At 39.4% G+C, this 72,089-nt stretch overlaps 4 protein-coding genes and 1 pseudogene across 4 annotated transcripts; 4 read left to right on the top strand and 1 right to left on the bottom strand.

The window, feature by feature from the left end:
- Window positions 1-27,874: 27,874 nt before the first annotated feature.
- On the top strand, window positions 27,875-28,867 carry LOC101670934 (olfactory receptor 51M1). The gene has a single exon (XM_013049239.2). The coding sequence runs from the start codon at window positions 27,875-27,877 to the stop codon at window positions 28,865-28,867; it is 993 nt and encodes a 330-aa protein (XP_012904693.1).
- An 8,245-nt stretch (window positions 28,868-37,112) lies between these two features.
- LOC106003275 (olfactory receptor 51L1-like) lies at window positions 37,113-38,051 on the top strand. Its single transcript, XM_004779018.2, has one exon. The coding sequence runs from the start codon at window positions 37,113-37,115 to the stop codon at window positions 38,049-38,051; it is 939 nt and encodes a 312-aa protein (XP_004779075.2).
- Window positions 38,052-49,291: 11,240 nt separating this feature from the next.
- LOC101671557 (olfactory receptor 51I1-like) lies at window positions 49,292-50,230 on the top strand. The gene has a single exon (XM_004782550.2). It carries the CDS (start codon window positions 49,292-49,294, stop codon window positions 50,228-50,230), a length of 939 nt encoding a protein of 312 aa, XP_004782607.2.
- Window positions 50,231-56,356: 6,126 nt separating this feature from the next.
- LOC101670631 lies at window positions 56,357-57,310 on the top strand (annotated as a pseudogene).
- Window positions 57,311-67,343: 10,033 nt separating this feature from the next.
- LOC101670347 (olfactory receptor 51Q1-like) lies at window positions 67,344-68,299 on the bottom strand. The gene is given in 2 exon segments (XM_004779060.3): window positions 67,344-67,673; window positions 67,676-68,299. Coding segments are annotated over 2 exon segments (954 nt in total).
- Between the last annotated feature and the right edge of the window lie 3,790 nt (window positions 68,300-72,089).

Genomic DNA, 72,089 nt, shown 5'->3' with positions numbered 1-72,089 from the left:
TTTGGGGACCCTCATGTTTGTTCTCAGAAATTTCAGCAAACCTATATTACTTAACCCTTTAATGCCAGAAACAGTGTTATATCTTGGTAATGCATAAACAAAAATGATACATCTTTGCTTAGAAAGAGCAGGCAAATAACTAAGACTTAAGGAGGAACCCAAAGGAAATATTTTCAGTTACATTTAGGTAGAGGGAACAGGGGAGGAGGAGATCTAATAATATTTCAAATCCATAGTATTATTTCAAAGTATATACTATCCCAGCAACTAATATTAAAGACTGAAAAATACAGACTTTTATTAGTATGCCATTGACTTGCATTTTGGTAAAGCATTGAGCTCTGACTCTAGACCTCTTAATTCAAATTATGACTGTGTCCTCTGAAGCTGATAGAGACACTGGGGCTCCAGCCCCTTCCTGTCCCCTGCTCCCCATTGCTCCTGCTGGGGCAGAAGATAAGACCAAATGCCCGTCCTGTTTGATTAAGAAAAGAAGAAGAAACAAGTGTCCCCCCCCACCCCACGTGATTTAGCACTCTCCTAAGACACCTCCACATAGATTATACTTCCACATGAAAGGGCCATTTGGCCTTGAGAGACTGCGAAAATGTCCTGTTACCATCCCCCATCACCCGTAACCATAAAAACTCACTCCTAGGGACACCCCATGGCTCAGTGGGTTAAGTCTCTGCCTTCAGCTCAGGTCATGATCTCAGGGTCCTGGGATTGAGCCCCACATCTGGCTTTCTGCTCAGCAGGGAGTCTGCTTCCCCCTCTCTGCCTGTCTCTCTGCCTACTTGTGATCTCTCTCACTCTCTCTGTCAAATAAATAAGCAAAATCTTTAAAAAACAACAACAACAACAAAAAACCACCTCACTCCTACCCTGTTGGGTGCTCAGACTTTGGGAGTAATCCCGCTGGGTCCGCCTGCAATAATAAAGCTAAGTTTTCCCTGATTTCCCATGTGCTGCTTGAGTTTCCTCGGTCACTTCAGATTTTCCACAACATCTCTACCAGCTATGCAACCTTGAGCTATTTAGTGAAACACACTGTGCTTCAATATTGCAACTCTCAAGTATTTCCCACAACTGTTGGATAATTTTACTCTTCCACAAGCCACATAGGGGCATTCCAAGCACTTTACAACCATAACAACACATGGTACTGTCTGTGGTTTTAACTGTAGTTATTCTGGTGTCTCTAAGTCATTTCATGGTTATTTAAATTTGCATTTCCTTTTTATTTTATTTTTTACTTTTTTTACCCTCCTCCTGAATTTGCATTTCCTTCATAACTAATTATTTGATCAACTTTTCATATGCTACTTAGTCATTAATATATCTTCTGTGAAAATATTTAGATTAAGTTTGCCTGCTTTTATTAGATTGCCTTCTGATTATTGAGTTGTAAGAGTTCTTTTTCTGCATACAAGTGGTTTTTCAAATGTACATATTATAAATATATATATTTTTTCAATCTCTGGATTGGCTTTCTTTCCTTAACAGAGTCTTTTGAAGAACAGACTTTGTTACTTTTTTTAAAATTTATTATTTTTATTATCATATAATGTATTATTTGCTCCAGGGGTACAGGTCTGTGAATCGTCAGGCTTACACACTTCACACCACTCACCTTATCACATACCCTCCCCAATATCCATAACCCAACCACCTTCTCCATATTCCCCTCCTTCCAGTAACCTTCAGTTTGTTTTGTGAGATTAAGAGTCTCTTATGGTTTGTCTCCCTCCCAATCCCATCTTCTTTCATTTTTGCCTTTCATACCAAGTCCCCCATGTTGCCTCTCAAATTCCTCAAATCAGGGAAATCATATGATAATTGTCTTTCTCTGATTGACTTTTTTCAATTAACATAATACCCTCTAGTTCCATCCACATTGTTGCAAATGGCAAGATTTCATTTCTTTTGATGGCTGCATAGTATTCCAATATATATATAGATATATATATAGATATAGATAGATAGATAGATAGATATCATATATATTTATATATACACACACATCACATCTTTATCCATTCATGTTGATAAGACATCTAGGCTCTTTCCATAGTTTGGCTATTGTGGACATTGCTTAAAACCATTTTTTTTTTAATTTTTTTTATACACATGTAATGTATTTTTATCCCCAGTGGTACAGGTCTGTGAAATGCCAGGTTTACACACTTCAAAGCACTCACCATAACACATACCTTCCCCAATGTCCATAACCCCACCCCCCTCTCCCAACACCCCTCCCCCCAACAAACTTCAGTTTGTTTTGTGAGATTAAGAGTCACTTATGGTTTGTCTCCCTCCTGATCCCATCTTATTCTTTCCCTACTCCCCAAACCACCACATTGCATCTCTACTTCCTCATATCAGGGCGATCATATGATAGTTGTCTTTCTCTGATTGACTAATTTTGCTAAGCATAATACCATCTAGTTCCATCCACATTGTCACAAATGAAAAGATTTCATTTCTTTTGATGGCTGCCTAGTATTCCATAGTATAGATATACCACTTCTTCTTTATCCATTCATCTCTTGATAGACATCTAGGTTCTTTCCATAGTTTGGCTATCATGGACATTGCTGCTATAAACATTTGGGTGCATGTGCCCCTTCGGATCACTACGTTTGTAACTTTAGGGTAAATACCCGGTAGTGTAATTGCTGGGTCATAGGGTAGCTCTATTGTCAACTTTATGAGGAACCTCCCTGCTGTTTTTCCAGCGTGGTTGCACCAGCATGCATTCCCACCAACAGTGTAGGAGGGTTCCCCTTTCTCCGCATCCTCACCAGCATCTGTCATTTCCTGACTTGTTAATTTGAGCCATTCTGACTGGTGTGAGGTGATACCTCTTTTTTTTGTTTTGATTTTTAATTTTTAATTTTTTATAAACATATAATATATTTTTATCCCCAGGGGTACAGGTCTGTGAATCGCCAGGTTTACACACTTCACAGCACTCACCAAAGCACATACCTTCCCCAATGTCCATAACCCCACCCCCCTTCTCCCAACACCCCTCCTCCCAGCAACCCTCAGTTTGTTTTGTGAGATTAAGAGTCACTTATGGTTTGTCTCCCTCCCAATCCCATCTTATTTCATTGATTCTTCTTCTACCCACTTAAGCCCCAATGTTGCATCACCACTTCCTCATATCAGGAGATCATATGATAGTTGTCTTTCTCTGCTTGACTTATTTCACTAAGCATGATACGCTCTAGTTCCATCCATGTTGTCGCAAATGGCAAGATTTCATTTCTTTTGATGGCTGCATAGTATTCCATTGTGTATATATACCACTTCTTCTTTTTCCATTCATCTGTTGATGGACGTCTAGGTTCTTTCCATAGTTTGGCTATTGTGGACATTGCTGCTATAAACACTCGGGTGCACGTGCCCCTTCGAATCACTACGTTTGTATCTTTAGGGTAAATACCCAGTAGTACAATTGCTGGGTCATAGGGTAATTCTGTTTTCAACATTTTGAGGAACCTCCATGCTGTTTTCCAGAGTGGTTGCACCAGCTTACATTCCCACCAACAGTGTAGGAAGGTTCCCCTTTTTCCGCATCCTCTCCAGCATCTGTCATTTCCTGACTTGTTGATTTTAGCCATTCTGACTGGTGTGAGGTCATATCTCATTGTGCTCTTGATTTGTATTTCCCTGATGCTGAGTGATATGGAGCACTTTTTCATGTGTCTGTTGGCCATCTGGATGTCTTCTTTGCAGAAATGTCTGTTCATGTCCTCTGCCCATTTCTTGATTGGATTATTTGTTCTTTGGGTGTTGAGTTTGCTAAGTTCTTTATAGATTTTGGACACTAGCCTTTTATCTGATATGTTGTTTGCAAATATCTTCTCCCATTCTGTCGGTTGTCTTTTGGTTTTGTTAACTGTTTCCTTTGCTGTTCAAAGCTTTTGATCTTGATAAAATCCCAATAGTTCATTTTTTCCCTTGCTTTCCTTGCCTTTGGCGATGTTCCTAGGAAGATGTTGCTGCAGCTGAGGTCGAAGAGGTTGCTGCCTGTGTTCTCCTCAAGGATTTTGATAGATTCCTTTCTCACATTGAGGTTCTTCATCCATTTTGAGTCTATTTTCATGTGTGGTATAAGGAAATGGTCCAATTTTATTTTTCTGCATGTGGCTGTTGAATTTTCCCAACACCATTTATTGAAGAGGCTGTCTTTTTTCCATTGGGCATTCTTTCCTGCTTTCTCAGGAAAGAGCCCATTTTCTGGGCTCTCTATTCTGTTCCATTGATCTATGTGTCTGTTCTTGCAACAGTAACATACTGTCTCAATGATGACAGCTTTGTAATAGAGCTTGAAGTCCGGAATTGTGATGCCACCAATTTTGGCTTTCTTTTTCAATATTCCTCTTGCTATTGGAGGTCTTTTCTGGTTCCATATAAATTTTAGGATTATTTGTTCCATTTCTTTGAAAAAAATGGGTGGGATTTTGATAGGGATTGCATTAAATGTGTAGATTGCTTTAGGTAGCAGAGACATGTTCACAATATTTGTGCTTCCAATCCAGGAGCATGAAACATTTTTCCATTTCTTTGTGTCTTCCTCAATTTCTTTCATGAGTATTTTACAGTTTTCTGAGTATAGATTCTTTTTTTTTTTAAGATTTTATTTATTTATTTGACAGAGAGAAATCACAAGTAGTCGGAGAGGCAGGCAGAGAGAGAGAGAGAGGGAAGCAGGCTCCCCACCGAGCAGAGAGCCCAATGCGGGACTCGTTCCCAGGACCCCGAGATCATGACCTGAGCCGAAGGCAGCGGCCTAACCCACTGAGCCATTCAGGCGCCCCCTGAGTATAGATTCTTTGCCTCTTTGGTTAGGTTTATTCCTAGGTATCTTATGGTTTTGGGTGCAATTGTAAATGGGATTGACTCCTTAATTTCTCTTTCTTCTGTCTTGTTGGTGTAGAGAAATGCAACTGATTGTTGTGCATTGATTTTATATCCTGACACTTTACTGATTTCTTGTACAAGTACTAGCAGTTTTGGAGTGGAACCTTTTGGGTTTTCCACATATAGCATCATATCATCTACTAAGAGTGATAGTTTGACTTCTTCTTTGCCGATTTGGATGCCATTAATTTCTTTTTGCTGTCTGATTGTGGAGGCTAGGACTTCTAGTACTATGTTGAATAGCAGTGGCCATCCCTGCCATGCTCCTGATCTTAGTGGAAAAGCTTTCAGTTTTTCTCCATTGAGAATGATATCTGTGGTGGGTTTTTCATAGATAGCTTTGATAATACTGAGGTATGTGCCCTCCATCCCTACACTTTGAAGAGTTTTGATCAGGAAGGGATGTGATACTTTGTCAAGTGCTTTTTCAGAATCAATTGAGAGTATCATATTGTTCTTGTTCTTTCTTTTATTAATGTATTGAATCACATAGATTGATTTGCCCATGTTGAATCAACCTTGCAGCCCTGGAATAAATCCCACTTGGTCGTGGTGAATAATCCTTTTAATGTACTGTTGGATACTGCTGGCTAGTATTTTGGTGAGAATTTTCGCATCTGTGTTCATCAAGGATACTGGCCTGTAATTCTCTTTTTTGATGGGATCCTTGTCTGGTTTTGGGATCTAGGTGATGCTGGCTTCATAAAATGAGTTTGGAAGTTTTCCTTCCATTTCTAGTTTTTGGAACAGTTTCAGGAGAATAGGAATTAATTCTTCTTTAAATGATTGGTAGAATTCCTCCGGGAAGCCGTCTGGCCCTGGACTTTTGCGTGTTTGGAGATTTTTGATGACTGTACCAATCTCCTTACTGGTTATGGGTCCGTTCAAGTTTTCTATTCCTTCCTGGTTCAGTTGTGATAGTTTATATGTTTCTAGGAATGCATCCATTTCTTCCAGATTGTCAAAATTGTTGGTGTAGAGTTGCTCATAGTATGTTCATATAATTGTTTGTATTTCTTTGGTGTTGGTCGTGATCTCTCCTCTTTCATTCATGATTTAATTTATTTGGGTCCTCTCTCTTTTCTTTTTGATAAGTCTGGATAGGGGTTTATCAATCTTATTAAATCTTTTATTTATTTATTTATTTTTTAAAGATTTTATTTATTTATTTGACACAGAGAGAGAGAGAGAGAGAGAGAGAGAGAGAGAAAGAGATCACAAACAGGCAGAGAGACAGGCAGAGAGTGGGGTGGAAACAGGCTCCCCACTGAGCTGAGAGCCTGATGTGGGGCTTGATCCAAGGACCGTGAGACCATGACCTGAGCTGAAGGCAAAGGCTTAACCCACTGAACCACCCAGGTGCCCCAATCTTATTAATTCTTTCAAACAACCAGCTCCTAGTTTCATTGATTTGTTCTATTGTTTTTTTGATTTCTATTTCATTGATTTCTGCTCTGATCTTTATGATTTCTCTTCTCCTGCTGGGTTTAGGCTTTCTTTCTTGTTCTTTCTCCAGCTCCTTTAGGTGTAGGGTTAGGTTGTATAGCTGAGACCTTTCTTGTTTCTTGAAAAAGGATTGTACTGCTATATATTTTCTTCTCAGGACTGCCTTTGCTGTGTCCCACAGATTTTGAACCATTGTATTTTCATTATCATTTGTTTCCATGATTTTTTTCAATTCTTCTTTAATTTCCTGGTTGACCCATTCATTCTTTAGAAGGATGCTGTTTAGTCTCCATATATTTGGGTTCTTTCCAAATTTCCTCTTCTGATTGAGTTCTAGCTTCAGAGCATTGTGGTCTGAAAATATGCAAGGAATGATCCCAATCTTTAGATAATGGTTGAGACCTGATTTATGACCCAGGATGTGATCTATTCTGGAGAATGTTCCATGTGCACTAGAGAAGAATGTGTATTCTGTTCCTTTGGGATGAAATGTTCTGAATATATCTGTGATATCCATCTGGTCCATTGTTTCATTTAAGGCCTTTATTTCCTTGTTGAACTTTTGCTTGGATGATCTGTCCATTTCAGTGAGGGGAGTGCTAAAGTCCCCTACTATTATTGTATTATTATTGATGTGTTTCTTTGATTTTGTTATTAATTGGTTTATATAGTTGGTTGCTCCCACATTAGAAGCATAGATATTTAAAATTGTTAGATCTTCTTTTTTGACAGTGCCTTTGAGTATGATATAGTGTCTTTCCTCATTTCTTATTGTAGTCTTTGGCTTAAAATCTAGTTGATCTGATACAAGGATTGCCATCTCAGCTTTCTTCTGATGTCCATTAACATGGCAAATTGTTTTCCACCCCTCATGTTAAATCTGGAGGTGTCTTTGGGTCTAAAATGAGTTTCCTGTAGGCAGCATATTGATGGGTTTTGTTTTTTTATCCATTCTGTTATCCTGTGTCTTTTGATTGGGACATCTAGCCCATTAACATTCAGGGTAACTATTGAGAGATATGAATTTAGTGCCATTGTATTGCCTGTAACGTGACTGTTACTGTATATTATCTCTGTTCTTTTCTGATCTACTACTTTTCAGGTCTCTCTTTGCTTAGAGGACCCCTTTCAATATTTCCTGTAGAGCTGGTTTGGTGTTTGCAAATTCTTTCAGTTTTTGTTTGTCCTGGAAGCTTTTTATCTTTCCTTCTATTTTCAATGATAGCCTAGCTCGATATAGTGTTCTTGGCTGCATGTTTTTCTATTTAGTGCTCTGAATATATCATGCCAGTTCTTTCTGGCCTGCCAGGTTTCTGTGGATAAGTCCATTGCAATCTAATATTTTTACCACTGTTTGTTACAGACTTCTTGTCCCGGGCTGCTTTCAGATTTTACTCTTTGTTGCTAAGACTTGTAAATTTCATTATTAGGTGACGGGGTGGGCCTATTCTTATTGATTTTGAGGGGAGTTCTCTGCACCTCCTGGATTTTGATGCCTGTTCCCTTTTTCATATTAGGGAAATTCTCTCCAATAATTCTCTCCAGTATACCTTCTGCTCCCCTCTCTCTTTCTTCTTCTTCTGGAGTTTCAATTATTCTAATGCTGTTTCATCTTATGGTGTCACTTATCTCTCAAATTCTCCCCTCGTGGTCCACTAGCTGTTTGTCTCTCTTTTACTCAACTTCTTTATTATTTGTCATTTGGTCTTCTATATCACTAATTCTTTCTTCTGCCTCATTTATCCTAGCAGTAAGAGCCTCCATTTTTTATTGCACCTCATTAATAGCCTTTTTTTTATTTCAACTTGGTTAGATTTTAGTTCTTTTGTTTCTCCAGAAAGGGCTTTTATATCTCCAGAGAGGGTTTCTCTAATATCGTCCATGCCTTTTTCGAGTCAGACTAGAACCTTGAGAATCATCATTCTGAAATCTAGATCTGATATATTACCAACGTTCATATTGATTAGGTCCCTAGCCTTTGGTACTGCCTCTTGTGTGTTTTTTTGTTTTGTTTTGTTTTGTTTTGTGGTGAGTTTTTCCACCTTGTAATTCTGTCCAGATAAGAATATATGAAGGAGCAAATAAAATACTAAAAGGGTAGCAAAGACCCCAGGAAAATGTGCTTTAACCAAATTAGAAGAGACCCCAAATCATGCTGGGGAGAGAGGGGATAAAAAGAAGTTCAGAAAAAAAAATTTTAAAAAGAAAAAATATAAAAAGAAAAAAATATATATATATATATATATTAGACTGGTGACTAGAACAGGGCCACGCACTTAATTTTGGGAGTATTTTGGTCTCTTAGAAGAAACTACCTCCCCAAATTTTTAAGAATGAAAAACATATATAAGGGTAAACATCATGAAGGGATGGAATATGTGTATAAAGATGAAAATTTTTTTTTTAAATTTCTAAAAAATGAGTTGATACAGTAAGTCGGTTGGGAGAATAAAGTAAAAGAAAGTGGAGAGAATTTGCTTGGGCTGGAGACTAGAAAAATCCCAGAGCTAGATTTAGGGTATATTTTGATCTATTAGAAGAAGTTGTACCCCAAATTTTTTAGAAGAAAAAACCCTATGTGTATACAAAAAATAAAGTTAGATACAATGAAGGATAAAATATGACTATAATAATGAAGGTTCAAAGAAGTTTATTATTATTATTTTTTTAATGAAAGGTATTTTAAGGTGAACTAGTTAAAAAACGTTAAAAACAGAACGGGTAAAAGTTTTTAAAAAAATTCAGCAGAAGAAAAAAAATAAAATTAAAAAAAAAAGTTAAATTAACTGCAAGAGTAAAGAATCATGGGGAGAAATCCATGAGTTCCATGCTTTGCTTTTGTCTCTGGAATTCTGCTGTTCTCCTTATTAAGTAGACTTGGTCTTGGCTGGATTTCTTGTTGATCTTCTGGTGGAGGGTCCTGTTGTAGTGATTCTCAAGTGTCTTTGCCCAAGGCGGAATTGCACCACCCTGACCAGGGGCCAGGCTAAGTAATCCACTCGGGTTCACTTTCAGGAGCTTTTGTTCCCTGAATGCTTTCTTTAGAGTTCCAGAGGATGGAAATGAAAATGGTTGCCAATCTCCAGCCAGAGGAGCTAAGAGTTCAGAGCCTCACTTCTCAGTACGCCCTCAGAGAAAAGTGCTCAATCACTCCTGTCTTCCTGTCCTCCAGCTGCACTCCAAGCTCACCCAGGCTGTAACTGGTTCAAGGTAACCTGGAGCTGAAAGCTCACTCCTTGGTTCTGTCTCTATAGCTGGCTTCCCCACTCTAATACCTGTGAGCTCTGCGACACTCAGACACCCCAGATCCTTCTATGACCCTGCGGGACCTGGGGCCACGCTGGCCCCACATGGGCTTCACCCCAGTTTAGCCTCTGGAGTGATGTTCCTCAGTGGAGCAGACTTTTAAAAGTCCTTATTTAGTGCTTTGTTGTTCTGCTGCTTGCTGGAAGCCAGCCCCTCCCCCTGCAGTCTATCTTCCTGTCACTTTGGATTCACTTCTCCGATGGTCCTACCTTTCACAAAGTGTTCGATTTTCTGTTTCTAGAATTGCTGCTCTTCTTCTCTTCAATCTCCTTTAGATTTGTAGGTGTTTGCACTGGTTTGATAAGCTATCTAACTGATTTCCTGCTACCTGATGTAGTCTCTGCCTGCTACTTCTCCACCATCTTGACTCAAAACCCGACTTTGTTACTTTTAATGAAGTAGAATTTATCAATTAACTTTTCTTTCTTAAAAAAGATCACAAAGGTTTTTTCATGTTTTCTTCTAGATGCTTTACAGTTTTGGTATATTTTTATTATGTATATATAGGTCTTTGCTGTGCTTAATTTGTGTTTAATTGTGCTTAAATTAACTTTAAACCCTAAAGATGGGATCAAAGTAAATTTTATATATAGATAGATAGATAGATGTAGTTTTATACACACACACACACACACACACACACACACACACACAGTTGTACCAGCACCATTTACTGAAAAGATATTCTTTCTTACAAAAATAGTTGGTGACTTTTTTTGATGTCAATAATTTATCTATGTGAAAATCTCTTCCTGGACTCTCTTTTCTCTTTAGTTGGATTAGTTTGTCTTTCATTATGGTTATTTAACACTATCTTTTTACTGAAGATTTATAGTAAGTTTTGAAATTAAATAGTATATGAGCTCTAAAAGACTGTTTTTTATTTTCAAGGTGGTTAGTTACATTAGTTCTTTTGCATTTCTGTAAAAAAAAAAAGTAATATAACCTATGAAATTCTATCAAAAAATGCTAAGATTTTGTTATTGTTTTCCCCAAACCTCCAAATGAATGGTGCTGAGGTCTTATTCTTTTTTTATTGTTACTGGATTAATTTACCATTATTTCCTAAAATAATTTTTATTTTAGGAAAAATATTTATTTTTAACAAACAAAAATGTGTTCATGGATGGACACTATAGGGCAGTAATTCTGTTTACTCAGAAATGTCAATCTGACTTGGAATCAGAAATGTCTTGACCCAGTGTGTTGGTATGTTTCCTTTTTGTCTACCATACTTTCCTTTCACTTATAACCCAACCTATTCTTTGTAATGGAATTCAGATATATTTTACTTCTGCTTATATAATAATTCTAAAATATTTTATAATTATTTTCACTTTAATATTCAATTGTTTTAATGAATTTAATAGAAAAACAGAAATAAAAGTCTTAATCTCAACTTTTTTTTATTATGTTATGTTAGTCACCATACAATACATCATTAGTTTTTGATGTAGTGTTCCATGAATCGTTGCTTGCATATTAACACTCAGTGTTCCAAGCAATATGTGCCCTCTTTAATACCCATCACTGGGCTAACCCATCCCCCACCCCCGCCCCTCTAAAACCCTCAGTTTGCTTCTTGGAGTCCATAGTCTCTCATGGTTCTCTTCCCCCTCCAATTTAGTCCCCTTCATTTTTCCCTTCCTTCTCCTAATGTTCTCCGAGCTATTCTTTACATTCCATAAATAGGTGAAACCATATGATAATTGACTTTCTCTGCTTTACTTATTTCACTCAGCCTAATCTCCTCCAGTCCCATCCAAGCAGATGCAAAAGTTGGGTATTCACCATTTGTAATGACTGAGTAATATTCCATTATATGTATGGACCAAATCTTCTTTATTCCCTCATCTGTTGAAGGGCATCTCAGCTCTTTCCACAGTTTGGTTATTGTGGACATTGCTGTTATGAACATTGGGGTGCATGTGGCCCCTCTTTTCAGTACATCTGTATCTTTGACTAAATACCCAGTAGTGCAATTACTGGGTCATAAGGTAGCTCCATTTTTAATTTTTTGGGGAATCTCCACACTGCTTTCCAAAGTGGCTATACCAATTTGCATTCCCACCAACAGTGTAAGAGTGTTCCCCTTTCTGAAAAATGTTTATTTTACATTAGTTTTTGTATATTGATGGGTTTTACTTCTACCATGTGACAAATGAAGTTCCATGCTTTCCCCCCCCCCCTTTGGCATCCATTGTTTCTAAATAAAAGTCAGACAAAATTCTTGTCCTTGTTTCCTTGTATGTAATATTTTATATTCATTGCTTTTTTCTATATTTTTTCTATATTCTATATAACTTTTTTGTATTTCTACATTCTATATTCATTTAGTTTTTCTATATTCATTGAGTTGCATGTTTTCTCTGACTGACCTTGCTCAACATTTGCTGAGCATCTGAAATCATGGGTATCTTTTATGTTCTAATTTTTTAAAATATTTTATTTATTTATTTGAAGAAAGAGAGAGATCATAAGTAGGCAGAGAGACAGGCAGAGAGAGAGGGGGAAGCAGGAACCTGCTTCCCCTGCTGAGCAGAGAGTCTGATGTGGGGCTTGATCCAGGACCCTGAGACCATGACCTGAATCGAAAGCAGAGGCTTAACCCACTGAGCCACCCAGGTGTCCCTTATGTTCTAATTCTGAGAAATTTCAGCCAATAGTTCCTCAAAACTTTTTGATTCTTTTTTCTTTCTTCTTTACTTTTAAAACTAATTGCACATGTGAAACTCTGGGAGTCTGTTATTTTTATTAAAAAAAAAAACTTTGTGCTTCATTCAATGCTTCTGTTTGGATGATTATGTTGATGCATCTTTAAGTTCAGTTACTCTTACTTCTATGTTCTCCAATCTATCCTGGATCCCATCTAGATTTTTTTTAATTTATTTTTCTCTATTTGGATTCTCATTTTATTTTTTTTACTTTCTAAATATTTCCTGAAATTCCTAATCTCATGCATATCTAAATTCCTCATCTCTTCATATCCAAAGTAGAGATATATTGGGAAAAAGACAATGTTAGCTTAGTGGAAGATGAATGGCAAATTTCAGATGAATTTTTTAGAAGAACACTTCTAAGCTAGAAGAGAACTGAGGAATATTTTTCAGATATCACTAAAAATAAATCCCTTCTGGTTTGAAGCTAGAGTGGAACTGGATAGAGCTCATCAAAACTGAAAACAACAAATGGTCACCATTCCAAGACTCTATTGGAGGTTAGCTTGTGTCATCTCTTTTTCTGCTATCTTTTGGTATCCACAGAATAAATAGGTTATGAACGGTCTTCTGACTCCTGCTTGTAGTCTGATTTTTGGACGAGAGGATATTCTTTATGTGCTGGAATTACAGACAGACAGATGTGAACGAAACAGAAAACAGAGGAGGCTGGGTCTGACCAGCTAATGCTAGGAAGCTCACATAAGAGCTATTGATCTGCTGAGTGGGTTTAAGAAGGCCACTCTCCTGTTTCCACTTTTGCTTTGTATTCAATGTATCTATACAGGGTTGATGTAACAAAAATGCCTTAGGAGACTGAGGCTCCTGAGGGTAGATACCTTAGCATTTCTCCACTGCTCTATCCTCCAGCTTCATATGGTGCCTGGAGTATAGTAGGTCCCTATTAAATATTTGTTGGATAAATGGATATTTGTGGGACTCTCTGAATGTCTCTATGTAAGCCTGCATGTTTCTGGGTACGAGGGTGTGATCTGTTGAACTTCCTTAGTTTAGCTAAAAAGAGGCTTTCATTCTCTAGCTTTAAAAAATAGTATTGTTCTTGAAACACATCAGAATATTCCCTAAAGTGAATACCTAGGGCCACAAGTCAGTGGCAATAGTTGTTACCAAGTGGTGAGTGAAGTTCCTTGGGATCAGAGTCAAAGTGCCCCTGCTGGCAGAGGCCTGCTGAGGAAACTGGAGCAGCAGACATCCTGGAAAAAGGCAGGGCCCCAGTAAGCAGTATATTGTTACTTTGAAGTCAGCCAATAAGCGGAGCTTCAAAACTAGGAGGAAGAGTAGTGCACAGTCTATTGGACAATACTGTGATGACGTGTGCTTACAAAGAAGGAAAGCAATAGCCCGGTCCATTGTCACCAGAAGAGAGTCCAACTCCTTCCTCATTTGCCTATTGGAAAGGCAAAGGCTCCAGGTCTAAACCATCTGACTGACTACTTAGCATAAACCCTGCAGGACACAGATAAGGAAAATTACCCCTTAGGCTTCCACAGTACTATAAAGGAGGCAGCACAGAAAGAGTTAGACTCTTTCTCAGGCTCCGTAAGAAAGTATATGTAGAGCAATTTGTGTTACTTCAGGAAACAAATAACCACTATTTTTTTTTTTCAGAAATTATCACTTTCTTGTTACATTTTATTATTTAAATAGCTGTCTGAATGTTACATATTTTACTTGCTAAAAACCAAAATTCAACTAAGTGAATTTGAAGATCTAATTGGCTTTATTAAATAATTCACAAATCAGGCAGCATCCCCTCTAGCAAGTAGAGGGGGAGCTCCTAGGAGGTGGTGTACAAAAGGGAGGGTTTTTATAGGGAGGAGGGTGGGGCAAGAAAGCTGTAAGGAAAAGAAAAGAAAGAATCATTCCAAGAGGTCATTTTCCCTTAGGGGGAACAACAGGGGATCTTGTCATGCAGCTGACCTTATCTTCCTTTGGGGAATGGAGAGGGCCAAGTGATAGACTTGTTGGTGCCCATCAGACAGTTACTGACTAACAAGTTAAGACTGCAATTCTGGGGAAGGATGAAACTGAAATTAGATTAGGTATTAAAAACCAGTTTACTGACTTAGGGCCTTAACCTCAGTGATGCCAATTTGGCCTCTGGTTTTCTTTTTAACATGCTGGGGAGAGTGAAGCTGAAAGAGGTTAAATCACTTGCTTTTTGTCACATGGGTAGGATTCACTTAAGTAATCTGACTAAATTTCAAAGTCCTATGAGCATCCATTTCTTCATGCCATCTTCCAAAAGGATGAGTTCATCATCATTGGAAAAGAGTCCAGTGGCTAGCTGTGTGCTTAGAAAACCATACCCCATCCCCCTCTTCTTTCCCTGGTGAATGTGCTATTTCATCATATATTGATTTATCCCGTTATTCCTTTAGGAAGTCTCTTGTAAGCCCTCAAGTCTGATTTAATATCTTATTTCTATGTGTCCATTTACACCATTCTGTTGCAATTGACTACTGATGTATCTGTCCCTTCCAGGAGCATGTGGCTCCCTAAGACCACTTCTTAATTATTGTATATCCTCAGTGCCTAAATATAACAGGCACTCAACAGGGCAAACATGGGGCAAATTTAGGGGGGCACCCACTCTCAGGTCCTGTAATTGCCAACCTTGCCTTTGTACAACGGGAATGGGCATCTCCTTAAATTTTGCTCTTTAGTTATCTATCTTGCTTATCTTTGGCCTAGCCCTGATGCTCAATATTTGTTTGCAGGGAAAGGAGAGGACCTGCCTCTTACCAAGGTTTTATAAGAAATTCTATTCTTTAAAAAAAAGAAAAGAAAAATAAAATAAAGAAATTCTTTTCTTTTTGGGATATTTCATACGGGAGAGCTCAGTCAGTTAAGCAGCTGCCTTTGTCTTAGGTCATGATCTCAGGGTCCTGGGATTAAGCCCCACATTAGGCTCCCTTTTCAGCTGAGAGTCTGCTTCTCTCTTTTCCCCCTGCTTCTGCCCCCAACTTATGCATACTCTCTTTCTCTATTTCTTTCTCAATTAAATAAATAAAACATCTTTTAAAAAAAAGATAAAAAATTCACACAAATTCTGAGATCCTGTTAAACTGATGTTACCTCCTTGACCATGGCTCAGCTGATAATATGCTATTAATAAGGAGGAAAAAGAGAAATGCGGTGAGAAGCCTGATGAGGAAAACTAAATTAGAAAAATATCTCAGAATGGAATAGTTCTACATGGGCTCAAAATATAGATTATTGTACAGGGACTGGGAAGTTTCAAGAGTTAGGCAAAATACCTGACAAGATCTCAGATACAAAATAATTTTAAGAGGTATCCATTGGTCTCGGGAAAATAGTTCCAGATTGCTATGTTAGGGAAAATAGGTTTCAATGTGTTGATGTGTCAGAATTAACTCATACCTTGATAGTCTTCAGGTTACCTAGTTGCATACTCTTAACATGTGTCTCATTGGTCTCCTCTCTGCTTATATCCCAAGACTTTGCTTATCTCCCACTGGAATTTTTATAGGAGTTTCCCAGATATTTTCCATTCCTCTAATATTTTAACATGAATGTGTGTTTTTATTATTCTCCTTAAAGTATTTTAAAGGTTTTCAGGGGAACCCGAGTGGCTCGGTCAGTTAAATGTCCCACTTGATTTTGAAATGCCAATTGAATATTACCCCCACCTTAAAAGACCACCTCCTTCTACCTCCGCTTCCTTCCGTTTTTCATGGAGGGGAGGGTGACATTAGGGCTTGAGGAACTGAGTTCTGTGTCCCTGGAAATTGGGCTATTGATAAGGTAACTTCTTTGTTTGTAAATCTCAAGGACATTTGCAAACCAAGGGAGACTCCTACCTTGCAGGACTGTGATCTCTGCAAGTTAACTATTTATCGTTTTATGGCAGTCAGGGGTGCCTGAGGAATGCGACACATATGGAGGGGAGCGGGTGAAGGGGGGGGTGCAAGGCGCCAGCTTTTGCTTTGTCCTCAGCCAGCCTCCTGCTCCTTCAATTTCAGCTCAGGTCATGATCTCAAGGTCATGAGATGGAATCCAGTGTAGGGCTCTGTGCTCAGAGGGGAGTTTACTTTTTAAATTTTTCTGTGGGGATGAAAATTGTTTCCTCTTTAGAATGACGGGGGAGAGGCAGGATATAAGGAAAGAAGAGCTTGGTAAAAGGTTTGCCATGGGAAGATGTGGAATCTTTCTCTATGGAAACATTCCAGACTTTCTATGCTTACATGGACTCAGGCATCCAGAAAGGAGGGGAGTAGACAAAATATATTCCAACATGAAACTTTCTCAATGGCTCAGACCAAGCTAGAGGATCCCTTTGATAATCCCAACACATGTAGGTCTTTCCAGCCTGAAAGATCCCTATTGATCACATACCATAAAATGGAATTCATCTAGGAAGGCCTGGGCTCACCAGGATCAGTAGAAACTTGGATCAGAAAAAAGTGTGCTGAGCTTTCTGGGGTGGGTGGGGAGTGGTTTCTTTCTACCCTTAAAGTTCAAGACCAGGACCAACCCCCTTCTCCCATAGTAAAAGGCAGATTAATCTGAGAAAAACAAGTATAATAAAACATGTACACTGCCTGTATATATGGCAGGTTTCAGGAAAACTGAGTAACTCTCCAAACTGGCACCAGACACCACTTTAAATCCCAGATCCAGCTAAAGACATCAAGGGTAAGTTTATAATATAGGTTTAGGTCTTTTCCTTCTCCATTGATGAGTTTCTAGAGATTTAGCTATTCTCCACTTCCTGGTATACACAAGGAGACATCCTTACAAATGGAGATTTTTTCCTTTCAAATGTAAATGTCTCTTACAAAAAGACAACCTCTACTTGGTTGGTTTTCAGAGCTCCTCCTGAGTCTCCCTATTTCTTAAAAATAATTAGCCTTAAAATCATCCTTATGCCAAAGAGGCATATTTTGGAGCTGCAAATTCTGCTCAAAGCTACAGCCATTTTCTGCAACACAGACAACACTCCCCCACCTCTCTCACTGGCCAAATTGAGTCTGAGTCTAGAGAAACTGAAAATGCTGAGGAAGAATTTCTTTTAGCTTTGTGTCTGGTCTGACTGGGAATTAAACCTTGGTCTATATGACTAGGACTAAAGCACAAAGAAACATCTGAAACTTATGAGGTTATCTTTACTATATGAGAAAGTGGAGAAAAATCATGTCTCCATCAGTTTCAGGATTTTATGTGGGTTACAGAGTGTGGATATGTCTGCTGTCTGTATGCATGAAACAGAGAGGATCATCTTCAGAGGAGGAATGCACAAGTTGGCATCTTTCAGAGCTATGTGGGAGATAGAGGATGTGGGAAGATGAAGCTGGAAGATCTACTTCCTTAACCTGCTAGAAATAGAAGAGGGTTTGAATTTAAACCCATTTTCAAGTTGAAGGCTCCCCCTTGTGATTATATTGAAAAACCACAATACTCATATTGACCTGACTGTTCTACAGTAATCTCTTACCCTAGTAAGCCTGACTGTTGGTTATATAAGGATACTGGGTTGAAGCTCCCTTGAATATAACTTATATGGGGACCTTGAAAAGCGTTCTAGGATCAATATATCCCTGTCTTCCCCACAGGTTTTCTCAATCTCTGATACAGAGTAGGCTCAGTTGTACTTATGTATAAGGCATGAGCTAAGACAGTCATATTCTCACACACACACATCACCAGAGACAAAATATATTTGTCTCTCTATGTCTTTCTCACATATGTACACACATACACACACAGGTACCTGTGAAAACAATTTTCACAGGTACATGTGAAAATAATGCACTAAATGCCATAATTAGCACATACATAAATAGGCACGCTCTTACACTAATATTTTTAGTAATGCATTTAGATACTTTAGTAATGGATTCTAATACATTCAAGGTTAGGGCATGAATGATTCACACCAACGTTTGGATACACCACCTCCCCAAACAACACCTATCTACATTCACTTCACTTTATAGTCACAAGATTTCATTGTTGGGGAGGTGAAAAATTTTATTCTACCCTTTAAGATTATTCAGGCTAGTCTAATAACTAAATTGACAAGAAACAGATTAATCATTAATTAATCATGAGACAGTAGAAAATCAAATTTAATTACATAGAAATGGGGGTTCCATAAGCATAAGAGGTCTACAGACAGCTAAGGAGAACTAAGGAGAAGTGGGTAGGGATCTGGGACTTTAAAGGAGAGAAATATAATTTAGCAAGAAGACAGAAAAGAGTAAATATTTGGTCAACAAATGTTTGTGAGGCCTTAAGAAAACAATGGAACACAGAGAGGAATTTTAACAAACAGTCCTTGCTAGTTTCCTCCTTGTCTATAACACTGAGTTCATGTTACATTGTAGTTATCTACTGTTAATAGCTCTCTTCCTAGAATAGGTGCTCTATCTAAATTATTTTAGGCAGGCAAAAAGAAAAACTTACTGAGTCTTCTGTTTCTTAAAAATAATCAGCCTAAATAATTCATATCCCAAAGACACATTTTGGGGTGGCAAATTTTGCCCCCTACACCATCATTACCCAAGGGGACAGAGATGCCTGAGGAGTATTCCTTTGTTGTTATCTGCCACAACTTTCAGAAAAATTCAGCCTTCCAAACTTAGGCTAGTCTTACCATTTGGTAAACTCTGTTTAACAGTCTGTTTTCAAATATGTGCTGCATAAAGGCAACACTATGTCATATCTTTTTGTGCATCTGCAAGACCTTGCTCAGGGTTTTTTTAGAGTAGGCACTTAATAGATGCATAGCAAATGAAAATGAATGAGAATGTTTAATGTAATTTCAATCTTCATTCAAATAGATTACTTTAGGGGTGTCCAGCTGGCTCAGTCCACAGAGTTTGTAACCCTTGATCTCAGGGTCATGAGTTCAAGCCCCACGTTGATTGCAGAGCTTACTTAAAAAAATTAAAAAAAAAAAAAAAAGGGTGCCTGGGTGGCTCAGTCATTAAGCATCTGCCTTCAGCTCAGGTCATGATCCCAGGGTCCTGGGATCGAGTCTCACATCAGGCTCCCTGCTCTGCGGGAAGCCCACTTCTCCCTCTCCAACTCCCTCTGCTGTGCTCCCTCTCTCGCTGTGTGTCTCTCTCTGTCAAATAAATAAATAAAATTTTTTATAAAATTTAAAAAGGATGATTTTGTGATGTAATAAAATAAATTTAAAGATCATTGAGGGAAATAAGAAAGAAAAAAGATCTAAGAACATTTTGTATTTTTTAAAATGGCAATTTCTTGGGCTGTAGTCCTTAAATTATTGTAAAATTCAGAGAAATAGATACTAGTAAAAAATATAAGGCAAAAATTTGTCTTGCAAATATCTCCAGACAAATGGCAGGTTATCTGAAACATAGTATTATTTAGTCATATGAAAAGCTCTGAGTTAAATAATCTCACCTACCTTCATACACGAAACAATGTCTGTTTCCAGTACAGATTTTAAGTATTTTCTATATTTTGCTAATAGTATATTTTATTAAAAATATAATAAGGTCATTCCTAGTCCTCTCAAACTCAATCATCAATATGTATAGTCTTTCAGAGTCTTATCTCTACCTACATCTACTCTCTCATTCCATAGTATGATCTCTCTCAAATTTTATATTTGCGTATTGGAGAATTTCATAGTTCTCAGAAAAATATCTTCACCTCTGTGCCCTACCTTATACTACTTCTTCTTAGAAATCCCTTTCTATAAAGCCCTATCTCATGATTAATTCTTAACTTCTTCTTCCTAGATCAATTTGAGGGCTTCCCTGGGTCTCCCAGGTGGGCTAGTTCCTACCCACCCAAACCCACATAATTATTAAGTTCATCTCTTTAATTACCCATATGACAATTGCTATATCATCTCATTTGTGATAGATGCCCCCAAACAATAGCAATAGTTGTGGATAGTAGGAACAGCAGCATTGTTCCCTAACCAGACTCCCTCTAGGACACAGCCAAAATTATGTTCTCAATAAAGACAGAATATTCTCAAATTTTTCCAATAAGGATTTCCTCTCCTACAAACCTAAGTGAGGATTTTCAACTCTTTCCTTCTGTTGCCTGAGCCTGAACTCTTTTTCAACTTTCAACAACTCTTTCAACTACATTTTGAAAGATGACCTGTTCTTTGCATCCTGTCTTGTCACCCAAACTCTGCCTGCCTACAGTCTGTCCATAACCATTGGTTATTTACCTGATCTAAGCTAAACAGATCTTCTATCTAGGTGTGTTCTGATCACACTGGCATATCATAAACTCCATGGGCCTCTGTCCTCACTTTGGATCTGTTTGTCCCATTTCAGGGGTTCTGCTTCACACAATTCTGATCAACCATCCCTGGCTTATGATTATATTATTATAATATCTTGTTCATGTCAATCTCTAAGTCCGTGTATGTGTGTGTGTGTTCAGAGGAAAGAGAAGTGTGCATATGACCTGATCACATCAATCAATTTAGATTTTGTAACATAGACTGAGGAAGAAATACACACTGATTTTTCTGAAAGATGATGGTGTTCTCTACCAGGAGGGGGAGTAAGGCAAGAAGAGAGGAAATGTTGGGGAAGGGCTCCTTATTTTAGGGCTGGTTGAAGTGGCATCCCACACATCCAGGGTTGAGTGGAGAGCCTTGGAAAAGCCTGAGAAACTGGCTAGAACATGTATTTGGGACAGGTGTATATATGGAAGGTTTTCACTGGGCTGATCTCTAGGCTCAAACGTGTAGTGACTGGCAGAGACAAAGAGTGAATGAATGATCTTTTACAAGGAAACAGATATGTAAGCCTGAAAATTAGTGCAAGAGTGGAAGGATGTTGGGGCAGTGATGGCTCTGGGGCTTCTAGGAAGATGAGCGGTGTAAACTAATCTGGGAGTTATGTGCATAATCTTCATATACCACATCCAGCCTCTCTGGCAAATTGTGGGTCCATCCTAATGAACAAAGGAAGGGAGAGAATAAGGTAGAAGGAAAACAGGATGAAGCCAAACTACTTTTCTTTTCCTGCAGTAGAGATCTGTCAGAAGCTGAAGCCTGGATTAAATCCTATAAAAAATCCTATAAAATCCTATAAAATCTTCAGCCTGAGGTAAAGGAGAGAGGGCTGCAGAGGGAAGGGGAGTAATGACAACTCCTGCCTACAGGGTTCTAAGCCCTGGGGACTCCTTGTTTGTCCTCAGCTTCTCCCAGCTGCTGCCATGGTGCTTCGCATGCACAGAAGAAAAAGGAGAATAAATCCTTCCCTGGTAGCACAGCCTGACATCTCTCACTGACCCTGGTGCCATCCTGCCTACCTGTTTCCTTTTCCAGTACAGATCATCTGAGCTTCACTCTTTTTAAAATTAGCAGCTGCTGGTAAGTCTCTATTTCTGTCTTGTGTCAGGGTTTCAGGGGTGAGGATTAGGAGGTCATATGGGAAGAGAGAAAGAATGCAGGGAGAAAGGGGTGCACAACTCTCCAGGAAAGCAGTAGCCCTGGTAGAAGCTGGTCTAAGGTCTAATTCCAGCTCCTGCACTAAATCCTTGAATGACCTAAGCCAAGTATATTCCCTACACTGGGCCTTACTTAGTGTTTTTCACTGCAAAATGAAATCTTGGACTTCATAGTCCCATAGAAGCTTTTTCACTTCTGACACTCTTAAAGTCTTTGCAAAGAACCAGAGCCAGGAAAAGGAACAAGGACTACTCTCCCTGAAGGAGAAGAGAGACCATCTGTAATATTCAGCTGCCTGGCTCCTTGGACCAGGGCTGACATGCCCAGGTCAGGCTCTTCTTGGATTATGTCTGGAAGTCATGGATACCATAAACTCTCTGGTCTCCATAGACTCCTCCCTGCCAGGCTATCTGATATACCCAGCCTTCCCTCATCTTCTTATCAACCAAGCACCATTCATTGCTTCAACCCAGATATTAAGTGTATTTTGTGTGCCAGACCAGTGAACATGGCAGGGAAGATCCTGCCCCCAGTCTCTTCTATTAATATAGACATCCCTGTGGCTTCCTCAGTATCTAGGATATGCCACCCCCCTTCCAAAGTCCTCTTCTCCCCTGGTCACAAGAGACATGTTTACACAGGAGTTTGACCATTGTGGAAGTGCTCTTTGGTTCAAAAATGAGCTTATCTTCAAAACTAAAGTCTAAGTCCTTCTGTATATTTTCCTACTCATAAGAAACAGTAACTCTACCACTAATTCATTTTTTAATAGCAGATATTAAATTGAAACAAAAATATTTAGGACACAAGGGTGAGGTAAAGAGATCAACTTGCTCATTGTATAGTGAAGAATCTCTCTTCCTCTTCAGGGTTCTGCTGTATCTCTGCCATGAATACTGTAGTTATATTTTCATTAGCCATGACTGTGTACTGACAAATGGACTTCCTGGTTTGTTTGTTTGTTTCCATCTGGAGTTTTAAAAACTTTAGTCACTTCAAAACCTTTATCAGAGACATGATTCTGCTTTGGGTTGGAGGTGGCTCTGATGTTATCCCTTCCACATAAGACAAAGCAGATCTCCTCCTCCCCAGCAAAGGGATGCAGGCTGGAAGCCAAGGCCAGACGGGGGTGGAGACCTTGGGCCTCTGAGTGATCACCCCAGATGGAAAGATTTGGCCCACTGCAAAGGTGGGGGTCCAGTTTCTCCTTACCCTGGAAGAGGGCAGGGCTTGGTCTCAGGGGAAACAAGTGGCTGCCTCTCCATCTGGCTGCATGGAGCTGGGACAGAAACCAAGAGGGGCTTATCTGTTTCCTTTTTCTGTTCTGCCAGTTCTTTTGAGTAGGCTGGGCTAGGGGTTGGAGGTATGGTAAGTTGTCTGACCTGGGTCTTTTCAGGTTAAGATGGGAATGGGGACCACTTTAGGGAGGTGGGAATTTGGAGTGGTTTTGTTGTTTTGTTTTGTTTTGTTTTTTAAGGAGAAACACCTGTTGTTCCCCAACACTAACAATTTTCTCTCATTTCCGCAGAAACTACCTAGGACTTCCTTTCAGGAAAAATAATCACAGCTCTGCATGGTCTCTCTATAGACCTCTCTTCTCCCAGATCACTCTTCCTGTCCTTCTCAGTCTGAAGTCAGTGAACACAGGACTCAATGCTAAACTCCAGGCACAACTAATTCATAAGAGGTGAGCACTTGATTCATTTACTTATTCAGTTTTTCATGCAAAAGCATATGGTGGTGCCTACCAATATTAGACACTGTTCTGGGCTCCAGGCGTATTTCTCAGAGAGTCCCACTCTACCTGTACAAGAAAGTGAGTCAAAACTATAAGTTATAAATACACACACACGAACAATATACGTATACATATATAAGGTACAAATAATATATACATATATAATGTATATGAGAAATATATGTATCAGTATATAACTATGTGTAAGTATGTTTCTATATAAAGAATAGATATATGTGAAGAATACATATTATATTATATAAAATATATATAAAGGTAAATATACTTCTGTTTGTTATTTATATTACACATATTTGTTATTGTATATACTTATATATAACATATAAATAGATTCTATGTGTTCATATAAATAAGGATACATATATATATGTATAATGTAAAGGATGTATTTGTGATTTACACTTTAACAGTGCTGCAACAAAGGTATTATATGAACACTGAGAAAGATACACCTAACTCTACACAAGAAAGTCAGGAGAGATTTGTCAGAGAAAATGATATTTGTGTTGTCTTAAAGGATCAGCCAAAGTTCACTGGTCAGGAAAACAAGATTTTTTTTTTCAGGAAAGCAAGATAGGAAGTGATAAAAATAATAGAAAAAAGAAAAGTACATATAGGGAACTGTAGAAAGAGTTGTAAGGATTTGTTGACTGCAGGAAAAAAAAGATAAGTTGAGAAAGAACAAAAGCCTTGCTACAGACAGAGTATTTGGGAATATTCAGAACACGAACTTGGAATTAGGCAGACATGGGCTCAGATCCCATCTCCGACATTATTAGCTCTCTGGGAAGCTTGACGAAAGTTATTTACCTTTTCTGTGGCTTCCCTCTCTGTGGAGTGGGGATGGAATACTTCATGGTTATGAGAAATATTCTTGATGTTAAGTTTCCCCAGTGTCTAAATCATTCATAGGCTCAATAAATTGGAGCTCTCACCATAGCTCTTCACAAATCTGAACTGCATTCTGGTGAAAAGGGGTAGTGAGGGACTGTGGACAGCCCAGTGACTCAGGGAGTTAGCATTCTCTGGACAACCCCAAGGGCTGCAGCAGGGAATAGATCAAGGCAGGGAGAGGGGGGTTGGGCAGGTAAGTTAAGCGACAGAAAGGTCAGTTAAGCAGGTGTGGAAAAACTAAGAATTACGACAGTGAGCACAAGGGTGGAGACAAAACAATAGATGGTAGGGATTTTTTTTTTTTTTAAGATTTTATTTATTTATTTATTTGACAAGCAGAGATCACATGAAAGCAGAGAGGTAGGCAGAGAGAGAGAGGGAAGGAGGCTCTCTGCTGAGCAGAGAACCTGTTGCGGGACTCAATCCCAGGACCCCAAGATCATGACCTGAGCCGAAGGCAGCGGCTTAACCCACTGAGCCACCTAGGCACCCGATGGTAGGGATATTTCGGAGGTAAAAAATACTTTACTCAGTTACAAAATAGGTCTGGGAAGAAGGAAAGGGTCAAGTAAAGTGTACATTCCAATATGTTGTCTTGGATGACTAGAAAGTGGTTGGTAAATGATATATAAATGATACTGTCAAAAATGTATAAATAGGAGGGAAATCAGATATGTAGAGGGTCGGTGATGGGCTCAGAATTAGATGTGTTAGGTTTAATTGGCATCCATTTGAAGAGACTAACAGGAAGGTGGAAGAGTAGGCCTGATGCATAGCAGAGTTGTCTGGGCTAGAGGTAAATATGTAGGGGATGTCAGTATACAAGTAAAATAATAGATCATGTTATGAATAAGAAAGTGTTCAACATCAGAAGACTGGGTAACATGAGCACATGAATATTTGAGCAACGGATAGAAGCACTGAATAAGAGCTGTCATAAAAATTAGAAGAGAATCAGCCGATAGTTGCATTAAGAATTTCAAGAGAGAACTTTAAAAGGAAGGCATTGTTATGGAGATCGGATGTTGACTTAACATTCTCCATTGAATTCCAAGCCTAGAGATCACTAATGACCTCTAGGTCATTGCTGGGGCACCAGGGTGGTGTAGCTGCTTCTGACTCTTGGTTTTGGATCAGGCCATGATCTCAGGGTCATGAGATTGAGCCCTGCATTGGGTTCAGCAAGGAGTCTGCTAAAATTTCTCCCTCCCTCTCCTTCTGCCCCTCCCCACCTCACCCTTTCTCTCAAATAAATAAATGTAAGTCTTAAAAAAAAAAATAATAGAGGGGCGCCTGGGTGGCTCAGTGGTTAAGCCTCTGCGTTCAGCTCATGTCATGATCTCACAGTCCTGGGATCGAGCCCCACATCGGGCTCTCTGCTCCGTGGAAAGCCTGCTTCCCCCTCTCTCTGCCTGCCTCTCTGCCTACTTGTGATCTCTGTCTGTCAAATAAATAAATAAATCTTTTTAAAAAAAGAGAGAGAGAGCATTGCTTTAGCTAAATTAAAAAAAAAAGTCACTGGGTGGTTGGTTGAGTACTGAACTTATGGGTGAAGAAATAGAGTACAAGGGGATAGTTCTTTCACTGTCTTGTAAAAATGATGAAGGGCTGGCACTGGTCTTCCTGAACCTCCTTCCTTTTCACCACCTCCTGCCTCATTCTTTCCAGTGCATGGCCACATGCATTATCACTGCTGCCACCCCCTCCTTGTTGCCTCTCTGCCACCTTTCCAGTCAGATTTTATTCACTGAAGATTTTAGCATTGACTCCCTTTGCTCTTTCCACTACTGATCCAGACAAAATTTTTATGGTTCCCATATTCCCTCCTTTGATCCAATCAGTGGCTGCACTCTCAGCCCCTTGACCTCCTCTCGATAGAGATTGTGTCCTTTACCATAAATTGGCAACTTGAGCCCATCCCATACTCTAGAACCCTGGTTCCTTTTACCCGTCTCTTACTCCTTCATGCTTTTGCTTTTCTTTTTACTCAGTGGAGTTTCCATAGTACATCATCATAATTACCCCTCCACATACGCCCTTAACTTTAGTCCTGCTAGCCTACCCCAACTTCAGTTGGGGTAAATGCCACTTTCCACATACTTCTCTTCTGCCCTTGAGCAAATAAGTGTAGTGATTAAAAACACACAAGAGTGCTGATTGGATCCACTCTGAAGTTATGAATATCCAATGGGCCTCATAACTGCTTGGAATCCTACATCTGAACACAGTAGAATCAGATTTTATTCCCAACCACTCCATTGAACTACTATCTCACCATCAGCTAGGACTTCCTCATTGCTAAATCTTCTGGTCACTTCTCAGTCCTTTAGTACCTTGACTCCTTAGGAGCATTATATATAATTGGTTTATCCCTTATGAAACTGACACACAAAACCATACTTTCCTGTTTTGTTTTGTTTTGTTTCTCTATTCAACTGGGAGTTTTTCCCCCTCAAGCTATTTTAGTGGAAACTTTCTTCTTGACCTCTAAATTTCAGATTTTCCCAGGACTTAATACTAGAAACTTCCCTCTACCCTCATATTTTAGATTTTGTCCAGGCTATTTACTAATATCTCTCAAACACATATCTTTTCCTCAACTTATTTTGAAGTTGATACTTTTCCTATACTGAGTTAATGAGAACAAGATAAATGAAAACCTTATTGGGGGAAGTGATTCTAAACTGAATTTTCGACATGCTTTTGAAACAACTAGATACAGATGCTCAGGATACTGCTAGATAGATGAGCCTATAATTAAAAAAATATATATGGGGTTATATATTTGATATTTTCAATGTATAGATGGTAAATAAACTCATGAGAACAATGATATTGCCAAGATAAATAATAAAGTATTCTGGCCAAAAAATTGCCCAGAATGGGAATGGCTTAACAATTGTTTAAGGATAAACAATTAGAGAAGCCAGCAATAGAGATTGGGAAGGAACAGAAATTACAAAAATACAGGAAAAAAACTGATAGCTGCAGAAAGGGAGGTGGGCAGGGGGATGGGGTAACCAGGTGATGGGCATCAAGGAGGGCACATGAGGAGATGAGCCCCCACATCAATGATGTGATGAATCATTGAACATTATATCAAAAATGAATGATGTACTATATTTTTGCTACTTGAATTTAAATAAAAAATGCTTCTATCTTCAAGAAAAAAAGGGGAAATACTGGAGAAAATCTGGTGAATGTGGTGCTATAATACAGTTTAGGATAACTAGCAGGGTGGTAGAATTGATAATACTAAATTACATGATACCAAAGATAATGATAATCATGATTCTGCTTATGATGGTGTGACTATTAAGAAGACTGAAAAATTAATAACTAGAAATATCCATTTATTTTCAGCTCCATCTCTGAGGAATGCCAGCCCAATATCCTCTTAGACCTCAATTCATGATTTTGTCCAATATTACTCAGGTTAGCCCCATGTTCTACCTCACTGGTTTTCCAGGATTGGAAGCCATCGAACACTGGATTTTCATCCCCTTTTTCCTTATGTACCTTGTGGCCATCTCAGGCAATTGTTTCATTTTGATAATTATTAAGACCAACCCTCGTCTGCACACACCCATGTACTATCTACTCTCTTTTTTGGCCCTCACTGACCTGGGACTCTCAGTGTCGACCTTGCCCACTACTGTGGGAATTTTTTGGTTCAAATCTCATGGTATCTACCTTGCAGCTTGCCAAATTCAGATGTTCTGTATCCACTCATTTTCCTTCATGGAGTCCTCAGTGCTCCTCATCATGTCCTTTGACCGCTGTTTGGCCATCTGTCACCCCCTTAGGTACTCAGTCATTATCACTAGCCAGCGAGTGATTAGGACAGGTCTGGCTGTCATATTCCGGGGACCTGTGGCCCTAATTCCTCTTGTCGTCCTCCTGAAGACTTTTCCCTACTGTGGGCCTCGAGTCCTCTCCCATTCTTTCTGCCTACATCAAGAAGTGATACACTTGGCCTGCACAGATACCACCTTCAACAACCTGTATGGACTGACGGTAGTGGCATTCACTATGATGCTGGACCTGGTGCTCATTGCCCTGTCCTATGGAGTCATCCTGCACACTGTGGCAAAATTGGCCTCCCATGAGGAGCAGTTCCGAGCTTTCCAAACATGTACCTCACACCTCTGTGCTGTGCTGATATTCTTTGTGCCCATGGTAGGGCTGTCTTTGGTGCACCGCTTTGGGAAGCATGCCCCTCTTGCTGTCCACCTTCTTATGGCCAATGTCTATCTCTTTGTGCCTCCCATGCTAAATCCAATCATATATAGTATTAAGACCAAGGAGATCCGCCATGTTATCAGCAAGCTCCTGGGTCTTAAGAAGGTCAGTGCTGGATCCAGGGGTTAAAAATACCCCTGGTACCCAAGAGAAGGTCCCTAATCAAGCCAAAGATCACTAACATTAAGAAACTACTATGAAGGGGCGTCTGGGTGGCTTAGAGGGTTAAGCCTCTGCCTTCGGCTCAGGTCATGATCTCAGGGTCCTGGGATCGAGTCCCACATCGGGCTCTCTGCTCAGCGGGGAGCCTGCTTCCTCTTCTCTCTCTCTCTCTGCCTGCCTGCCTCTCTACCTGCTTGTGATCTCTGTCTGTCAAATAAATAAATAAAATCTTTAAAAAAAAAAAAAAAAGAAACTACTATGAATCCCATGTGTTTCCCCAAGATTCTTTTCCATTTCCCTAAATAAAATATGTATGAGTTTCTTTTCCTGAGTTATGAGTTAAGAATACTGATATGCCCTTGCTTAAATTTTAATGCCTCCTCCTATGTAGGAGATCTAACTCTTTTCTTTTTTATTGTTTTATTTTTAAATATTTTATTTATTTATTTGACAGAGAAAAATCACAAGTAGGCAGAGAGGCAGAGAGAGGAGGAAGCAGGCTCCCTGCCGAGCAGAGAGCCCAATGCGGGACTCGATCCCAGGACCCTGAGATCATGACCTGAGCCGAAGGCAGCGGCTCAACCACTGAGCCACCCAGGCGCCCGAGACCTAACTCTTTTCATAGCACCAAAAACTGCCCCGATGAATACTCTGTTGAGGGTCATCATCAATGTACAAATATTAAAACTAAAACTAAATGGAACAGGGCGCCTGGGTGGCTCAGTGGGTTAAGCCGCTGCCTTCGGCTCAGGTCATGATCTCAGGGTCCTGGGATCGAGTCCCGCATCAGGCTCTCTGCTCAGCAGGGAGCCTGCTTCCTCCTCTCTCTCTCTGCCTGCCTCTCTGCCTACTTGTGATCTCTCTCTGTCAAATAAATAAATAAAATCTTAAAAAAAAAAATAAAAAATAAAATAAAAAATAAAACTAAATGGAACAAAAATGAAAACAGAACAGTAAATTTAAATAAACAAATAAATAAATAAATAAATAAACCGGGCAGAGAAGAAACAAATTCACTTCAAGAAATGTACCTTCTCCCATGGCTCCTTGGGACTGCTTCTCTCTTCTCTACACAGCCAAAACCTCTTCAGTTTCTATCCTGGCTATCCTTTGCACTCTTCAGTCACACTGGAAGAAGAACTTGTTACTCTTCCCTAATAGCTGATTTAGTTAGAACACCTCCATGTGTTCTATGGATGTGCCCCTTCTGGTCCTTCTACCACTTTATTTCATTAGTGGAAGCCCTTGACCTCAAACTTGACTCATCTCATCTCTGATTTTACCTTTCCTATGGACTTTCGGACAGTAAGCAGAAGTCAGAGTTTTCCCCCAGGCACCTCAGTGGGGAGATCTTGCATAATAACATGAAACATGGCCAAGTTGCAATGAAGGAAAATATCACAAATATTTATAAGTTATAATCCATTGCTCCGGAGGTTGTGGACCTAAAGCTGGCAGAGAAGATTCCCCATACCGTTGAATAAATGAGTCTCAGCATTGGGATCACTTCCTCACAGACATTTCCCTGAGAGATTTCTCTCCAATATTGGAGCAGATGCTCCCTCCCTCTGCTCCCTCAGAACCCTGCATTTCCCAGTGTAACATCTGAACATCTGTCACATAGTAATGTACTGCTTCATGTCTCAGTTTTCCTTCCTTCCTTTCCCTCCCTTCTTCCTTCCTTTCTTTTTCTTTCCTCCTTTCCTTTTCCTTTTTTTTTCTTTTCTCTTCTTTTTTCTTCCAGAATGGATTACTAAATTAAGCCCCTTGAAGGAGTTATGCCTTGTTATGTCTTGCCAGTACATCTCCATAAATACAATGACTGGCAGAGAATAGATGCTCAATGAATACATACTATTAATTTCTGGATACATGAAAGCATAAATTGAAATTCAAAGCTAAGAAAGAGGACTTCTATTCTAGGGGAGTTTTTTCTCCTTACACTCAGGAAGCTCAAGAAGACCCCCTTGTGATAGCAACCCTCAAAGAGTGTTCTTCACCATTACCCTAGTTCTGCATCATTCAGTCCTCTGGGCCCCACAGCCCCCTCTGCCACAGATTATTATGACCCAGAAGCGCTTCCTGAGAGTTACTCTTCACGGGTCTGGGGCATGGGAAACCTTGTATATAGTCCAGCAACCCTCCTCTCTGATCCAGGCTGAATAGAAACCTTGCTGGGTCTCTTTGATAAACTCAATTGTCACTTTCTTTTCCATGGGTTTAGGAGTTGAGCAGTTTCTCGGGCCAGAATAACCATATCCTTGCCTCCACACAAGTCAGCTTCTCCTGGCTTTATATTCTAGCATCCCCCATCTCTTCATTTGTTTTAGTTTATATGAAGTCTGAGAGAATTCCTTTGGATGGGAAACAGATGGTTGATACCTGCTAAACTGGTTTCTTATTTATATTTATTTTCTGTTTGCCTGGTCAAAATAGAAAGAGAAATGGTGGTGGCAGCAGACCAGACAAAGATCCTCAGATATAATTGTTCTTGTGAAAGATATTATTAAAAACAGCTAGGAAAGACTGAATTACTCAAAACACAGTGCTAGCCAAATTTCTTATCCATTGTGGAAGATAAAATTTGATCCTTAACCTATAGTATACATAAAAATGTATTAAAGATACAAATGTTAAGAGGAAAACTTGAAAAAAATTTTTTTAATCTCCCCAATTTATTTATTTATTTAATTTATTTATTTTCAGCATAACATTCATTGTTTTTGCACCACACCCAGTGCTCCATGCAATCCGTGCCCTCTCTAATACCCACCACCTGGTTCCCCCAAACTCCCACCCCCTGCCCCTTCAAAACCCTCAGATTGTTTTTCAGAGTCCATAGTCTCTCATGGTTCACCTCCCCTTCCAATTTCCCCCAACTCCCCTCTCCTCTCTAACTCCCCATGTCTTCCATGTGATTTGTTATGCTCCACAAATAAGTGAAACCATATGATAATTTACTCTCTCTGCTTGACTTATTTCACTCAGCATAGTCTCTTCCAGTCCACTCCATGTTGCTACAAAAGTTAGGTATTCATCCTTTCTGATGGAGGCATAATACTCCATAGTGTATATGAACCACATCTTCCTTATCCATTCGTCCGTTGAAGGGCATCTTGGTTCTTTCCATAGTTTGGCGACTGTGGCCATTGCTGCTATAAACATTGGGGTACAGATGGCCCTTCTTTTCACTACATCTGCATCTTTGGGGTAAATACGCAGTAGTGCAATTGCAGGGTCATAGGGAAGCTCTAGTTTTAATTTCTTGAGGAATCTCCACACTGTTTTCCAAAGTGGCTGCACCAACTTGCATTCCCACCAACAGTGTAAGAGAGTTCCCCTTTCTCCACATCCTCTCCAACGCATGTTGTTTCCTGTCTTGCTAATTTTGGCCATTCTAACTGGTGTAAGGTGATATCTCAGTGTGGTTTCAATTTGAATCTCCCTGATGGCTAGTGATGATGAAAATTTTTTAAAAAATAAGAGAGAATGGAAATACAGTACTGAAATACAGTAAAACAGAATACACCAAAAACAAAGAGACAACACAAATCAGACTCAGAGGTGAAATCTGCAATATGTATCTATATGAACAACTGATGTTTAATGTTCAGAATATGTGAAGAACCTCTTTAAGTTAGTAAAAAATGTAAAAGACAGAAAATCCAATAAGAAATTAAGCAAAGATAGGAATAGGCAATGCACCTACACAAAAAACAAATATGCCAATAAATATCTGAAAACACGTTCATCTTGACAAGAAATTTGGAAAAGAAATAACAAAGAGATGCCATGTATTTCACCAATAAATTTAGGAATACTGGAAAAAATACATATCATAAATATAAATATACACACATATATACACCCACATTCACACATATTTTCAAACATATATGCAGGAAAAATTAAAAACTATGTGGAGATTGGTAAACTCTGAAAAAAGCTCTAGGGAAAGAAAGAAATAAATCAAGTGAGCCATGTTACATGGAAGGTTTTAATTCTATCAAAAAAATAGAGGCAAAATCTGAAGCAAATAAGCAAAATGTTAAGATTTGTTAAAACTGGGTAAGCCTAGAGATGTACACTTACTCAGGTGGATATTATATCATTCTCTATATTTTACAATTAAAATAATCTCCTATTTAAATACAAACAAAAGTACAAAGTGAAATTTTAAAAGGAACCAAATTCTAAAACTGGATATAAATGTTCTTGTGTTTGTGTGGTATCCTGTGTGCGTGCTTGTGTGTGCACGTGCGTGCATTTGGAAGGCCTTTGGAATCCCAGCTGTTTAGGCTTAGGAGGCCCTAAGGAGCACTAGAGTCTTTCCAGTCCTAAAGTCAGGCACCCCTTTTACATGGGTTCCATTCTGAGCTTTAACGGAAGTCCAATAGCAGGCTACACCACAAAATAGCAGCTGTGAGTCTCAAAATGGTTTTCCCATACTGAATGGAAGGCATACTGAAGAAGAATGTAGAATGTGGATTTAGATTACAGTTTAAGTCCCATTTTTACCACTTATCAACAAATAGGTCACTACCACCTAAATTTCTTTTCAAAATGAGAAAATACAAACAGATAATGATATTTTTAAAACTCCTACCTTTCTGGAATTTAAAATACAAATTAAAAATTTTAATCTTGTTAATAAACAAATATTAAAAGTTCATAATCAGGCATGAAGTGAAAAAGGGATTTCCATATACTTGTGTGAGAGCATAATTCGATTTGTCTTTTATAGAAAGCAAGATGCATTGAAAGACTTAAATGTATTCAGATCCTGTGTCTCAGAAGCACGACTTCTAGAAATCTATCCTACTGAAATAACTGTAAAGGAAAAATAAAGTTTTTAGAATGTACACTCCCTGAGGATGAGGATTTATCTTTTTTCTGTTTGGTCACAGAGTTACCTCAGCACCTGTGCTCGTGCTGGACCTCCTCTCTATTCAAGACAAGGGCCTGCATTGCTGAAAGAAGTTCAAGTAAAAACAAACAAACAAAGAAACAAATGAAAAAACTACACAATCACACAGCTTCTCTTTAACTTCTTTGGTACAGAAGTGAACTCCTTTAGTTTTAAGGTCATAGAACTACTTTACTCATGCAGTGTCTATGTTTTCAACCCTTTAAGCCCCCTCTTCAGTAAAACAAAACAAAACAAAACAAAACTAACAAATCTACAAAACAAAACTCACCAAAGCTAGATTTGTTCACACATATGACAATATTTGGTGTAAACTGTGTGGCCCATTCACCAGCACTGATTCTATGCTCCCACATGCAAAGCTCTTTACAAAACTGTCATGTTTTTTAATATCCTTATGCCTCCCTAAGACTTCAAAGCTAGCATTGTGTTTGTAAAATACATATTTTTATGTAATTAAAATATGTTTTTCAGGTACTTGAAATTCACGTGATTTTATAATGTCTTGCTTTGTGTCAACTCTGAGACTTCGTTGTTTCCCTCACTATCTGGAATGTTGGATCCAGTGTGAGAGTCATTAGTAAAGAATACCTGTTAACATCTTTATAGTTCCTGTAAATCTTTTTGGTTTTTTACTCTGTCAGGAAAAGTTAGTCATTTTTCAAATTTGTCTCCTGCAAAAGACAAATGACTTTCTCAAAAGCAGAGATCGTGTTTTTGTTGTTGTTTTTGTTTTGTTTTGTTTTGTTTATCTTTGCACTTAAGTATATGTCCCCAAATTTGTAGATATTTGCTGAATGAATGAGCATGAGTAACTACCTGGTGGGGAAGAGAGTCTCAAAGGGAGGCTAGATGGAGGAAAAGAGGATCACAGAGAAGAAAACTAAGGGTCAACCAGTAAATTTTCTTACAACAATAACAGCTAGTGGGAGAAGAGAATGAAGACTCATCTGATTGACAAAGTACTTATTGGTGGTACTGAAGGGTCACTAAGTTTCCATCAAAGATAAATGGAGTGCCCAATGACCAAGTTCTGGGAAGACACTGATCCCTCTTTGGTGTTTACAGATCTACATCCATCTAAGGAGTTTCCTCTGAGGGCTAAGACCCAAGGGAAGAGGACAGAGAGCCATATAACTGCCATTGCAGCAGATGCAGATGGGCATCCTGATTGAGTCAGAAGAGGCTGGGGCAGGAAGTGAGAAGTGCTGCAGGACTGGGGGAAGAAGCCACAGAAAACAAGGACCAGTAAGTTGTTGCAGATGGGCAGAGGCAGCCAATGCAGTGACCTCTCTGGTACCTCTTATCTAAAAAGTCTATAAGTAGGGTGATGGGATAGGGCAACTTCCAGCATTATGGCCATCTGCAGTATGTTATCTCCCTGTGACCTTTTGGATTAGAAACAGACCAGAATTTGTTCCTGGGTGTTTATTTGCAAACATGGCAGCTTCCTGGTTAGGATATGAAACTGGCCCTGGTACATGACAGGCAGGGAGAGACTGAAGAAAGAGGCAGTTCACTCCATGTCTTGGACACCACAAGAAAAGTAACTCTCTGCATCCACCACCAGAATCTTAACTTGGTTCAGCCACATATACCATCCAGATGGGCTCAACTTCTTTATTTTACTGATGAGGATACAGAAGCAAGATTATATCAGACACCAAGATCTAGAATAGAAGGGCTTCTCTTATGAGCGTCTCGCCAGGTACCCCGGTTTTTAATTTTTAATAAACTAGTTTGAACAAGGAACAAGCTTTGTCATTACTCCTTCTGTTTCAAGGTACACTATTGATCTGCTTTTTTTGCAACACCTATTTCAGAAATACTACTCTAATAAGTTGCCCTGATTCATTAAATCTGTATCAGTTCTCCAGCTTGATTTTGGAGGAGAGATAACCTTTAAAAACAGGGAGATGAAGGAAGGAGGAAAAAAGGAAAAGGAAAGGAAGAAAGAGAAAGAGAGAAAAGGAAAGAAGGAGGGAAGGAAGGAAAAAGGGAGGGGGAGGGAGAGAGAAAGAATGAACGAGAGAAAGAGGAAGGAAGGAAGGGAAGGAGGGAAAAAAAGAAAGAAAGAAAGAGGGGAGGAAAGGGAGGAAGAAAGTAGCAGACATGTCAGTGGATTCTCAAATTTGATTTGGAAAATAATGAAATTCCTGGGTGCCTGGGTGGCTGAGTCAGTTAAGTAACTGACTCTTGGCCTTAGCTCAGGTCATGATCTCATGGGTCATGAGATTAAGCCCCACGTTGGGCTTCCCACTCATCAGGAAGTCTCCTTAAGATTCTCTCCCTTTGGGGCACCTGGGTTAAAGCCTCTGCCTTCAGCTCAGGGTCCTGGGTCCTCATATCAAGCCCCGTGTTGAGCTTTCTGCTCAGGAGGGAGCCTGCTTCCTCCTCTCTCTCTCTGTCTCTCTGATCTCCATCTGTCAAATAAATAAAATCTTAAAAAAAAAAAAAAAAAGATTCTCTCCCTCTGCCCCTTCCCCTATGCACACCCTCTCATGCGCTTTGTCTCTAAAATAAATAAATAAATAAATCTAGAAAAAGAGAAACAAAGAAAGAAAGGAAAGAAGTTAGGAAGGAAGGAAGAAAAAAAGTAAGGAAGAAAGAAAAAGAAAATAAATTCCAGGAATTAAAGGTAGCAGCTCCAAAGATATAGATAGTGTAAGATGAATTAGTGTGACTTTCCAGGGACCTGAGGTGTTTGAGGGATGAGATACTGCAGAGTGAGTCATGGTTCTTTAAAGGGGTTGAGTTTGGAGAAAAGCAGCATATCTCTTCTCCTGATCCTAGGAACATGTGGGCAGAATCTCGTAATGGCAATAAGGATATAAAGTGGAGAACAAACTGAATGAAGAAGCTCTCTACATGCATTCTTGACTTGCTTAGACAAATTAGATAGAATTTATTCTACAGGAAATGTGTGAAGGGGTAGGGTCATACAATTTGGGAGTAACAGAATTCCAGAGAATCACAGCATTCTGTTAAGGTCAAGCTCTATCTTTCACAACTGGTTAAGAACAAAAGTAGAGAAAACACTTTGAGGCTCACTATCATGAAGTAAGTAAAGGTTTGGTTGGGAATAAGAGAAAGAAGGGGGGAAGCAGGAAAAGACAGGTTGCTTGTGTGGGCAGTAGTTAATCAAGAGGTCACTGAGTTTACAGTGTGCAGAGAGGCCCAACCGGCCCCCAGGGAACTGGTGTTCAGTGATAGGAGTGCTCATGCTTAATGGCCTAGTAACCCTCAATATATTACCACCTTTTCCTAGAATGAATAGACTTGAGAATGAGGACATCTGCTCCACCAAATGACAATGCGAGCATCTCTATATATCTGCTGACAGGCTCCCCAGGCCTGGAATGGGCTCACCGCTGGATCTCACTACCCATTTTTGTAGGACACTTGATGGCCCTCATCAGTAATGCTAGCATCTTGCATCTGGTACAAACTGACTCTTCTCTCCAGCAGCCCATGTACTACTTCCTGGCCATCCTGGCTGTGACAGACTTGGGCCTTGTGCATGTGTTGGGCCTGCTGTGGTTTGATGTCCGGATGGTGGGCCTGGTGCCCTGTGTTCTGCAGCAGTACTTCCTTCACTCCTTCTCCTTCATGGAGTCAGCCGTACTCTTTGCTATGGCCCTGGACCCCCTGGTAGCCATCCGGTTCCCACTGCACTATGCATCTGTGCTCACCAGTCCTCGTATGGCACTGGCCAGGACTGTGGTGGGTATACACAGTGCCGCCATCACTGCAGCCCCCTCATTGAACCTGCTGAAGTTTGACTACTGTCGCCGAGGGGCACTCTCTCATGCCTACTGCCTTCACCAGGACATGATCCACCTGGCCTGCTCGGACACATGCTTCAACAAACTCTATGGGCTGTGCATCATCATGCTGGCCATCAGCTCTGATGGCCTTTTCATCCTGATCTCTTACTCTGTCATCATCCGCACTGTGCTGGCCATCACCTCTGCCAAGGAGAGGCTAAAGGCCCTCAACACTTGTGTCTTGCACATCCTGGCTGTGCTCTGCTTCTATGTGTCTGTGCTAGCCCTGTCCTTCGTGCACAGATTTGGGCACCACACTTCGCCCGTGGTGCACATCCTCATGGGCACTATCTCCGTGCTCTTCCTGCCCCTGATGAACCCTATTATCTATAACATCAAGACCCAGCAGATCCGCAGGGCCATCCTCAAGATGGTTTCACTGGGGAAGATACAGTGAGACACTGGCAATGAACTATAGTGATTCAAAATAAGGAATGAGTTAATGCTTCTTTATTAAGCCTTCATACCACAGAGCAAGTTCTGTTTACCCACTTTAGTTTGACTTGACTCTACTGTTAAATCAAAAAAAGTCTATGCTCATTACTATGCATGTATATACTTATAAATATACACCCACTACTTTCTTACATTAAAAAATAATTATAGGGGGAGGAGTCAAGATGGCGGAGAAGTAGCAAGCTGAGACTACTTCAGCTAGCCGGAGATCAGCTAGATAGCTTATCTAAAGATTGCAAACACCTGAAAATCCATCGGCAGATCGAAGAGAAGAAGAACAGCAATTCCAGAACAGATAAACAACCACTTTCTGAAAGGTAGGACGGGCGGAGAAGTGAATCGAAAGCGACGGGAAGATAGACCCCGGGGGGAGGGGCCGGCTCCCGGCAAGCGGCGGAGCAACCGCACACAAAATCAGGACTTTTAAAAGTCTGTTCAGCTGAGGGACATCGCTCCAGAGGCTACCCGGGGCAAAGCCCACACGGGGTTAGCGTGGCCTCAGGTCCCGCAGGGTCACAGAAGGATCGGGGGTGACTGAGTGTCGCAGAGCTTCCGGGTATTGGAACGGGAAAGCCGGCTCCAGAGACAGAGCCGACAGTAAGCTCGCAGCTCAGGGTGACCTTGAACCGGTCACAGGCTCCGTGAGCTCGGAGTGCGGCCAGAGGTCAGGCAGACGGGAGTAGCTGGGCGCTGTTCTCTGAGGGCGCACTGAAGAGTGCGGCCCTGGGCTCTCGGCTCCTCCAGGCCGGAGACCAGGAGGCTGCCATTTGTATTCCCGTCCTCCGGAACTCTACAGAAAGCGCTCAGGGAACAAAAGCTCCTGAAGCAAACCTGAGCGGATTACTCACCCCGGGCCCCGGGTAAAGGCGGTGTAATTCCGCCTGGGGCAGACACTTGAGAATCAATACAACAGGCCCCTCCCCCAGAAGATCAACAAGAAATCCAGCTGAGACCAAGTTCACCTACCAAGGAGTGCGGTTTCAATACCAAGGAGAGCAGCAGAATTCCAGAGGAGGAGAAAGCCAAGCACGGAACTCATGGCTTTTTCCCTGTGATTTTTTTTAGTCTTGCAGTTAATTTAATTTTTTTCTTTTTCATTTTTTGTTTTTTTTTCTCGCCTTCGGGTAAAATTTTTTTTTAACTCTTACCTTTTTCATTTTAACGATTTTTTTACTAGTTTATCTAATATATATATTTTTTCTTTTTTATATTTTTCTTAGGTGTTTTCTTTTTTTTAAAATTCTTTTTTTTTCTTTTTTCTTTTTTTTTTTTCTTTCTTCCTTTTTGAACCTCTTTTTGTCCCCTTTCTCCCCCCTCACGATTTTGGATCTCTTCTAATTTGGTTAAAGCATATTTTCCTGAGGTTGTTGCCATCCTTTTAGTATTTTAATTGCCCCTACATATACTCTTATCTGGACAAAATGACAAGACGGAAAAATTCAACACAAAAAAAAGAACAAGAGGCAGTACCGAAGGCTAGGGACCTAATCAATACAGACATTGGTAATATGTCAGATCTAGAGTTCAGAATGACAATTCCTGAGGTTCTAGCCGAGCTTGAAAAAGGCATAGAAGATATTAGAGAAACCCTCTTGAGAGATATAAAAGCCCTTTCTGGAGAAATAAAAGAACTAAAATCTAACCAAGTTGAAATCAAAAAAGCTATTAATGAGGTGCAATCAAAAATGGAGGCTCTCACTGCTAGGATAAATGAGGCAGAAGAAAGAATTAGTGATATAGAAGACCAAATGACAGAGAATAAAGAAGCTGAGCAAAAGAGGGACAAACAGCTACTGGACCATGAGGGGAGAATTCGAGAGATAAGTGACACCATAAGACGAAACAACATTAGAATAATTGGGATTCCAGAAGAAGAAGAAAGAGAGAGGGGAGCAGAAGGTATACTGGAGAGAATTATTGGGGAGAATTCCCCCAATATGGCAAAGGGAACGAGTATCAAAATTCAGGAGGTTCAGAGAACGCCCCTCAAAATCAATAAGAATAGGGCCACACCCCGTCACCTAATAGTAAAATTTACAAGTCTCAGTGACAAAGAGAAAATCCTGAAAGCAGCCCGGGAAAAGAAGTCTGTAACATACAATGGTAAAAATATTAGATTGGGAGCTGACTTATCCACAGAGACCTGGCAGGCCAGAAAGAGCTGGCATGATATTTTCAGAGCACTAAATGAGAAAAACATGCAGCCAAGAATACTATATCCAGCTAGGCTATCATTGAAAATAGAAGGAGAGATTAAAAGCTTCCAGGACAAACAAAAACTGAAAGAATTTGCAAACACCAAACCAGCTCTACAGGAAATCTTGAAAGGGGTCCTCTAAGCAAAGAGAAAGCCTATAAGTGGTAGATCAGAAAGGAACAGAGATCATATACAGTAACAGTCACCTTATAGGCAATACAATGGCACTAAATTCATATCTCTCAATAGTTACCCTCAATGTTAATGGGCTAAATGCCCCTGTCAAAAGACACAGGGTATCAGAATGGATAAAAAAACAAAACCCATCTATATGTTGCCTCCAAGAAACACATTTTAAGCCCGAAGACACCTCCAGATTTAAAGTGAGGGGATGGAAAAGAATTTACCATGCTAATAGACATCAGAAGAAAGCAGGAGTAGCAATCCTTATATCAGATCAATTAGATTTTAAGCCAAAGACTATAATGAGAGATGAGGAAGGACACTATATCATACTCAAAGAGTCTGTCCAACAAGAAGATTTAACAATTTTAAATATCTATGCCCCCAACGTGGGAGCAGCCAACTATATAAACCAATTAATAACAAAATCAAAGAACCACATCAACAATAATACAATAATAGTAGGGGACTTTAACACTCCCCTCACTGAAATGGACAGATCATCCAAGCAAAAGATCAGCAAGGAAATAAAGGCCTTAAACGACACACTGGACCAGATGGACATCACAGATATATTCAGAACATTTCATCCCAAAGCAACAGAATACACATTCTTCTCTAGTGCACATGGAACATTCTCCAGAATAGATCACATCCTCGGTCCTAAATCAGGACTCAACCGGTATCAAAAGATTGGGATCATTCCATGCATATTTTCAGACCACAATGCTCTAAAGCTAGAACTCAACCACAAAAGGAAGTTTGAAAAGAACCAAAATACATGGAGACTAAACAGCATCCTTCTAAAGAATGAATGGGTCAACCGGGAAATTAAAGAAGAATTGAAAAAAATCATGGAAACAAATGATAATGAAAATAGAACGGTTCAAAATCTGTGGGACACAACAAAGGCAGTCCTGAGAGGAAAATATATAGTGGTACAAGCCTTTCTCAAGAAACAAGAAAGGTCTCAGGTACACAACCTAACCCTACACCTAAAGGAGCTGGAGAAAGAACAAGAGAGAAACCCTAAGCCCAGCAGGAGAAGAGAAATCATAAAGATCAGAGCAGAAATCAATGAAATAGAAACCAAAAAAACAATAGAACAAATCAACGAAAGTAGGAGCTGGTTCTTTGAAAGAATTAATAAAATTGATAAACCCCTGGCCCGACTTATCCAAAAGAAAAGAGAAAGGACCCAAATAAATTAAATCATGAATGAAAGAGGAGAGATCACAACTAACACCAAAGAAATACAAAGTATTATAAGAACATACTATGAGCAACTCTACGGCAATAAATTTGACAATCTGGAAGAAATGGATGCATTCCTAGAAACATTTAAACTACCACAACTGAACCAGGAAGAAATAGAAAGCCTGAACAGACCCATAACCAGTAAGGAGATTGAAACAGTCATTAAAAATCTCCAAACAAACAAAAGCCCAGGGCCAGTTGGCTTCCCGGGCGAATTCTAACAATATTTAAAGAAGAACTAATTCCTATTCTCCTTAAACTGTTCCAAAAAATAGAAATGGAAGGAAAACTTCCAAACTCATTTTATGAGGCCAGCATCACCTTGATCCCAAAACCAGACAAGGATCCCACCAAAAAAGAGAGCTATAGACCAATATCCTTGATGAACACAGATGCGAAAATACTCAACAAAATACTAGCCAATAGGATTCAACAGTACATTAAAAAGATTATTCACCACGACCAAGTGGGATTTATTCCAGGGCTGCAAGGTTGGTTCAACATCCGCAAATCAGTCAATGTGATACAACACATCAATAAAAGAAAGAACAAGAACCATATGATACTCTCAATAGATGCTGAAAAAGCATTTGATAAAGTACAGCATCCCTTCCTGATCAAAACTCTTCAAAGTGTAGGGATAGAGGGCACATACCTCAATATCATCAAAGCCATCTATGAAAAACCCACCGCAAATATCATTCTCAATGGAGAAAAACTGAAAGCTTTTCCACTAAGGTCAGGAACACGGCAAGGATGTCCATTATCACCACTGCTATTCAACATAGTACTAGAGGTCCTAGCCTCAGCAATCAGACAACAAAAGGAAATTAAAGGCATCCAAATCGGCAAAGAAGAAGTCAAATTATCACTCTTCGCAGATGATATGATACTATATGTGGAAAACCCAAAAGACTCCACTCCAAAACTGCTAGAACTTATACAGGAATTCAGTAAAGTGTCAGGATATAAAATCAATGCACAGAAATCAGTTGCATTTCTCTACACCAACAGCAAGACAGAAGAAAGAGAAATTAAGGAGTCAATCCCATTTACAATTGCATCCAAAACCATAAGATACCTAGGAATAAACCTAACCAAAGAGACACAGAATCTATACTCAGAAAACTATAAAGTACTCATGAAAGAAATTGAGGAAGACACAAAGAAATGGAAAAATGTTCCATGCTCCTGGATTGGAAGAATAAATATTGTGAAAATGTCTATGCTACCTAAAGCAATCTACACATTTAATGCAATTCCTATCAAAGTACCATCCATCTTTTTCTAAGAAATGGAACAAATAATGCTAAAATTTTATGGAACCAGAAAAGACCTCGAATAGCCAAAGGGATATTGAAAAAGAAAGCCAACGTTGGTGGCATCACAATTCCGGACTTCAAGCTCTATTACAAAGCTGTCATCATCAAGACAGCATGGTACTGGCACAAAAACAGACACATAGATCAATGGAACAGAATAGAGAGCTCAGAAATAGACCCTCAACTCTATGGTCAACTAAAATTCGACAAAGCAGGAAAGAATGTCCAATGGAAAAAAGACAGCTTCTTCAATAAATGGTGTTGGGAATATTGGACAGCCACATGCAGAAAAATGAAATTGGACCATTTCCTTACACCACACACAAAAATAGACTCAAAATGGATGAAGGACCTCAATGTGCGAAAGGAATCCATCAAAATCCTTGAGGAGAACACAGGCAGCAACCTCTTCGACCTCAGCCGCAGCAACATCTTCCTAGGAACAACGCCAAAGGCAAGGGAAGCAAGGGCAAAAATGCACTATTGGGATTTCATCAAGATCAAAAGCTTTTGCACAGCAAAGGAAACAGTTAACAAAATAAAAGACAACTGACAGAATGGGAGAAGATATTTGCAAACGACATATCAGATAAAGGACTAGTGTCCAGAATCTATAAAGAACTTAGCAAACTCAACACCCAAAGAACAAATAATCCAATCAAGAAATGGGCAGAGGACATGAACAGACATTTCTGCAAAGAAGACATCCAGATGGCCAACAGACACATGAAAAAGTGCTCCATATCACTCGGCATCAGGGAAATACAAATCAAAACCACAATGAGATATCACCTCACACCAGTCAGAATGGCTAAAATCAACAAGTCAGGAAACGACAGATGCTGGCGAGGATGCGGAGAAAGGGGAACCCTCCTACACTGTTGGTGGGAATGCAAGCTGGTGCAGCCACTCTGGAAAACAGCATGGAGGTTCCTCAAAATGTTGAAAATAGAACTGCCCTATGACCCAGCAATTGCACTATTGGGTATTTACCCTAAAGATACAAATGTAGTGATCCAAAGGGGCACGTGTACCCGAATGTTTATAGCAGTAATGTCAACAATAGCCAAACTATGGAAAGAACCTATATGTCCGTCAACAGATGAATGGATCAAGAAGATGTGGTATATATACACAATGGAATACTATGCAGCCATCATGCTTAGCGAAATAAGTCAAGCAGAGAAAGACAACTATCATATGATCTTCCTGATATGAAGAAGTGGTGATGCAACATGGGGGCTTAAGTGGGTAGGAGAAGAATCAATGAAACAAGATGGGATTGGGAGGGAGACAAACCATAAGTGACTCTTAATCTCACAAAACAAACTGAGGGTTGCTGGGGGGAGGGGGTTTGGGAGAAGGGGGTGGGATTATGGACATTGGGGAGGGTATGTGCTTTGGTGAGTGCTGTGAAGTGTGTAAACCTGGTGATTCACAGACCTGTACCCCTGGAGATTAAAATATATGTTTATAAAAAATAAAAAATTAATTAAAAATAAATAATTATAATTTTTTTTACTTAAATGTTAACATGCTCAAAGTGATTTTTATATTTGCTCCTCTACTGATTTGGTAGAACTCTAATTCCATAATAATATCATTAGTGATAAGTTACTCTGATGATGTGGAGACTTAATTCTTCACTTCAGATTCTTTGGATTAACAAATGAGTTTAATTTCTTTAAACAAATGAGTATATTTTTTTAAAATATAATAATTCTATAATATACACTTATCAGGGATAACTTTAGTGTGTATCTAAGGGGAATTTTCCAATGTTGCATTTTTGGTCCATATCATAGTCTGGGACAGAACTAAGTCCAGGGGAGGCATAAAAGCATAATTTATAGGATGCCTGGGTGGCTCAGGCATTTAAGTGTCTGACCTTTGATTTTGGCTAAGATTTTGATCTCAGGGTTGTGAAACTGAACCCTAAGTCTGGCTCCACATTGTGCATGGAGTCTATTTAGGATTCTCTCTTCCTCTCCCTGTGCGACCCCAACTTATGTGTGCTCTCTCTCACTCTCTCTCTCAAAACAAATAAATAAACAGACCCTAATTTATAACCAGGATGAGAAAAAATGGGGTTGACAGTGTGTCAGATCTGTAGGTAGTGATATGACAGAAGTATGTCCTTGAGTCAATAACCTAAGGAAAGAACCCCCAGATCCGAGTGCAAGATGCAAACTCAACAGGTCTCTTAGATCATATTTTGCCTGTTTCAGTACAAGGCAATTTCTGCTGTCCCCAAAGTACACAGTAATGTCACTGACCAATAAAGTTTAGGATATAAGACAATTATCAGAATATTTTAGAAGTATCTTTAAGAAACCACGTACTATCATACAATACATAAATTATAGAGAAATGCAAGACATTCGTGCACATATACAGACATGAATGGATATTCACTTCCACCTTATATTCAGATATGAGGGTCCTTTCCTTGGGTTAGTGACTCAAGGATACACCTCTGTCATATCAACACCTACATGAATGTACGTTCAATAGTAAATAAATTTGTGGGAAGATATACATGCTCATAGATTCATGCAAACTTGCAAATAGAATTCTACATGAGGGTATGTGGATATGCATACATCCACACACACATGCACACACATGCGCACACACGTTTTCAGATGCACATTCACATGAACTTACACACTTGCAAATGCACATACAAGTATGCTCACATAGGCATGTATATCCACACACCCACACACTCATGCACATCTTGTGTATTTTCTTAGAATCTGACTTCTCTCTACCCCAGAAGGCATGTCCTGGGCTCCTCTGCTCTTGGCCCAACTATTCCTACAGGATGTAAATTCTTCTGAGGCTGATTTGCCTGTGTCACCCAAGGGACTGACTGGCAAAATTGAGGGAATGAAAAGGCTAGTTCTGAAGTCATGATAACTAAGAAGGCCAGTCAACTCCTGCGTCCAGGTAGTGAGCTGGAGACCAGGTCTGAGACCAGCTATCTTGAAGGGCTGGTGGGTCTGCATAAAGGATGAGTGAGTTGGCCTGAAAGTCCAGTCTATGGGATGAGGAGGATGGGAAATCTGTTCAGGTGAGCAGAACCTAGGGTTTTCCTTCAGAGATGCAGCTTATTTCCAGCACGGGTTTTATGTTCCCCTTCCCTCATATCATGAAAAAGACCCCTTCTGGTAGGACACAGTCTTTTATCCAGAAATCCTCACTGTGGCAGAGAAATACTTGATCTCTTTTATTCAACCTTTCTCTGTTGATTCAGGAAAACTGGGGCAGGAAAACCTCCATTTTGTCCCCAAATCCAAATCTTTGAAAACGAGATATGTAATTCCTTTTTAAATCTTTGTTTCTTAAACCTATTCACTCTCCTCTCCTTTACCTTCCATGCCCATCAATAGTCCCCGTCCTCTCCATCCCAGGCAGGCAGCCACAGAGCCTGTCGGGCCTGGTCAGTCTTAAACCCAGCTCCTCCCTGACCTGTGCTTTTCAGGGTCCTTCCTCCCCATCTAGCTTACTCATCACCTCTCCCATCCCATTTGTTACCATGGTCTTCCTTGTATCTCTTTTGTTCAAGCTTCCTTTCTCTCCTTTTTAACTACAGTTTTACCAGTGTGATTTGGCAAGTCACTTAAAATGCCAATTCCTCATTCTCCAAAGTTGTAATATATGTTTGAATAGGTCGTTTTGAGTATTTTGAGGATAAGTTAGATCACCTCTCTACAAAGATAACATAGGGCACCCTTCCACAGTACTTGATACATCATACTAAATCAAGGTGTTTTTTTTCCTTGTAAATTCTAAGTAAAAATTACCAAATTCTAAGTAAGAATTACCTTTTCCCTACCAAATGTCAGGCTTTAACCTCTTATTCTAATATTTCCCTCTCAATGCACACACCTCTTTCATTAGCATCAATCTCTGATTTCCTACAATAATGGATTTTAAGTAGTTAAATTTTAATTACTTAAATTCCTACACAGCGAAGTAAAAGGGATATTCCATGATTTTTCTGCCTTCAATGAGGCTCTCATTTGATAGAAGAAGACAAAATTCTTCCCTGGCTTCCTGCCCCAAGCTCCCAGCCTAGACTAAATCACCATACATCAATATGTACCTTCTTTATTGTTCCCTGCCTCCCTGTACCCCTTCCCTTTTATTAAGCCCTGGTGACATGCTCAAAATATAGGCTTCATGTCTTCTTTGGAAGAGCTTATGAACAATTAGGAGAAGGCACACCAAAATCTAAACAGAAACACAGGGGACAGAGTGATAGATTAGGGGAAGGTGCTACTGCAGAAAGTGGTTAACCACATGCCCAAATGAGAAAGACATCACAGGATTGACATCTGAGGCAGATGCTCTCAAACAACAGTGCAGGTTGTATTTGTTTTTTGTTTTAAGATTTTTATTTATTTATTTATTTATTTATTTGTCAGAGAGAAGGAGAGCAAGCACAAGCAGGCAGAGTGTCAGACAGAGGCAGAGAGAGAAGCAGGCTTCCCACTGTGCAAGGAGCCCAATGCTGGACTTGATCCCAGGACCCTAGGATCATGACCTGAGCCAAAGAGAGAGGCTTAACCAACTGAGCCATTCAGGCGTCCCTGCATTTGTTTTAAAACACAACTTTTAGTTGAGCTATATGCTGAAGTACTTAAGAAAGGGAAGGCAGAAAAGAAAAACAAAGTAAACAACAACAAAAAGCAAAACAAAAGTCATAAGAATGACCAGGATGGAAAAGAGGAGTTAGGGTGTGTCAGGATTTGCAGACAAGTCAAGTTAAGCAGGTAGATTTCACAGGCGTTTTGTTGTCATTAAGAAGTGTGCCATTCAAAAAGGATGTCTGCATGGGATGTAAAGATTTTCCTTTATCTTAAACAGTGCAGGGGAACAAAAATCACCATTCCTCTTACTATTTTAAATTGATGGATGACGTTCAGATGCCACTGACTTCCTCTCCACCAAACCATTTTGAAGTGCCAGGGGCACCAGGCATTTTAAAATCAGTTTCCTATATAGGTTGGCTTTCCAGACAGGCTTTCAGAAGTCATCAGCACTATTGAAGTGGACCATCATGAATAAAAAGACTTGTTTGGGGGTGCCCGGGTCAGTTAAGTGTCTAACTTTTGGTTTCAGCTCTTGGTTTTGGCTCAGATCATGATCTCCGGGTCATGAGATCAAGCCCTTTGTCAGGCTCCACACTCTTCAGGGAATCTGCTTGGGATTCTCTTTCTCCTTCTGCCCCTCCCCCAGTTCTCTCCCCCTCACTCCCACACTCCACCCACAACCAACCAAATAAATAAATATATAAATAAGAAAAAATCTTTTAATAAAAAGTTTTTGTTTTTATATGTGCAGTTTCAAAAACTTGGTCTGAAGGGACAACTCTGGGACTACTGCCCATCTTTCCCATAGACCACAGTAAGTATTGTTTAAGCATAATGTGTGTGGATTGACAATGGGAAAGCAATTCTCCATTGGGCAGAATACTTCTTTCCATTAATAGGAATTCCAGTGGGCAAAGTATTTCTCTTCATTAACCTTTATGTGCTCTACCCCACTGTGGGTAAAAGCCAAAATGATCATCCAGAAGGCTGTAGAAAGAACATGGAGACCATTTTAGAGCTGTTTTATCTGGTAAAACTACATAAGTCTGTGTCTCTAGTGGAGAACATTCTTCAGTGCTGCTCGGAGTGGCAGATATGGGCATTTAGAATCTTTATCTCCTGAGCAATTCTCTATTAACTTTGAAGTAGTTTTATTCTAACCCCTGTACCCAGTGATTACTTAAAATCCAACATTCTTTAACAGGGAATTTAGAGAATGTCTGACAGATTATAGCTTTCTTTGTGTTAGTGTCTTTCCAATGATGTCTTTTTAAAACTACACAATGCCATATCTTGATAAAAACATGGAAAACATTCAATTCCTACCAGATAAACACAGTGAAACCACAGTGGAGATTAGTTTTAAATATGAGTGATAAAATATTCTACCAGATTCCCTTATTCTAGAGATAAGCTTATTTGCAAGTATGACTCCACATTTTTGTTGCCCATCAAAGACCAAAAGGAACTGGTCATGAATGAGAGGAGGGACCTAAGTTGGCAGATCATATGAGGCAGAGGAAATTGCAGGCTCTCTTAGCTTCTAATAACTTCATGTGTCTCACCCCAGGTTGTGTCTCTGGCACCCGCCTAGGTCAAAATACTCAGACTCCATAGGAAAATGTTCAACAGCAGTAAATTCAACCCCAAATATTTCCTGCTAACTGGTCTCCCTGGTCTGGAGGCCCTGTACCCTTGGTTTATCTTCCCATTCTGCTCCATATATCTCGTGGCATTTGTGGGCAATAGCCTGGTCCTGGCAGTGATCAGGAAAAACACCATTCTGCACCAGCCGATGTACCTTTTCCTAGCTATGCTGGCCTTTGCAGAACTTGGTGTCTCTGCGTCTACTGTGCCCACAGTGTTGGGCATCTTCCTTTTTGGTGCCAATGAGATCTGCTTTGAAGCCTGCCTTTTGCAGATGTTCTCCATACATTCATTTTCCATCATGGAGTCTGGAGTTCTGCTGGCCATGTCTGTGGACCGCTTTGTGGCCATCTACAAGCCACTGAGGTATACCGCCATCCTGACCAGATCCCGTATTGCTGCTGCTGGTGCTACACTTGGACTGAAGAGTGTGATACTTATGTTCCCACTGCCCTTCCTCCTGAAACGTCTGCCCTTCTGTGGCCACAACGTCCTCTCCCACTCCTACTGCCTTCACTCAGATCTAATCCAGCTGCCCTGCGGAGATACACGTCCCAACAGCATTCTGGGGCTTTGCATTGTTACTTCCACTTTTGGGCTGGACTCGCTTCTCATTGTCCTCTCTTACGTACTGATCCTCTACACGGTGCTGGGCATTACCTCTGGGGAGGGGCGGCGGAAGGCCCTTAACACATGCGTGTCACATATCTGTGCCGTGCTTGTGTACTATGTGCCCATGATCAGCGTGGCTCTCGTGCACCACTTTGTGAAGCATGCAGCCCCTGCGATCCGTCTACTCCTGGCCAATGTCTACCTTCTGGTGCCTCCTGTGCTCAACCCCATCATCTACAGTGTTAAGACAAAGCAGATTCGTCAGGGGTTAATCCAACTCTTTCTTCCAAGAAAGCAATAACGGGGTTAAGGCCAGTGAGATGTCATCCATGAGCCAGTCCTTTTCATCACCAAAAGTGGTCCAGGGAAGCACAGGACGCTCATCACCTTCTCCAAGTTAGAAAGCTTGATAAGGCTGCATGTTGATGAATGTATTGAGAATTCATATTTCATACATAAGAGGTCATAATCTAAATCTCTATTGTATAGTATTTTGTCAGCTCCTTTGTTACACGTGTCAGCTTAAAAATGCATCTACTCTTTCATCCAGAAATTCCAGTTCTTAGCACTGCCCTAGATTTATACTCTGAAATTTGTTTATGAACAGAGAGACTTGAATAAGAATTTACACTTCAGGGGTGTCTGGGTGGCTCAGTTGTTAAACATCTGCCTTCGGCTCGGGTCGTGTTCCCAGGGTCCAGGGATGGAGCCCCGCATCGGGCTCCCTGCTTCTCCCTCTCCCACTTGCCCTGCTTGTGTTCCCTCTCTGGCTGTCTCTCTGTCAAATAAATAAAATCTTAAAAAAAAAAAAAAAGAATCTTCACTTCAGCAATGTTTGAAATAATATAATAGTAATAATAAAAAGAATCCTGACTGGCCATCAATAAGTAAATAGTTAAATGACTTGATATCAGCCCACAAAGGGAGTATTCCACAGCATAAAAAAAGACAGATTGATAAGCATTCAAAGTTTAAACAAGAGATAGCAAGGTGCACACTCACATATTTGATAACACTTTTTATAAAACAATTTAATCATATAAATATCAGTTTATGTATTCAAAAATACATGCTACATTGATAATAATAATAGCTTCTTTTGGTAGAGACTGTGATAGTGAAGAGAAGAACAAATGGAATTCTTCCTTGACCTATTTTAAAAAAATAAGGCATTCCATATATTCCTTCATTATAAAAATATACAGTTATATGTATACAGCTGTGTGCGTATATATATACACACACACACACACACACACACACACTAAAAAACTGTTCAAACCTTAGAACAATTAAAAGCAAACTAGATACTAAGAACAAAGCCCTAAAATTGAGAATAAGCCCAGAAGGAATAATTTTGTAAATCAGGAATCTGTATTGTTTTTGAGGAATATGAAGGGAGGAATAGAACTAATTCTTCCTCCAAAGCCTTCATTGAAAAAATCTATTGACATGGACATTGAGATGAGAAGTGAAAAGTAGAGAGCACAATTTGCTAATGCTAAATATGCTTAGTCATCCTGAGAATTTGAAATGTGAAATTCCAGAAGATGTGCTAAGTTGAAGTCTTTGCACCTGGAGTATTAGTAGGGAAACATGGGAGGGACGGATTCTGAGAGGTGTGTTTTCCTTGTAGGGACCTGGATTTACAAATGTCTCTCTCCCTCTCATGAGAGGAGCTGTTCCCCCACTCGAATTCTTGTTGTTTGTCTCATACCGTACATCACAACTGTAATCAAGTAATTGTCTTTATACTGTTTTGCACTGTTTTATTTTCCTACATCCAGTACATATTAAGTCCAGTAAGGTAGGACGATGTCTTTTTGTTCACTCGGAATATACTATTTGATAAATGCTTGGTGATGAACAAATTAATCATTGAGTGAATTAATACAAGTCAACAAATACTTCCTTGACCTTGTAATTTTCTGTATGCATGAATCCCATTTGATGACAATGTATCCCTAGTATTCTTTCTTTCCCCTCTGTTTTCTGCATTGACTACCATTTTTCTCCCACTCTTACTTTTTCAGGTTCTCTTTCTAAAGTCAAAAGATATGCTCCTGGCAGATGCTAAGCCCTTTAATTTCTTGGTAAAACATCAGTGGTCTCAACGCAAAATCCATCCTCAGTCCCAGCACATGCGTTTAATTAAACATTCCCAGTAACATTTGGGAGACTCTTGGCAAATGCATGTGTGGTTTAATCTTAATCATATATAAAAAAACTATGGTAACATTTTAGATACAGTATGTGAGATATGATTGCATTTGGAAGAAAGTTTGAAAATAGGTTTGGTTTTGCTTTTGTTTTAGGTTGGTTGGTTTGTTCATTTGCTTTAATCTATCGCAACCCAACCCCGTGGGTCCAACCAACCTCATCAGATCCAAAAGTCCTGATTTCCTTTTTAAGATAACAGGTATCCCACCATTGTCCCATTGCTGGCATTTTCATTTTTGTCAAAAGCAAAATTACAGAATGCTTTCAAAAAACAAAAGCAAAGAAAATGAAAAGAATTTTTTTAAAAGAAGCTTTTATCTTAAAGATAGATAGACAAAATGAGAGATAAATCTATGATAGATCATTTTGGCTAAATTAAGAGAATACATGATTAAATTATCATCTTTAAAATGCACATAATTTACATACAATTAAATTCTTACACATGGCACAAATGCATTTGTAAAGTATTAGGATTTCACTCATTTCAATTTGGTATAGAAAAACTTTATGTGATATACGGAGTTCCAAAAGTATACTCTGTCTGACACTCCAACATTCTCAGCCTTATACGAAATACAGATTATGTAATTTCTGGTTTTTTGGTAGAAAATTATAGCCTTCACTTTTAAAATCATAATCTCATCCCAGTGCTTCATCTAAAATATATTTACCTCAGCAAGATTTTTATATAAAAACTGCAACAAAACTGAAAACAAAATTTGAGGGTAAATATTTCTCATGGAATCATTGGAAATATTGCCCATTCCATTAGTTCAAATGATCTGAAATGTGTCTTTCTGAGAAAGGTATGGGGTGTCCTTACTTGAGAAAAATAGTTAATAAATATATTCTATCTAGCTTCTCATCTTCAGTGTCAGTGGGTTTAATTCAATTCCATGTTGCTCACTCCACGGTGTCTCCTGACCTCTACAAGCCTATTTTCTGACTGCAGATACTTAACTTCCACTTCCTTATTTTCTTACTTACACTAGATTTATTTGACTTTGATAAGGCCATGTCTCACTCAGTCCCTGCATTCTCTCCGAGTCTGTCAGCTCACTGCTGACTTCATACATATCTGAATCTCATCTACCTACATATCATTTAATGCATTTGCACACCAATCACACAAAACTCTCTTCTCTCTGGTTAAACCAGCAGCACAAGAAGTTTATTTTAAGAACTTTTAAAAGTCCTATAAAAATGAGTCATGGTGGATTTTGAAGCCAAGATAGATAGATAGATAGGTAGATGATAGATATAAATAGATAGATAGATAGATAGATAGATAGATAGATTTTTTTTTTTTCCCCTTGCTGGTCAGAAAATTAGCCAATGAACCAGCCATCCACAAATAATTGAAACTCAAGTTTGGTTCAGCGATTTTAAATCCTCTTTAACCCTGGTCTGGAAAGGCTCGCTCTGCCAGTTCTCTGTAGTCATCTTAAGCTGGTGATCTTTCTGATCAATCTTCCCCTCCCCTCCCCCCAAACCAATCTGAAACCTTTCTCACAAGAGCTTAACCCCTTGAATTTCATCATGTCCTTTTATTAAACACCTTTGATATTTTATGAATACCATAACCTCTGTGCCCTGTTCCTTACTCATTATCTACATGTTTATAAAAGTGGCAGCCGATGACCATTGTAAGTAAATTTATACATTATTTCTCCAAGATACAAATTGTTCTATAATTGTTAGAATAATAGCTAACCCTTATAATGCACTTTTTATAAGTCAGACCCTGTTATACACAATTTACATATATTAATTATTTTATTCTTGTAGTAGATGTTTATGCTCATCTCAAATAGGTTTTGACTCTGCCATTGCCTGGTTCCTCTAAGGGCCCCAGAGAAGGAGTGATGAAATTATCTGGGCACTCCTCCTCAGGGAACCAGTCCCTCTCCAACAGGAAAGATCATTATTAATAGAAATTTGGGGACAATTTGAATTTGACTGATCCCTTCTGAGGATAACTGAGAAACGAGGCAGGAAGTGTGGGGATGCTGATAGTCACTGGTTGCTAAAGATTCCCGTTCAATGCTCAGAGCCATTCTGAGGTACGTATCAACACCTCTGTCTTTAAAAATAAAGGAGTTTCCTAACTTTTAAGTAGGTAGAGTCGTCCTGCACACAGCATTCACTTCCACTTCTGCCCACTTCCAGGAGTGTAGTATTTACTGTGCTGTTCTCTCCTCTCTCTCTGCTGACCTGTGGTGTTCCACTGTGTATTACATTAGGCTTTGGATTAAACCATCCCCCTTTTCCTCCTCAAACTGGAAATGTCCTTGTCATATGAATCTGAAGCTGAGGGGAATTATTGCCTTTTAATACAATTTTAAAGGAGACTTTGAAGGCTCTTAAAGGAGCCTTGCTTGGCTGGGGAGATTTTGAAGGACCAGGACAAAAAGGATGCAAAGAAGCAAAAGGGATAAAAACAGAGAGAGAGAGAGAAAGAAGCACAAGGAGAACCAGAGAAGGCTGCTGATAACAGGAGAGGATAGACCCTAGCTGCAAGTCTCCCTCAAGATTTGTTTCTTCCAATATCAAGTCATCAGAATGGCATAAACTAGAAATAGGCAGCAGTGGAATCAAGAGTGCAATGAGGCCTCACACAGAAGAAACAGCTGCTGGACCCAGAGGCAGACCAACTTTGGTCCACTGTAAAGGTTAAAAAGATGCATCGGGCTTTGGATAGAGAAGGGAGAAAAGAAGCTCTCCACAGCTATTGGTAAATGTTAGTGTCTTCCAAGTCCCCAGCCATGGGACGTTCCAACATGTGTCGTCATGTCTTGAGGTCAATAACTTGTCCCTGACATGTTATTTAATGGGATCAGTATGAAGTTGGTTATGTCTGTGTGCCCTTGTCCCACAAAATACTGTATAACTGTGCTTGTAGTAGTAAACTCCACCACGTTTGTAAATCTAATGCAATGAGTTTAATAAAGTAAGTCACCCATGTACATATTAATTTTTACTCATGTTAATTCTTGACTTAACCTGCAAAGAACTAAATAACAACCAGCATATAATAGTGAGGTCCCTAAAGCTCAGCAGTGGCTTAGTGAGGAATCCTCATCAGAGAAGATGAAGACAAGATTTCAGCATGTGTTGAAATTATTGCATATGCAAGTGTGTGAGCAGGAGCACGTGTGTGTGTGTGTGTGTGTGTGTGTGTTTTGGATGAGTTAATTGAAAATACCTCTCCAGAGGTTCTTCCTGCCCTTTCAGCCCAGAATTCAGAATTCTACTGTTACACCTGGTGACATCCCAGATAGAGCTGAGCTTAAAATATCCCCACTTTAGAGAGGTGTTTTTCTCCTCCTCTCTGGTGCCTTCCTCCCTTGCCCAAGAGAATCTTCCTTGAAAGTCTGTTTAGGTTCCCAGTGTTGTTGTTGCAGCATATCACAGGTGTGTCTGAGTCAGGAAGAAGGTCCAATGGATCAGGTAAGTTGTCCTGGAGAGCTGCAAGTTAAGAGATTGTGTATATTATGGTGACAGAATATTTTCATGAACTTTAAAGTCTGCATGCAAATCTTTCAGCCTTGGTTCTTGACTCACTCTATCCTTTACACATCATCTTTTCAGTTGCTTCCTAGTCCTTTAAAAGCACAGAACAGCTAAACCTAAGGTGAATTCATACCCCATTGTTTTCTAGTTTATTTTCCAACCATTTGCTCCAGGCTCTTCACTGCCATTTGTTAGCCTTGCTTTGGACCTCAATTATTCCACATGTCTACATTCATTCCACAGATATTTGTTTTCATGTACCCTGCTGCTTGTGTTACATCCATATTTATCAACATCTTTGTCCACCTATTCCTGACATTAGTCCATACCTTAAAACTGAGATTGCCTACACATGCCTTTCTCCCCAGCAGCTTTCTGAGACCAAAGCAGAGGAACTGCAAGACGAGACAGACACTTTTCCCTTGGCAGATCCAAAGTGAAGTACAATTTAGAGGGATAATTTTCTTTCAGCTTTAAACTTTACTCTGATGGAGACTGTAATCCCCTTAATCCTGGGCATTTCCTGATGGTGGCCATCTTGTCAATTTCTGGCAGGAGACCTATGGCCACCTGAATCTCTAAACTTTGTTTTCTTCTTCCCTTTCACAGAGTCCAGAAGTCTTTCTCCATTATAATGTGATCTCACTAGCTTATTTCTAATTTTTAAGGTCCCATGGGATGAGATTTCAACATGAAGAACTCCAATAGCTCTTTGGAGTTCTTACCTACAACATTCATTCTGGTTGGCATCCCAGGGCTGGAGACAGAGCACATCTGGATATCCATCCCCTTCTGCCTGATGTACATTATCATCTTCCTTGGGAATGGCACTATTCTTCATGTTATCAGAACAGACCCTGCCCTGCACCAGCCCATGTACCTCTTTCTTGCCATGTTAGCACTGGCTGAGGTTGGTGTCTCTGCATCTACTCTTCCCACAGTGCTAGGCATCTTCCTTGTTGGCATCACTGAGATTACTTTTGATGCCTGCCTTTTTCAGATGTTCTTCATCCATTCTTTCTCCATTTTGGAGTCAGCAGTGTTGCTGGCCATGTCTGTGGATCGATTTGTGGCCATCTATAACCCACTACGCTACACAACCATCCTTACCCTTCCCCGTATCTTTGGCGCAGGAATTATCATGGGAATGAAAAGTATTATTCTCATGGCCCCATTGCCCATGCTCTTAAGGAACTTGTCCTTCTGTGGACATAATGTCCTCTCCCATTCCTATTGCCTCCACCCCAACCTTATCCACCTACCTTGTGGAGATGTTTCTATCAACAATATCTATGGGCTTTTCATTGTTACCTCCACTTTTGGGCTGGATTCACTACTTATTGTGGTTTCCTATGGGCTGATACTCCACACTGTACTGAGTATCACCACTGGGGAGGGGCGGAGGAAGGCACTCAATACATGTGGATCACATGTCTGTGCTGTGCTTGCTTACTACGTGCCTATGATTGGTTTATCTATGGTGCATCGCTTTGGACTCCATGTCTCCCCTTTGGTTCATGCTATGATGGCCAATGCTTATCTCTTTTTCCCACCTGTTATCAACCCTATTGTCTATAGCATTAAGACCAAAGAGATCCATCATGGCATTGTCCGAATGCTCTTCCAGAAAAGAGCCAGAGTTTAGACAAAGGATAAAGTAGGAGGGGACTTTCCTCTATAATCAAAGGTGATCCTAGCTCACATGTTATGCAAATGGTGTTACTTTAAAATATGTTATCTGATGAAGGTTCTGCATAAGCAAAAAGACTAAAGTGGGATACCAGCGAGGGTGGATTGTCTGTGATACAGCACTATAAAGAATTGATGTTATTTTACATGAGGTTTTCCATTATCTCACCTAGCTGGAGCAGGAATGTAGGAAGGATTTCTTATGAAAACATAACTCTTCCCATAAGTGAAAAGTAATCAAGAGTTGGATGGTGTCCTGGGAAACCTACTAAGCTCTTCACTCTAGGGAATGGGGATGTGAAATGGATTATATTCTCTTGAGTTTTTGGTACCTGATCTCAGTAGCAGGAGGATACACTAACTAGCTTAAAGGAGGCTTCCAGTACTGACTCTGGTACTTGCTCAGCCACCAGGGCTCCCAGCTGAATGTGACAAAGATTACAAATCTTGTTTGTTATGTAAACAACATACAAATCTCCCTCCCAGGATGCAGAATATTTTAAAAAGGAAAGTTTGCCCCTTACATATATTCGTATTTTTTTGTCTGGTTGGTTATTTATTTGCAGACATTCAAAATAATGTAGAAATTTCACATTAGTATTTTCAGGGAAATGAACTAAGACTTATGAGTGGCAAATGTATACTAAACACTCTATATTTAATATTTCAATCACTTCCCACAACCCCCACTTCCCACTCAGTATTAAGGTTATTTTTTTAAAGATGAAGAACTGGTGCAAAAATAAATAAATAAATAAAAGAAGAAAAAGAAAAGAAAAACTGGTCCTTAGATAAATACGCATTTTGCTCAAACCCATTCATCCAAAACCAAAGAACATTAATTGAGCACATGCATGGATCAAACAGAAATCTAACCCCTAGAGATAAAGTGGTGACAAAAGAGACGTGTTACCTTCCCTTATAGAGCTTAGAAATTTCTTTCTACCTCCGTCTCTGGTATACTTTGTACTTTCTGAAACTAGGTTTAGAACCAATTTAAAATAGACCCTGTAATCCTCCCACACACAAATAAAGCTGTTTAATGTATCTTTTTAAAATGTTAGGCCAGTACCATATTGTTTTGATTACTACAGCTTTGTAATTCAACTTGAAGGCTGGAATTGCAATGCCTCCAGTTCTATTCTTCTTTTTCAAGATTGCTTTGACTATTTGCCTTTTGTTGTTCCATACAAATTTTAGGGTTGTTTGCTCTAGTTCTGTGAAAAATGCTGTTGGCATATCAGTAGGGATTACATTAAACATGTAGATTTCTTTGGGTAGTATAGACATTTTAACAATATTTGCCCTTGCCATCCATGAGCATGAAATATCTTTCTATTTCCTTGTGGTATCTTCAATGTCTTTCATCATTGTTGTTTTAGTTTTCAGAGTACAAGTTTATCACTTCTTTTGTTAAATTTACTCCTATGTTTTTATTATTTTGGATGCAATTATAAATGGGATTTTTTCATAATTTTTTCCCGATGTTTTATTATCAGTCTATAGAAACGCAATGGATTTCTGTACATTGATTACCCTGCGAGCTTACTGAATTCACTTAATCAATTTTTGCAGTTTTTTTGATGGAGCTATAGGGTTTTCTGCATATAGCATCATGTCATCTGCAATGATATGATGGAATTACTAATTCATATGCCTTTTATTCCTTTCTCTTATCTGACTGCTGTGGCTAGGGTGTGGAGAAAAAGGAATTCTCATGCACTGTTGATAGAAATGCAAACTGATGCACCCACAGTGGAAGACAGTATAAAGGGTCTTCAAAAACTTAAAAATAAGCGTGCCTGGGTGGCTCAATGAGCTAAGCCTTTGTCTCCGTTCCCAGTCATGATCCCCAAGGTCCTGGGATCCAGCCCTTTGTCAGGTTTCCTGCGCAGAGGAGAGTCTGTTTCTCCCTCTCTCTCTGCCCTTTTCCCTCCTCTTGCTCCCTCTCTCCTTCAAATAAATGAATAATCTTTAAATTTTTTTAAAAAATGAAAACTTAAAAATAGAACAACCCAATGATCTAGAATTGTACTACTGGGCATTTATCCAAAGAATACAACAACAGTAATTTGAAGGAATGTATGAACCCCTATATTAATCGCAACATTATTTGCAATAACCAAATCAGGGTAACAGTCTAAGTGCCTGTCAATTGATGATGAATATATAAAAATAACACACACGCACACACAGAATAGAATATTATTCAGCCATAAAAAGAATGACATCTTGCCATTCACAACAATATGGATGGATCTGAACAGTACAATGCTAAGTGAAATAAGTCAGTCAGAGAAAGACAAATACCATACGATTTCACTCATATGTGGAATTTAAGAAACAAAGGGGGGAAAGAAGAAAAACCAAGAAACAGACTCTTAACTATAGAGACCAGAGGGGAGGGGAGGAGGGAATTGGGTGAAATAGGTGAAGAGGAGTAACAGGACACTTATCATGATAAGCCCTAAATAATGTATAAGATTGTTGCATAACTGGGGCACTTGAGTGGGCAGTTGGTAAAGCGTTTGACTCTTGGTTTCAGTTCAGTTCATGATCTCAGGGAACTGGGAGTGAGCCTATGTCAGGCTCCCGGCTCAGTACAGAGTCTGCCTGAGATTTTCTCTCCCTCTCCCTCTACCCCTCCAGCTTGAGCTCTCAAATAAATAAATCTTTAAAAAAAAAAGAAAAAGAAAAGAATTGTTGAATCACTATATTGTACACCTGAAAGTAACTTTTTTAAGATTATATTTATTTGTTTAACAGAGAGAGAGAGAGTTCACAAGTAGGCAGAGAGGCAGGTGTGTGGGGGGAGCAGGCTCCCCGCTGAGCAGAGAGCCTGATTCAGGGCTCAATCCCAGGACCCCGAGATCATGACCTGAGTCGAAGGCAGAGGCTTAACCCACTGAGCCACAAAGGCACCCCCCCCCAACACTGTATGTTAACTGCAATGGAATTAAAATAAAATACAAATAATAAAAAATAATTTTAAATGATGTTCTTGCATTGCATTGCAAAGGTGCCAAAGCAACCAAAGATATTTTTGTAAAAGTTAATTCTTTTACTTTAACTCCAGGTTTCCAGACTCGCATGTTTCTGTAGATTCTGATCTAGGGATCTTAAGCTGCCTCTAGCTATGCCCTAGATCCATAGCCCACTGATAGGTGACTGCATTCTGCTGTCAGCTGTGACTTAGAATTATCAAATGAAACCAAACAGACAAACCATAGGAAGGGACATCCCATACATGATCAGAGAAATGAGAGTGGCAGTTCCTTGGGAGAAAGGAGAAGAGGTAATTTTAGAGTATCTGGAGAAAGGCATCCTATAGCTGGAGAAGTACAGGAAGGAATGATGAGAATAGATTGTCAGGAAGCTTGACATAAAATGAGAATTTTAGGTCTCACTTTCATTCTCTTTCTGAAATTTCTGATGAACCCTCAGGCTCAGGCTTCCTCACTGTGATTACTCTTATATTTAAGGCTATCAAAGACACTGAGATTCTAAATGTGGTATAGTTTGTCAGATCATGGCTAATTTAATGGTTGCCCTTCAAAAAGTTCCATCCAGAAAGGACTCCATGCATAACCCCCTTTTCTAGCTTCCTCTTTCCAATCTTGTTCACTTTGTTTCCCTGAGGTCCAGTCTCAGAGATGAGACAAAATCCTAGAAAATCACACAATGAAGAGTATAGCAGTCTCTGGGTGTCTATGCAATTAAAAACTAAGCAAAGTCCAATATGACTGGGAAAGTATCAAGTTTGGCTCCATCTTTTTCTGACATAGTCACTATTCTGACTTAAAATTTAGACCTTTTCATACCAACTTTATTCTTGATTTTGCCAACAGAACAAAATGATATCATTATAGTAAACTAGGCATGAAGCTAAATTATGAATTAGAACCCTTGAGAAAAATGTATGACATGTTATAAGCATTTCCACATTCATCAAAGATTAGTTTGTTTAGACCAATTCTACAAATATTTCAAAAATATTTCACTAATTTTTAATTTTTAATGAAAGGATGAAGCATAACAAAATAAATAAATAAAACCTTAAAGAATATATGGTATTTGCTGGAAAGGTCAAGTACACATGGAACTAGAGCCCCAGAAGTAGAGTATCCTGGGGCAACAGCAATATTAGAATATGATCGGTGCTTGCCTGGGGCTGGGTGCAGGGGAGGGGATTGACTGGAAGTGGTTAAGAGGGAAGTTTTGGGGGTGATGGAAAATTTTCATATTTTGATTGGGTGGTGGGTATAAATATTTGTCTACATCATTAAACTGTACCCTGATAATGAGTACATTTAATTTTATGTAAATTATAACTCATTAAGGTTGATTTTTAAAAGACAAAACACAAGATTATATTGTGTCTTAGATTCAACACATACAAAAATACTCTACAACCTGCTATTAGAGTTTCTGTATGCTCACTAAAAAAAGAAAAAGGACTGATCTATTTCCCCAGCAACATTTCTCATGTGACAATGTGTTAGTAACAAGTTGATAGGCACAGCTGGGTGCCTGGGTGGCTCAGTTGTTAAGCATTTGACTTCTGATTTCTGCTGAGGTCCATGATCTCAAGGTCATGAGATGGAGACCCTTGTGGGGGTCCGTGCTTAATGGAGTCTGCTTCTCTCCCTCTCCCTCTGCCCGTCCTTACATGTACTCTCTCTCTCTCAGATAAATATATTTAAAAAAAAAAAAATCCACCCTCTCCAAATAGTGATATGCAGATATATAACTTCTAAGAAAAACATGTGCAGTACTGTAGCATAATGAATGTGATATCTATAGTAACGTAATATTAGCCAATTTTTAATACATATGATGCCACTACTTTTTTCCTGCTAATTCACAGGTTAAAAGTTATCACTAGAGTCCTCTGTTTTGCACGTATTACCTGCTGTTCAATATACTGTGTGTAAAAAACACACAGACACACACACACACACATATGTATATGCATATATTTACATTCAAGCTATGACTAGACTCTTGATCCCAAGGTGAGAGGCAAAGAAATACAAATAGATACCAGGCTAGAAATCCATAATCATAAAAATCCACCAATAAAAATGCTCATATTAGGACATAAACAACATGTCAAATGTTTTATCCTTTGCAAACAAATGCAGAAAGATTGTACAAGCATGTACATTCATATTTAGTCCTGGTAAGAGTGGATTGTTGGACAAATTAGATGAGTTTAGCATTTTTATTAAAAAATGTTTAAATATTTTTCCCTGTTATTTTTCCAGTATGGAATATAATGTTGGAATAAAATTTTAATATATAAATTGAATTAATTTTCTCATTGAAAATCTAATAATTTTTAGCTTCCATATTTCTTTTACTGATTTTGTCAGATAAATTAAAATTTCTTCTAAAAATATTTGTTTCTGTTAATGAGTGTGATTGTGGCTACTAATTTATCATTGTTTCTAGGCCCTCTTAGCTGGCAGAGCAAGGAAATCTGTGTCCATATACAAACCTGGGTCTTTACAAAAATGTCTGCATTTAACCATAGGCAACCACATTGAGCTAACCATGACTTCATATTGACGTCTCCAACTCTGTTGCATGGATCACTCAAGCCATCTCCTCTTGCTTTTTCTGTAACCTCCCACTTGGATAGTGAGAACCTGGCTGCCTCTGTCTGCCATCCATTCACTTAGGTGTTCGATTCCAGCACACATGTAGAGTGTTGGTAGAAATGCTGATTACACTGCCATGAGAAATTACTTCATCAAGTAGAGTACGGCATTTATTGTTCTTCCTGTCTCTACTCTTACAGACTCCAGCCAGTTTGCAAGCTCAGTGCAGCAACTCCACCCCACACCCATCCAGCACACACATACTTCAGTCCAATACCCATCTCCTTCAATGTAGTTGTTTCATATTTTGTAATAGAATTCTTTTTTTTTTTTTGCCATATTCTGCATTCCATCCTGGGAATCCCTGATATCATAAGTATTTATCAAAAATTAACATGTACATTATAGTTCTTTCTGTACTGCTATAAAGTGCTATGGGATGTGGCAAATGCATGGTGTCATGTATGTACCATTTTGGTATTATAGCATGATTTTATCCCTCTAGAAAATCCTCTGTGCTTCACCAATTCAGCACCCTACTCTCCCAAATCCTTGGTGATGACTGATTAGTTTATTCTTTTTCTAGTATTGCTTTTTTCAGAGTTTCATATAAATGAAAGCAAACATATAGGTTTTTTTTTTTTTAAGATTTTATTTATCCATTTGACAGACAGAGATCACAAATAGGCAGAGAGGCAGGCAGAGAGAGGGTGGGGGGGGGAAGCTGGCTCCCTGCTGAGCAGAGAGCCGGATGAGGGGCTCGATCCCAGGACCCTGAGATCATGACCCGAGCTGAAGGCAGAGGCCCAACCCTCTGAGCCACCCAGGCGCCCCAACATGTAGGTTTTTAAAACTGGCTTCTCTCATTTAATAATACACATTTAGGATTCATCTATGCCTTTATGTATCTTGGTATCTCATTCCTTTTTTTTAATTTCTGAATAATATCCCATCATCTGGATGTACCACATTTTTTTAAATTTATTTACCTGATGAAGGGCAAATTCATTGCTTCAATTTTTCTCTGTCTTTGCTTTTTTGCTCATTATTTGCAAGAAGATTCTTAGGTGCCCAGTTAGAATCAGATCCCTTTTTCTGTAGCAGCAGCCTGAGTTCTCTTCTGCTTGAACTAATACAATTCACTTCACATCTCTAAAAAATAGATATTCAATCCTACTTCCTTTTATATATCTCATTTAAAATAATTTTAAAAGGACCAAGAAGACCACCTTCTGAATTTTATGAGATACGAGCACATTTCCATATTGACATGGGACTAATAGAGTCATTTACTTTCTGGGCACTGGGTAACTTATGTAGAAACATTTCACAATAACTAAAAAAATTTTCTAAAATGCAAATCTATTTTGAAATCTAAACATGTCATTTCTTACGTCGTGAAGGCTACACACATACACACATGCACAAGTACACAAAGGAAAGAACAGTTTTGTCCAGGGAAAGGAAACAGAAAGATTGAATAAAGAATTAGGGCAGACTTCTTCATTTAATCTTCATTTAGTTTCCACTTAAATATTGGCAGTTGTCTGGGAGTTTGGTGACTATAACATTCAACTGATAGAAAGCTCTCACTGAGAGATTATTTCATTCTCAATAGCTGCTAGAAAGGCAGCACACCAAGATATGACCCACGCAAGCTTACGGGCTTAGAGTCCATGGGTACCTTGTCTTCCATTACTTAGACTGTACTTTATAACACGGACAGTTAGCTGGACCATTCATTGGTCATCGAACAACCTACTTTTTGTGTTTCCAAATTCTAGTCTTTTTAGTGTAACCAAAATATCTCTACTCTCTTCTATAGCTGACTTTAGTTTTACAGTTACAGAAACATAGGCCATGTGTTGGAATAGTCTGCCAGTGCTGCCAAAAAAAAGTACCACAGACTAGGTGGCTGAAACAACTTATTTTCTCACAGCTCTGAAGGCCTTGCACAATTTCTCACCATGCTGGTTTTCTTTGAGGCCTCCCTCCGTGGCTTTCAAATGGTAGTCTTCTCCCTATGTCATCACATAGTCTTCCTGCTGTGGTTGTGCTTATCTGTGTCTAATAACCCCTTTCTTCATGGGACACCAGTCATACTGGAGCAGAGCCCATCCTAGTGAACTCATTTTAACTCAATTACCTCTGTAACGACCCTATCTCTAAATATTGTCATATGCAAAGATAAGGGGATTAAAATTTTTACATATGAATTTGCAGGGGACACAATTCAGCCCATGACACTGGTAGTTCTCATTTTCCTGAGTTGAATTTTATTCTGTCATCTCCACCTCAGAAACCCATCCTCACTTTGGGAAGTCCTTAGAGGATAGTAGAAATAACTGTGTGTGTGGACAGTTACCATCTAGCTACCCCAGTTCCTATTCTCATGATTTTGGAACCATAGATGTTTCCATAGATGTTCCCATCCATAATCCACAGTGTAATTTTTTGGAAGGGAGTTGAAGAAAAGAATTCACATAAACTGAGTACCTTGGTTTGCAAACCTGTGTCTTCTACATACTGTGATTCATTGAAAACTCTTAGCCTTGTGAGATGGGTATTATTATCCCAGTTTTAGAAATCCAAAAACTGAACTCAGAGTTTGGTCAGTTAGCTGGTCAAAAATTCATGTAATTAGTAATGGAGGAAAAAAAGAGTAATTATTAATGGTGTCAGGTGCTCCACTTGAAAATCTGGCATAATCCCAAGACTTACTTTCCCCTCACGATGTTTTGGGAGATTCTCAAGACTCTATTGTCTATTGAAAAAAAAGGGGGGACACCTGGATGGCTCAGTCTGGGTTAAAGTCTCCTGGGTTAAAGTCTCTGCCTTCAGCTCAGGTCATGATCCCAGAGTCCTGGGATCGAGCCCCACATTGGGCTCTCTACTCAGCAGGGAGTCTGCTTCCCTTCCTCTCTCTCTGCCTACTTGTGATCTCTGTCAAATAAATAAAAAAATCTTTAAAAAAAAAAGTCTCCTTCTCCTTCTCCTTTTTCCTCTTCTTTTAATTTTAGTTAGTTAACATTTAGTACAGTATTGGTTTCTGGAGTAGAATTCAGTGACTCATCACTTACACATAACACCCAGTGCTCATCACAATAAGTGCCCTCTTTGACCCATACTCCTAACACATTTATTGACATTTTAAAAAATTATTTGGTTTTCCTGGTCCTGATTTCCCCTGTTCTGAGATTGCACATGCTTCCCATTCTGCAATTTGTTTCCTTATACCACCTGGCCCATGGTTCTCTGGAGAAACATGGTAACTTCTAGGCTCCGGTAAAGAAAGGGGAAAATAAGGGAAAAAAGGATATCAGTGTAGAAAGACATCCTTTTCCCACTTGTTCTCTGCCTTTTGCCTCCTAAGCATCCCCTTGCCCCACTACACTCTCACTGAAGTCCTGCCTATTTTGATTCAAACCTAAGTCAGTCTTCCAGTCTTCCTACTGGCAACCTGCATTATGGGTTCAGGAATCAGAAGTTGTGACCATAACTATAGCTGCCTTTCAAACTGATATGTCTGAGATCCAATCTCATTCCTACAAAATAATGATGAGGAAGGCCATATTCCTTCTATCTGAACCTTTTCTGGTACAGATTCATGATGACAAAGGGAAATTGCCCCTAAGAATTTGAGCCACATCAAAGATATTAAGGTTTAAAAACAAAGCAAAAGAGTCTGCTCTGGTCAGAAAATTGAGTTCTTATTCCCACAAATATTATATGTAAACTCACTTAAAGTTTTAATTCTAAACACTAAAGGGCCTCTAGCATGACAAGAGCCTTAATTCTAGTGGTGGGGGACCTAACTAACCATTCCACCCCAATCTTCAGATTACATGTGTTCATTTGGTCTGCTGAAATCATGTTCTTTAGGTACACTGGAATAGCCAAGAAACTTGAACTGTGTCCATCCTTCCTGGAAGATTTGCCACTTTTTTTTGCAAGAGAAAATTGGAGCATATCTTTGCAGGAAGGTGAGCCAGTACAGTGGACCTCAAGTCTGCTGTCTGAGTGAAGCTGCCTGTGAGAATGGGTGGTGGGGGCAACAAGTAAGGGATTTCTTCAAACTTATTTAACCAAGCCCGTAGGAGAAAAGTATATCCAGAAAGGAAGACAAAACTTAAATCTTTATTCAATTAATGAAGCTCATCCCACTGTTGGTAAATATGCTAGAATTGAATCAACTTAGGCCCACATCACTTTTGGACAGAACATTTGGTGGTAGGTCCTCCCAGATAAAACTTTGAGAAAAGCCAGGATGACGTCATACTGTTTTAAAAATATGATGGGGAATTATTGTATACTCACCATTGTGACTATACTGTCCCCATAAGCCTGTGACTCTCACTCCTAAGTAATCTAAATAAATTCATTCTCTCATCTTAAGCACATATTTCTTTTGAAAAGGAGGTTGTTGATTCCCTGGCGGATCTGCTTCGTCTTTACACTGTAAATGATGGGGTTCATCACAGGAGGTGCCAGCAGGTAGATATTGGCCATGATGACATGGACCAGTGGAGAGGCATGTCTGGCAAATCGATGAGTCATAGATACTCCAACCATGGGGACATAAAGGACCAGAACAGCCAGAATATGGGATAGACAGTTATTGAGGGCCCGGAACCGCTCAGTCCAGGAGGCTGTGCCCAAGATACTCTTCAGGATGAATGTGTAGGAGAGCACAATGAGCAGAGGGTCCATCACTATATAATGAGCAAAACCAGGGCAAATCCGTACCAGCTGTTGATCGAGATGTCAGCACAGACCAGGCGGATCATATCCTGGTGGAGGCAGTAGGAGTGAGTGAGAAGGTGGGAGTGGCAGAAGGGCAGGTGCTTGAGTAGGAAAAGGGAGGGGAGAACAGCCAGAATGCAGCGGCAAATGATGGCTAAAGCAATCCTGCCGATGACTTTACTGGTGAGGATGGTGGCATAATGGAGGGGGCGGCAGATGGCCACATAGCGATCAAAGGACATGGCCAACAACACAGAAGATTCCATAAAGGAGAATGTATGGATGAAAAATACTTGTGCAAAGCAAGCTTCAAAGCTGATCTTACGAATGTTGAGCCAGAGGAGCTGCATGACTGTGGGCAGGGTGGTGAGGGTGAGGCCCAGGTCAGTCAGGGCCAGCATGGAGAGAAATAGGTACATGGGCTGGTGGAGGGATGGCTCTGTGCGGATGACAGCGAGAATGGTGGTGTTACCCACAATGGAGATGGTATAGAGGCAGCAGAAGGGAATGGAGATCCAGATGTGAGATGCCTCAAATCCAGGGATGCCCGTGAGGATGAAGTAGAAGGGGGCTCGGGTGGTGTTTGATACTTCAGCCATGCCTTGTTGAATGCAAAACCAAAATCTGTGTGTTTCATAATAAAAAATTTTATCAGTGTGCTACTGCCATAGAATCATTATGTCTTCTTTAATCTAGCACTGAAATAGGTGTCTGGAATTGATTTTTTTTTAAGTTTTTTTCTTTTTCCTCTTAAGATCTATTTATTTATTTTTGCAGGGGGGTGGAGGAGAGGGAGAGAGAGATCTGAACATATTCCCCCCATGGGACTCCATCCCACAACACTTGAGATCATGTCCTAAGCTGAAATCAAGAGTCAGACATTGAACCGACTGAGCCATCCAGGGGCCCCTGGAATTGTTTTTCATAAAACCATTGTGGTAGCATAAAACCAGAGTGGTAGCAAATAATTATGGATTCTTTTGACATAAATTTCTATTTATTTATTTATTTACTTACTTACTTTTAAAAAAAGATTTTATTTATTTATTTGACAGAGACCACAAGTAGTCAGAGAGGCAGGCAGAGAGAGAGGAAGGGAAGTAGGCTCCCTGCCAAGCCAAGAGCCCGACCTGGGGCTCGAACCCAGGACCCTGGGATCATTACCTGAGCAGAAGGCAGTGGCTTTAACCCACTGAGCTACCCAGGTGCCCCATAAATTTCTATTTAAAATAATCTTATTTTTCCAACTTTCTAACACTATGTACTAAATCTTAGCTTTCTGCAAGCCTCATAATATACTTCCTACCAGCTCTTGTACACATAAACTTACAGATAATCGCTTACTAACTGAAATGTTGGTCATTAATATTTCGAAAACCCTTCTAGTAACCAAGTCCAGAGACTTTTTTTTTTTTTTTTTTTTTAAGTTCACCTTACACTTGACACGCAGGCAAATAAGATTTTGGAGACAACCTTCTTCTATTCAGATGGAAGTATGTCCAGGGGTCGTCTTTGAGCAACAGTATGGATGATAGTGACAATTTTATTCTGGGCAGTAGAGAAGCAGGCACCTGGAGAGGAAGGACTACAGTTTGGTTTGTGCGTGTTGAGTTTGATGTTTGTAGGAGCTATCCAAGAGAAACGATGATTGGACAGACAGATATGAGGCCCAGCGGGACAGAGGAGAAATCTACTAGGGGTAGTGGAGTCTCTAGCACATTCAGAGAAACTGTTAATCTGGAAGTTAATGTGATAATCTAGGCAAGAATTAGGGTGAGAAAGGAAGAAGGTGGAGGACCCATCCCTTTAAGGAAGTGTAAAACTTAGCAATTGCGTAGACGGGGAAGAAAAGGCAAAGGAAACAATGAAGTACTGCTTGGAGAAGTGGGTGGAAAACAGAGGAAATGGGAGTCACAGAGGCAGAGAAGGTAAAGGGTGTGGTCACTGCAGTTCAGTGCTGCTCAGCCACTCAGTAAAAGCAGTGCTGGAAAGCACCTATTTGGTTTAAGGATGCAAATGTCAATAGTAAGCTTTTGAAAAGACATTTCAATAGAATGATGGGAGAAACAACTGAATTAAAGTGGCCTGAGGAGCGAACAGAAAAATTTGACAGTTTCTGAGGACCATGTGTTCCAAATGGGGAGCTATACTGCTCCCTAGGGGGTGAATACGACTTGTATTTTTTTAAATAAAATAATTTATATAATGAGAGTAAATGAATACTTACTAATTTTTGAAGTGCTTTGAGATGGAAAGCTGTGAACTTTCTTTTGAGGAAATACACACATAAGTTACTGGGTTCCTAGTATTCATGATGTCTAACTATATTCCTCCTAAAGTGTCTATAAATGCCAAACGAAGAATCCCCAGAAAAACATTAAACCTAAGACTTTAGAAAATAATGCAAGAAAAAAAATTAGGGAAAATGGGAAAAAAGAAAATGGATATAGATATGGGATTTTTTGAATTATAAAAATTAAAAAGGATATAGAACATTCAAAAATTGTTTTTTTGAAAGGATCAATATAATTGGAAACCTTTTGGCAAGTCTGACCAAGAATAAGAAATATAGGAAAATATTTAGAAATGAAATGTAATGAGAGAGCTAAACTGTAAAGAAATTGCAGAAGCCAATGAGAGGTGATCTTACCACTGACCACCCATGGAGCATTCCAGCCTCACCTTTGTGCTTCCTGTTTCTTCAGGGCTCTCTGGGGCATCTGTTCTCTGCCCTGTGGCTGAGTGTGGTTATATGCTCATGAAGATCCAGGCTGGACTGCAGGAGGAGGGTAGGGAAACCCCTGGAGAGATCTTACATGAAAGTGAATATTGTGCCCTGAGACCTGAGGCCCTAAGGGACAGAACCAGGAAAAATAACAGTAATGATGAATATAATAGCTTTCTAACATTTACTTAGTGCTCAGCACGTGCCAACAACTGAGCTAGCCGACTTACAAAAATGTGAAAATGTTGTTAGGTGACATGTGAAAGACACACTCCATATCCTGGCAGATTTTTTCCTCAATGATTATTAGTTCCCTTCTGCTTACTGCCATAGCTATGTGGTTTTAAGAGGGACTACTTGTTGGCAGGATTACCATTTGTTATTGTCACCTTGAATATGGTCAAACTCAGATTTGATACAGCTTGAAGATTTGGGGGAAGGTATCCCTTATCTCTTGATAGATTCAAAAGTCAGAAAGGCAAAATGGAATTTCTTCTTTCTGTGTCTTACAGATGCTAGCCTCAACATCGTACTTTCCTTCTTCCCCAGGGAGTCTGACTCTCTTCTCAGGCAAGAAGGGGCTATGATGAGTGTCATCTAGAGATAATTGACCTAAGGTTTAATATGTGACTTTATTTAGCTTATACTTCTCTCTAGACAGTGGAAAATGGCAGCTATTCACATGTTCACAGTGAATGGCTCCTTTGTTTTCTACCACTGAAGGCACGGTGTTTCTGCAAATGTGCCTTGGCTTTGTGATTCCTTCTGTATCTGGCCTACTTAGATTTTAGGATCTATTCTGGTTTCAAGGAATATCCACCTCTATACCATTTCCACTGTTTCAAAAAGATTATGATTATAGAGCAGAACATAAATTTATAGCAGTTGAGAAGGTAGAAATTTAGTTGGGATGGTAGTATTACATTACATATACCATGCAGTATTAGGTATATGATTACTCCATCTTTAGTAGTTAAGGCTTAAAATACATAATTTAAAATTGAAAACTAAAGTTTTAAGCTATACACTAATCAGTAGAAAGGAAAAATGTCAAAATTGATAAAATATTGACTATACAGAAAATTCTTCAAGTTGAGTTTGAATGAAGAGTACATGGGAATTCTTATAATGTTCTTTTTCAATGCACTTTATTTGAACATCTCTCTAATAAAATGCTTTAAAATAAGATAGTAGATAGAAGATGGTGGTGGACTGGGAAGTTCATTAATTTCATTATTATTTATAGTAAGAGATTAATAGATATTGTCTAAAATATATTATTAAATGTGTATGTTTTTGTATGACTCACAAGATAAGAATTGTTTTCACATTTTTAAATGAATAAAAAAAACAAAAGGCAATGGCATTTTGTGGCACATGAAAATTACATTAAATTCGAAATTCAGTGTCCATATATTGTTTTATTGGAATACATTTATACTCATTTATTTATATGTCGACTATGGCTGTTTTCATACTACAGTGGTAGAGTTGAGCAGTTTTGGAAGAAGTTGTATGGATCACAAAAAGCTAAAATTATTTACTATCTCGTCTTTTGTAGAAAAAAATTGCCAAATTCTGACCTAAATAAGAAATGGACACAGGAGATAAACAAATGGAAAAATAAAATTTCTTGATAATGTGAAAAGATACTCACTCTCACT

This window comes from Mustela putorius, unplaced genomic scaffold, assembly GCF_011764305.1.
Source record: "Mustela putorius furo isolate JIRA1106 unplaced genomic scaffold, ASM1176430v1.1 tig00003987_pilon_pilon_pilon, whole genome shotgun sequence".
In the NCBI taxonomy this organism is placed as follows: Eukaryota; Metazoa; Chordata; class Mammalia; order Carnivora; family Mustelidae; genus Mustela; species Mustela putorius.
The sequence above is the reverse complement of the archived record's forward strand: the minus strand, read 5'-3'. Positions and strand labels throughout refer to the sequence as shown.

Coding starts and splice junctions, on each gene's coding strand:
- LOC101671557 (XM_004782550.2), top strand. CDS start 49,292: ATGTTCAACAGCAGTAAATTCAACCCCAAATATTTCCTGCTAACTGGT.
- LOC106003275 (XM_004779018.2), top strand. CDS start 37,113: ATGAGGACATCTGCTCCACCAAATGACAATGCGAGCATCTCTATATAT.
- LOC101670934 (XM_013049239.2), top strand. CDS start 27,875: ATGCCAGCCCAATATCCTCTTAGACCTCAATTCATGATTTTGTCCAAT.